This window comes from Castanea sativa, chromosome 7 (genome assembly GCF_040712315.1).
Source record: "Castanea sativa cultivar Marrone di Chiusa Pesio chromosome 7, ASM4071231v1".
NCBI classification, from domain to species: domain Eukaryota; kingdom Viridiplantae; phylum Streptophyta; class Magnoliopsida; order Fagales; family Fagaceae; genus Castanea; species Castanea sativa.
The window spans coordinates 36460159-36532247 of record NC_134019.1 but is presented as its reverse complement, the minus strand read 5'-3'; the positions used below and the strand labels follow the sequence as shown (position 1 = coordinate 36532247).

Here is a 72089-nt window from a genome sequence, read left to right as displayed (position 1 = left end):
CTTTCTGGGTTCCTATGCGGTTGAAAATTAGTAATAGATTTTTTTTTTTTTTTAGAAGATAGTAATAGATAAATTAATGTAACTATTACGAAGGTGCAGTTTTGCTCTAAAGGTTTTTACTTATTACCATGATAATTATAATGTCCCTTTCATGTGTACATTATCAAACCAAAAAAAAAAAAAATCGAATCACTTCTACCCGGACACTGTAAATTTCAGAGAGGCCTTGCAATATTTCTTTAGGTGAAGAAGTTTCCTCTGCCTCAAGAAAAGGTCTGAGGAATATGAATTTATATCATAAAGAAACACTTTAGTTTCTCTAAATTATGTGAATTATATATTAGTTTAAAAAATGAACTTTGACATACATTGTAAACCTAGTTACAAGAAAGTCTAGTAATAGCATTGTAACTTAATTGGCATCTCTCCATACACATATTGTTTGGGGTTCTAAACAAAAATGGTTCGAGTTATGGTTTTAGCAACATGTTATAGCTATCTCAAGAAAAGAAAAATACAAGAAAGTCTTGAAAAAAATTTCCTTAAATGATTCTTATAATTATATAACAATTGGGCTTAATTGGTTAATTAGGTTAAAATTTACTGAAAATTATTGAATACGTCCGGAGTATTATAATTGTGTACTCATCCTCTCACATGAATTATGGGTCCCATTATAAATTTAATTAGTGAGACCCACAGTTATGTGAGATGAGGGAGTACACATTTATGGTAATTCGGGAGTACTCAACAATTATCCAAAATTTAAACATTACAAGAAAGTTTTGAAAATGTTTCCTTAAATGATTCTTGGGTTATCACTATTGAAGTACATTTGAACCTTAAAAATGTTTCTATAATTACATTAACAATTGGGATTAATCTGTTAATTAGCTTAAAATTGACTATATATATATATATATATATATTTAAAAGCAAAGCTTGAGAAAATCCAATTAGATTTTAATTGAATTCTCAATTTTGCGCCACATATTCCATTTAATTTAAAATTTTATTACCAAGTAAATTATTGAGTGTAAAAATTGAAGGGACCAAATCCAATTAGATTTCAATTGGAGTCTAATTTTGTTTCGTGTGTCCATCTAATTTTTTAATTTTTGTGGCAGGTAAATTATTCGGTGCAAAAACTAAAGAGCTTAAATCCAATTAAATTCTAAATCATATATACACACTCACACACACATACACTCAATGAAGAACAATTACATGTTTTAGAAATATATGATTTAAAAAAAGTATAACCTAATACCATGTATAATTTGAATATCTTCTAAAAAAAATGTATAATTTCAACTATATAATTGTGATTGTTTTTAATTATACCTGTAAGGACACAATTCAAATTCCCAAACCACGACTGGGAGGAAAATGGGCTTGAAAGGCCTTTCTTCACAATGAATTTGTAGAGGATGGGTTTGTAATTTAGATTTCAAGGATGGTTTAGACAATTTACAAAAAGAACGGGCTTTGGGCCCAATGGAACAAAACAAAGAATCGTTGGCAAAGAGTAAGACTCAGAAATCGTCCTCGGATTGTTTCCGAGGATGGTTTATAATAATATTTCTCAAGTTTGGATACAAGTGTTGATTCTCATTTACTATTGACTCTATCTCTTCTACTCCAAAAGTCCTCTCCCTTCTTCGTATGCCTTCCCTCCTATTTATACTCCTCCTCTTCTCTTCATCATCTTCCACTTTATGGTTGCAACCCTGATTTTTGGATACTTGTCCCATCCATTCTTCCCTAAAGCCCGCTGGGATTTTGGGACCAAGTTCCAAGCTCTATGCTTAGGTCTCATCCTTCCATCTATTCTGTCAGCGTATCAATTACAGAGTCTTTAATACATGGGCGGTGGTAGCAGCTTTACTTTAGACATTCCACCGCTCTTTCTACTGTCCTCCACGTACACTGTGTATCATCGGCTTAACATTCCGAGAAAAAATCTATTCCTCGGACGGTATGGGACACTTAAATACTCCACGATCATTTTGATGTTTTCGGATTTGGGTTTCTAGCCCAAAAGACCTCGTTGGGCCGTCCTTCATAAATTACTGGGCCCAATACCCCTACAATAGCCCCTCGAGATTCTTTATTTTTCTTTCACCTCGGGAGGAAAATAGGATCTCGAATTAAAAGACCTTTTTACCCGGCAGAATCCTGGAATATTACTAACGGAAATAACTTCTGAATTACCCATCGCGTGTTCCCGATGCTTCGGTATGCGAAACGCCCCCGAATTTATTATTGGCGCTTCTATGTCCCCCACGTTTCATTGATATGACACATATCCAACGGTCGAGAGCGATTCCTGTGTTGAGGCGGGAATTCGCCCGCTTCAAAACACCTTTTGACATATAAATACTAATTTTCTTCAAACTTCTTCACACTACAGAAACCTGATAACGTACCTGCCACACTTTCCATCTCCCCGTACTCTCTCTTTCTATCAAGTACTCTGTCCGAGGTGACGTGCTTTCTTCTTTTTTAAAAGTAAGTTCTTCAATACTCTTTCCCCTCCTTATCAGCTTTTTGTTTCTTTTGTTTCTTTTCCTTCCCGTCTTCTCTTTTTCACTGTGTCTTTCATCCTCGGCGTAGTTAGTTTTCTTCACACCCCCCCCCCCATTTTTTCAAAAAAAAGAATGGGTAGATTTGCGTCCCTGGTAGATTCAAACGAAAAAATAGAGCAGTTTAAGGTTAAGTACAAAATTCCCTCGGATGTATCCATTAGGTACTGTAACGAGGAAGAGTATTATACAAAAAGAAAAACGGGGGAAGTCGTAATCCCGATGATTGCGTTCATCGAAGGGGGAATGAAAATCCCCATGGGAACCGTGACTAGGGATTATCTTAGGGCTTTTAGATTAGCTCCCACCCAGTGCGCCCCAAATGTCTTTAGGATCCTAGGTTCCATAGATGCCTTAAATGAGAAGATGAACTTAGGGCTCACTCACCACGACGTGAACTGGGTTTACAACCTCCATTACCTAAGCAAAAAAGACGAGTATTACCTAAAATCTAGATACCCAGAAGTTAGGCTAATTCAATGTCTGCCTGAATCAAATAAGGGCCTAAAAAACGACTTCCTGATCATATCAGGAAATTGGCACGACGGCCTCCCCTGTCCGACAAGGGAAGGGACTCCAGGTGAAATTTCTTTTACATACTATTATCCTCTGTCTTTTTACTTATTCTTACCCTCTTTTACTTGGATAACTCTACAGATCCACACGCCGCGGATCGTCATCCCAATCTCGTTGACTTCGGACGGTTGGATAGGATCCTGCAAGCTGAGGTTTTTGTGCATACTGACGGCCAACTCCGAGCAGCTCATCTGATCCTCGGCTACACTCCAATATCCAAAGCTTTTCAGGCGCCGAAGTGCGTGATCAAAGCCCACGATCCTCGTCTTCCTCGGATCAGTGTTGCTGTTGAAGGTTTCTTGCTACCGGAGGGGACTACCATTCCTCAAGGCACCTTGGTCACCCAACCAATCCAACCACCACAATTCGTTCCGGTTGGGATTCCCACAGTTCCTTTCTCCACAAAATTAACATTTGGTGAAGCCGCGCCTTCCCACTCCACTGTAAAGGAAGAAGAAGAAGAAATAGTTGAGGTATCAGATTCCGAGGACGAGTTTGAGGTTTTTAATCAACCCTACTCTCCTGAAGATTCAACTTCCATCCTCGGCACCTCTACCCATATCTCAAAGGCTACTACTAAAGAATTTGACAATATGGGCATTCAACGAAAGACTAAGCCCAGTCTAAAGGATGTTCTTGAGGGCACTGATAAGGCCCCTCGAGTCCAAGAACCACCAAAAGAGGTGCGCCCTCGGACTCAAGAAAAGGGTGCTGACAAAGGCCCTGAAGCTAGGCTTCCTCCTCCTCCCCCATCCTCCCAAACCCAACGCACCAACATAGCTGATCTCAAAAGAAAAAGGGATCAGCCGAAAAGAAAGGAAGTGGTGGAGGTAGGGAAGGGCTCTGTTTCCAAGGAGCCCGAGGTGGAAAAGGGTGGAAAGCAGGCCCGCACCATGCAGACTAGGTCGGAAAGAAGAACTGACCAACAGGTGGCCGTGCGCGCCCCTGCGTGGCTCCCTGACATGTCTATGGACGACGAGGTCATTACCGTGGATGCGTCCATTAGAAATTCCGATGAAGGGACAGCTGCATGCGTCGCGGATGCATTGGAGCAGGCGCTGTTACTCCCCGAGGATATGGTTGAGCTGAGAAAGAAAAGGGACCATACCGTCTTCATGACTTTGAAGAAGGAGCTTGCAATGGTAAGTTTCTCTAAAATCTTGGCTTTTGTTTTTATTTCCTATATACATATGTCTAATTTTTATATGTTTTGTTCGTAGGCCGTTCAATCTGCCCATAGGGCAGAGGAGATTGCCATCAACTCCTACAAATCTCTGAGGGCCGAGGAATCCAGGCGTGAAACCGCCCAAAAGATCTCGGACCTTCACAAGAAGAAACTGCAGGAGGTCACAGCAAAGTTGGCCAAGGCAGAGAGTGATAAGGCAGGCTTGGAGGCTGATCTGAAGACAACGACTAATCAAGCCGAGGATTAGCGCCTAAAGCTCCGTGAAGCCGACAACAACCTCTTAGCAGCACGAAGGCTCGTAGAGGATCTCAAGAAAGATCTGAACGAGTCTGAGAAGGCCAAAGAGGAAGCCATCAAGGGCAAAGAGGAAGCCATTGAGGAGAAGAAAAAGGCCGAGAAAGCAAAAGAAGAGGCCGAGATCTCAAGGGACCAAGCCGAACAAGACGGTTATGATATAGGCGTGAAGGAGGTCACCGAAACCTTCAAGGCTCAGGTTCCCGAGGTATGTAGGCATTACTGCCTCCAAGTGTGGAATGAGGCACTTTCCCAAGCTGGGGTTGATGCCTCTTCCACTCTTTGGAAAGCAGAGAGTGTCTACTATCCTCCCGCAATTCGCGCTTCTTCCATTCCTGAAGTTGCCCAAGAAGCTGCCCAGGGATCATCTGAGGATAAGGGGGGTGATTTGGTTGAGGATTCAACTCTTCCTGAAGATGCTCCTAAGCAAGCTGATCCAGTACAAGAAAAGGCGCTTGAAGACGTACAGCCCTCAAGTGACCTTCAGGAACCTTCGAAGGATGAGTTGGGTGATCAAGCTAATCCAATATCCTTGATAGATGATCCCAAAGGCAAAGGAATTGCCGTTGAGTCCTCGGTCCAACTTCCATCTCCTAAAGACCCCAAAGGCCCTCTGAAGATCAAGCTGAAACAATGAATGCCTGCTGCCTTCCTCTTTTTTTTTTTCTTTTTTTTTTATCTCTAAGTGTAATTTCTAAATGTGATTGAAAAAGTACTTTATTTTGAATTTAATATAAGCGCGAATGTTGTTTTACTTGCTTAGATGACTCTTACTTTTTGCTCTTTTTTGATCATATCATTCCATAAACATCATCTCTTTGTCTTTTACCAAAGTTATTAGCAACAACTTGAATTGAAATTGATACTCCAGGAAGGTTTAATTATGCCGGGAACTGCATTAAGTGATGCATTTTAAGTATTTGATTCTTCATTTTGGATCTCTAGTTTGAACTATGTAAAAATAAGGCATATGGTCTTTTGATTTAGACATGCAAATATCTTATGTTTTTTGACAAAAAAGAAAAGAAGTGTTAAATTTTCCCAAGTAAATGACCCGAGGATCCAGGCACAACAAGCTTCAGCTTGGTACTTAGATAAATAAATTCGAAATGTTAATTTTCCCAAAGTAGATGATCCGAGGACCAGACGTAACTTAGGTTCTGTTTAACACTTAGTAAAGAGTATCAATTTAGATGAGGTATGTGGTCCGAGGATCCAGGCATACCAAATCTCAGCTTGATACTTAGACGAATAAATTTAAAATGTTAATTTTCCCAAAGTAGATGATCCGAGGACCAGACGTAACTCAGGTTCTGTTTAACATTTAGTAAAGAATATCAATTTAGACGAGGTATGTGGTCCGAGGATCCAGGCATACCAAGTTTCAGCTTGATACTTAGACGAATAAATCTAAAATGTTAATTTTCCCACAGTAGATGATCCGAGGACCAGACGTAACTTAGGTTCTGTTTAACACTTAGTAAAGAATATCAATTTAGACGAGGTATGTGGTCCGAGGATCCAGGCATACCAAGTTTCAGCTTGATACTTAGACGAATAAATCTAAAATGTTAATTTTCCCACAGTAGATGATCCGAGGACCAAACGTAACTTAGGTTCTGCTTAACACTTAGTAAAGAATATCAATTTAGACGAGGTATGTGGTCCGAGGATCCAGGCATACCAAGTTTCAGCTTGATACTTAGACGAATAAATCTAAAATGTTAATTTTCCCACAGTAGATGATCCGAGGACCAGACGTAACTTAGGTTCTGTTTAACACTTAGTAAAGAATATCAATTTAGACGAGGTATGTGGTCCGAGGATCCAGGCATACCAAGTTTCAGCTTGATACTTAGACGAATAAATTTAAAATGTTAATTTTCCCAAAGTAGATGATCCGAGGACCAGACGTAACTCAGGTTCTGTTTAACACTTAGTAAAGAATATCAATTTAGACGAGGTATGTGGTCCGAGGATCCAGGCATACCAAGTTTCAGCTTGATACTTAGACGAAAAAATTTAAAAATGTTAATTTTCCCAAAGTAGATGATCCGAGGACCAGACGTAACTTAGGTTCTGTTTAACACTTAGTAAAGAATATCAATTTAGACGAGGTATGTGGTCCGAGGATCCAGGCATACCAAGTTTCAACTTGATACTTAGACGAACGAAGATAACGAATATAATGTAGTTTACAACAAAGAACGGCCGAAGTGCCTTTTATTTAATAATAGTACCTTCGTAGATTATTTACATTCCAGGGACGTTGTACAACACGTTCGTCCAAATCTTCCAGATTGTAGGCCCCTATTCCTGCGACCGAAGTAATACGATAGGGTCCTTCCCAGTTGGGCCCCAATTTTCCCCACGCAGGATTCTTCGTCGTACCCAAAACTTTCCTTAACACTAAGTCACCAGGTCCAAGAGGTCGAAGTTTCACATGAGAATCATATCCCTGCTTGAGCTTATGTTGATAATAAGCTAGTTGAACCATGGCGTTTTCTCGTCGCTCCTCAACTAAGTCCAAGTTTCTCATTAATAGATCATCATTGCTATCTGAAATGAAAGAGCTTTTCTTCAGGGTTGGGAACCCAGTTTCTAATGGTATTACTGCCTCGGCTCCATAAGTCATGGCGAAAGGTGTTTCACCTGTGGATCTTCGTGGTGTAGTTCGATACGTCCACAAGACATGTGGCAGTTCTTCCACCCACTTCCCCTTGGCGTCACCCAACCTTTTTTTGAGTCCGCTCACTATTACTTTGTTGACAACCTCGACCTGCCCATTTCCTTGGGGATAAGCCGGAGTGGAATATCTGTTCGTAATGCCCAGATCACAGCAGTATTTCCGAAAGGCTTTGCTATCAAATTGTAAACCGTTATCTGAAATGAGAGTATGAGAGATGCCGAACCTGGTAACGATATTCTTCCATACAAACTTTTTTGCTTCCATGTCTCTGATATTTGATAATGGCTTAGCTTCAACCCATTTGGTGAAATAATCTGTTCCCACGAGAAGCCACCGCCTGTTTCCTGTTGCTTTGGGAAAGGGTCCAACAATGTCCAAGCCCCATTGAGCAAAAGGCCATGGGCTAGATAGAGGATTCAGGACTCCCCCTGGTTGATGTATATTTGGAGCGAACCTTTGACATTGGTCGCACTTCTTTGCATAATCTTGCGCTTCTCTCTGCATATTTGGCCACTAATAGCCCTGAGTGAGGGCTTTGTGAGCCAAAGACCTTCCCCCTGTGTGACTTCCACAAATCCCTTCGTGTAACTCTTCCAAAAGTAGCTCCGTTGCCTCGGGGTGTATACATAACAAATATGGTCCGGAAAAGGAACGTTTGTACAATTTCTGGTCCTCGGACAACCAAAAACGAGTGGCTTTCCTGCGAACTTTATCTGCTTCAGTCTTTTCTCCAGGCAGGATGTCATTTCTGAGAAATGTTACTATTTGATCCATCCAACTAGGCCCAGTCCTAATTTGGAGAATTTGAGTGGAGTTACCGTCCGTCCCAGTAGGTTTCAGCAGATCTTCAACAAGGATAATTCATGGTAGACTTTGGGCCGAGGACGTTGCGAGCGTGGCTAATGAGTCGGCATGGGTATTGCCACATCTGGATACATGCAATAGTAAAAAAGACTCAAATTTAGATTGCATATACCTGACCTGGGTTAGGTACTCTCGCATTCTGGAATCCCTTGCTTCTAGCTTCCCTTCTACTTGGCCTACCACCAACAGTGAATCCGAGAACATTTGCACCGTCTTTCCTCCCATTTTATGAACCATGCTCATCCCTGCGAGGACGGCCTCATACTCTGCTTCGTTGTTGGTGGCCGAGAATCCTAATCTCAAAGATTTCTCAAAAGTAATTCCCTCTGGGGATATCAAAACTAGTCCTATACCCGACCCCCTCTGATTTGCTGCTCCATCAACATGGACTTTCCATAATGGAGGCCCTTCACACGAAATCATGCCTACTGATTTTTTACCCATGCCTTCTTGATAGTCTTCTAACGAAGGCTCAGCAAATTCCGCCACAAGGTCCGCGATGACCTGTCCCTTTATAGAGGTGCGAGGCATATACTTGATATCGAAAGCTCCTAGGACAGTTCCCCATTTGGCAATTCTTCCCATATAATCTGCACTTCGCAGAATTGATTTAAGAGGGAGTTGTGTAAGAACAACAACTGTATGAGACTGGAAGTAATGGGGAAGTCTTCATGTAGCATGTACCACCGCCAAGATAGCTTTCTCCAGTGGTAAATAACTCAGCTCGGCCTCGTGCAGAGATTTACTTACATAATAAACCGGTCTCTGGATGTTATTGTCATCTCGGATAAGAACCAAACTAACTGCATGGTTGGCCACCGCAATATATGCAAACAGAATTTCATCCACTTCTGGTCGAGACATAACCGGTGGTCGCGAGAGATATTCTTTTAGCTGTTGGAAAGCCACTGCGCACTCCTCGGTCCATTCAAAACCTTTCCATTTATTTAATAATTGAAAGAGAGGTCTGCATCTGTCCGCGAACCGGGATATAAATCGATTGAGAGCAGCAGTCATACCTGTTAATCTTTGCACTTCTTTAGGATTCCGAGGTGGGTGTAAGCTGTTTATTGCCTTAACCTGAGCAGGATTCACTTCAATTCCCCGGTGAGTCACCATATATCCTAGAAACTTGCCCGATCCTACACCGAAAGAGCATTTAGAGGCATTGAGCCGCAATTTATATTCTCTCAGCTTCTGAAAAGTGTTGCTCAGATCTTCCAGATGTGCAGAAACTTCTTTACTCTTTACCACCATGTCATCCACGTAAACCTCAATAGTTTTCCCTAGCTGTGCCTCAAACATTCTCGTCATCATCCTTTGGTAGGTAGCCCCTGCGTTTTTCAAACCAAAGGGCATCACCTTATAGTGATAATTCCCTGTCGGAGTGACGAATGCAGTCTTCTCCTGGTCCTCAACGGCTAAAGGTATCTGGTGGTAACCTTGGAAAGCATCAAGAAAACTCATCCGAGGATGTCCAACAGTAGCGTCCACCAATTGATCAATCCGAGGCATCGGGAATGAGTCCTTTGGGCAAGCTTTGTTTAAATCTGTGAAATCTACACAAACTCTCCACTTCCCATTCTTCTTTTTCACCACCACAGTATGGGCTAACCATTCAGGATAAAACACTTCTTTGATAGCCCCTGCCTCTTTGAGTTTGATCACTTCCTCTTTTACGGCCTCGGAATGTTCTTTGGAGGACCTCCGAGGTGGTTGCCTCCTCGGCACTACAGTTGGATTGACCTTTAAATGATGACATATGAAGTTTGGATCAACTCCAGGGGCCTCATACGCGTTCCAAGCAAATACATCCATATTTTTCTTTAAAAGTAAAATCAGCTCTGTCTTCTCTTCCTGCGGCATTTGAACTCCAACCTGGAAGAATTTCTCAGGATCATCGTCTATGAGAATTTTTTCCAATTCTTCACATACCGCTTCATCTACCTCGGCTGTGTGAAGAGACTTTGATTGCTATGTCTCTCCGTTAGCCGAGGCCGAGGAGTCCGGTTTTGGTCGACGCAGAATTGCAGCCGTGACACACTGTCGAGCCACAGACTGACTCCCAAGTAACTCCACCACCTGGTCTCCAGAATGAAATTTGACTTTGACATGCAAGGTTGCGGAAATAGCCCCTAACGCATGCAGCCAAGGTCTTGCCATAATAGCTGTATAGGGAGAATAAGCATCGACCACGATGAAATCTACGTCTACCACCTCCGGACCTGATTGCACCGGCAGTCTAATCTGTCCCTTCGGAACGACAGCTCTCCCTTCGAAGCTTATCAAGGGTGAGTCATATGGCATAAGATCTTCAACTCTTAACTTCAATCCCCTAAATAGGTCAGGGTACATGATATCTGCACCACTACCTTGATCAACCATTACCCTCCTTACATCATAGTTCCCTATTCTGAGGGTTACCACTAAGGCGTCATCATGAGGCTGGATGGTCCCCATCTTGTCCTCTTCAGAGAAACTTAGGACTGGCAGGATACTTGCCTTAATCCTCTTCGGCTGATCCTGTGAATCCTCGGCCAATGTTCGAGCAACTGACATTACCCTGAAAGGAGCTGAGCCAGTCCTACCAGGTGCTGCAAAAATGACATTGATAGTACCTAGAGGAGGTCTGGATGAAGGACCGTCGTGGTTTGCCACTCCTGATTGGTTTCCTCGCCCGTTGGGTTGGTACAGAAACTGCTTCAGCTTTCCCTCTTTAACCAATTGTTCCAGATGATTCCACAAAGTGCGACAGTCCTCGGTGGTATGACCTCTCTCCTGGTGATAATGGCAGTGGAGATTTTGGTTGCGTCTCAAAGGGTCCCCTGCCATTTTATTTGGCCATTTGAAAAAAGGCTCATGCCTTATTTTCTCCAACAGCTGCTGCACCGGCTCCCTGAAGACGGTGTTGACTACTTGTGGGGGTATGTGACCAGCCTGCCTGGAAAAATCCCGCGCAGGCCTGTTGTTGTTGTATCGGTCCGACCTGAAATCCCTCCTTTCTTATGGGATAACCTTCGCCTTGCCCTTTCCCTGCTGCTGATCTTCCTCAACCCTTTTGTACTCGTCGATGCGATCCATCAGTCGACGTACGCTTCTGACAGGTTTCTTCGTTAAGGATTTCCTCAAGTCATGCTCCGTTGGTAGGCCGACCTTGAAGGTCCTTATTGCTACATCGTCAAAGTCTCCGTCAATTTCGTTGAACATTTCCCAATACCGGTCCGAATATGTTTTCAGGGTTTCCCCTTCCCTCATGGCCATGGATAATAAAGAATCCAATGGACGAGGAACTCTACTGCACGTGATGAAGCGAGAACCAAATGCCCTAGTAAGCTCTTTGAAAGAATCAATGGAGCCTGCCCTTAAGTCGTCAAACCATCTCATGGCTACGGGCCCTAGGCTAGAAGGAAAAATCTTGCATAACAAAGTTTCATTCCTGGAATGCACTGTCATTCTCTGGCTGAAATGGCTTACGTGCTCCACAGGATCCGTCCGACCATTGTAAAGAGTGAAGGCCGGTTGTGTGAAGCGCCGAGGTAACCTCCCTTCTTCCAATCTGCGCGCGAAGGGTGACCTGGAGATTTGGTGTAACGCTCTTCCCATTGCGTCATTTCCTAAGCCCCTAGGGGGGTAGTCTCTGCCACGCCTCCCATGCAGATTGTCTTCCTCGGAAGAGACATATTCACCTGGGGGAGTTCTGGATCTTCGCCCGTAATTGTCATCCTCGGATCCCTCCGAAGAGGGGTCAGAGACCGGAGGAGTTCTCCTTCTCCTTTCGTGACGCAATCTCCTCCTTAGGCCGTCAATCTCCTTCTGCATGGCCCTGGCATTTCTTTCGTAAGGAACTCTGATTCCTCCTTGCGAATGACTTGCACTTCTGATGGTGTGTGTAGTATGTACACTTCCTTCTCGGTTCTCTCCATGATCAGGATGTAAGGAGTGATCCTCACGCTGGGAGCCTACGGACTCCGCACTGCGTTGTGGTTCTAATCCTACCATGATGTCCTAAACTTCCCTAAAGACTAAATTCCCACAGACGGCGCCAATTGTAAGGACACAATTCAAATTCCCAAACCACGACTGGGAGGAAAATGGGCTTGAAAGGCCTTTCTTCACAATGAATTTGTAGAGGATGGGTTTGTAATTTAGATTTCAAGGATGGTTTAGACAATTTACAAAAAGAACGGGCTTTGGGCCCAATGGAACAAAACAAAGAATCGTTGGCAAAGAGTAAGACTCAGAAATCGTCCTCGGATTGTTTCCGAGGATGGTTTATAATAATATTTCTCAAGTTTGGATACAAGTGTTGATTCTCATTTACTATTGACTCTATCTCTTCTACTCCAAAAGTCCTCTCCCTTCTTCGTATGCCTTCCCTCCTATTTATACTCCTCCTCTTCTCTTCATCATCTTCCACTTTATGGTTGCAACCCTGATTTTTGGATACTCGTCCCATCCATTCTTCCCTAAAGCCCGCTGGGATTTTGGGACCAAGTTCCAAGCTCTATGCTTAGGTCCCATCCTTCCATCTATTCTGTCAGCGTATCAATTACAGAGTCTTTAATACATGGGCGGTGGTAGCAGCTTTACTTTAGACATTCCACCGCTCTTTCTACTGTCCTCCACGTACACTGTGTATCCTCGGCTTAACATTCCGAGGACAAATCTATTCCTCGGACGGTATGGGACACTTAAATACTCCACGATCATTTTGATGTTTTCGGATTTGGGTTTCTAGCCCAAAAGACCTCGTTGGGCCGTCCTTCATAAATTACTGGGCCCAATACCCCTACAATACCCATACATATGCATGGAGTTACACACTAGTTGAGTGTAATAACCGAAGAGTTTAAATTTAAATAAATTCTAAATTGGAGTCTAATTTTATGCATCGTGTTCATCTAATTTATTAATTTTTGTGAAAAATGAATTATTTGGTGTAAAAACCAAAGAGTCTTTTAGACTCAATGACTTATTTAGACTCTTTGGTTTAAATTCTTTTTTTATTTTATTTTTTTAGTAGAACTTTAATTTAAATTCTAAATTGGAGTGGAAATAAATTATTTTTGTGGGATATAGTAACAAAAATAATCTAAAACGGACATTTAATTCAAAAACAAATTTTTATTCTTTTGGAGCATAATTATGACACTTCTTCAGTGAATAGCAGTGAAGGGTAGTTCTGTGTCTTGTGGTGGAACACAAGTAGTCCAAAAATGCAGTCAATATGCAAACGATTTCTGCATAACATGGGGAAGGGAGCAATGATTAAGCTTTCTTCCTTTGAGAGCCTTGACGTCTTGGTCTGGAATCACAGAATGAGAAAATTTTTGTTGACTTTTTTTTTTTTTTTCTAGTTGGACTAGAAAGAGGACCAATAGAAACTGTCGTAATATTTAGTGTGTGTTTAGATACCGCTTATTTTACTGAAAATTGAAAACAATAAAAAGAAAAAGATGCTACGTTCACAATATATTTACAATATTTTCACAACAAATCATAGATGGTTAGTTGTTATTGGTTCAAATTTGAACTTAACACGAAGATTATTTTTTTGCCCCAACAATAACAACCAGTAACAACCTGCTACTTAGGATTTGTTGTAAAAATATTGTGAAAATGTTGTGAACATATCATTTCTCAGTAAAAATATATATATTTCAGTTACTGTTTATTAATAAAACCACTGTTCTTATGCCTGTTTACACTGTTCATGTCCATGAACAATGCAAGAGGCGCTGCACTTAAAAAAAAAAAAAGCCAAAAATCACAAGTAATTCAAATAGAAAAATGTTAAAAATACTATAAATTTTACTACATAACTTTTATTTATTTAATTATTTTTATACAAGATAAAAATTTTACTCTAACATAATCTAAGTATATATATATATGTGAAACTTTCTTCTAGAAACTTAAATCTCGGTCATTGCCCCTCACACCCCACAAGAACTTATACTTGTGGAGTGATCACTGCACCAAGGGTGCGTGGTGGTCTCCATAGCTTTTATAATTTGATATGATAATGAATATGATGGGTGAATTTCAACAAACAATTGAATCAATGCGTTTTGGAATGAATATTTGTGATTGGTGATATATCTTTGTAATTCTCATGTTATAAATTTTATAATATTTCTAGTATTTTTGTTAGCCTCATGTCATTGATCACATTCATTACAACACTAGTTTGTAGTAAAATTTATTATAACTTTAGCATTTTCTCAAAAAAAAAAACATATTAAAAAGTAAAAAGAATGGATTTTAAAAAAATTATTATATAAAATGCTAGTTAAATATTATTTAAGTGATAACATAAAGGCCCCATTTGAAAATTTTGCCTTAGGCCTTTGAAACGCTTGGGCCGGCCCTCATAGTGAAAGATAATAAGATTGAAGTTGAAAAGGATAGAGATCGGTTTCTAGCTCAAGCTACCTACAATGACCCTAAAATAATAGCCCTTCATCTTCGAATCTTAACCTTCAATTTCATTCAAAGTCACATGACAATAAAATGCTGAGGACAACAATAAACAAAACATAACATAGACAAATAAAAGACGAGTCTTATACTAGGTAATAGGTTGAACAAAATGGACAATGGACTAATAGCCTTTCTGTGGTTAATCCATTATATATATATATATATATATATATTGTTAGATCAAAATTATTTATGCAGTAGTATTCACACAGTTTTAGTAATTGTAGTTTTGAGATTCTTATTATAAGTACGAACTAATTTCCAGAATCGACACATTCGATTACTAGAACAATATTTTTTATTGAATTTGTTATCATGGTATGAAACGTCTGAATATTCATTTTTACTGATTTTTCTTGCACTTGATTTTGTGGTACTTTTTTTAATAATGTTTTTTCATCAACAAGGATGAGACTAGAGTTCTTGTTTATGGCAAGGGTGGCAATCTCTAGTATGGTTATTAACTTATTATATATATGCATGCACATTTTTATTAGTAGTTTTACTTCACTTCCACCCATATTAGTTTACTTTTGCTTAAAAAGTTTCTTATATATAGGGTTATTTACCCTCCTGCCTTTCCCCCTGCTAGGGGGTTCACTTAATTTATTCCCCATCAATCAATCGCCTAGAATGTTCAATGAGATAATTCACGATGTAGTAAGTAGTAACCAAAGATCTGGAGCCAAATGATGGTTAGTGACAATTCCAGAATTCAGCACTCTTTTTTGGCCAGATATCATAATCTTAATACTTGATAATTCCCACCACTTTTAGAAGTTTGACTATAGATTTTTTTTTTTTTTTTTAAGGGAGACTATAGATGTTTAGTTAAGTGCCTTGTATGACTTTTTTTCCTTTTTTTTTAAATGAAAATTTATATTTTTTTGGTTTGAACATTCTGGATTCCACATGTGAATATCTATGTTCATCAGATCCAAGTAGTCTCAAACATAAGATAGTTGTGATCTGTGAAAGGAGGCGAAGGATATTGTGTTTTGATTTTGTGAACATTTACTAATTGTTCAAAATTTAAGATAAATAAATAGTCAAATTACATGTGTTTTCTTTTGAAAGCTTATTTGTGATTGTTCTTTATTTTAGCTGGAACAAAAGAAGAGTTTGCTGCTGCTAAGAAGAAGATTGGTACATTGATGCAAGCTATATGTGTGGACTGGGAATAAGTTCTTAAGGTGTAGTGGGATTTTTTTGGGTGAACAGGTGGGATGGGATTCAAAATTAATTACCTTTAGAGTTACTGATAGACGTGATTAGGAGAGAATGGCATACAACAAGATGTTCCAATAGCTGATTGGCATTCAATTGTTTGATATTATGACTGGCGACCAGGATTTTATGTAATATAGGATGCCTGCAATTGAATGGATAAATGTTTTTTTTTTTAAATTACTAGTGGCAGACCCACGCGCGATGTATGGAAATAAATAATTATTTTGTATTGTAATATAATATATAATTTTTTCTCTAAATTTTTTTGAAAATATAATTTGTTCTCCTTAAAAATTAGGCAATTTCTACTCAGTCTAATTCGGTCTAATTTAATTCACTCGATCAATTTCAGTTCCCCTTCAATCCATTTCAGACTAATTGAGCCTTAAATTGATTCTTTTTGTAGGTTTTCTTTTCAATTTTAGCTCAAAAAATATCTTCTTCTTTTTCCCTTAATTTGTGGGTTGAAAAGTATGAAATTTTATTATATTTAGGTTAAAATCTTTAGTTTTGATTTTTTTTTAAAAAAACTAAAATAGACATTTGAAATGTGAGCCCTAAAAATGCAATATTAAAAATGATAAATATTCAAAAGTCTTATTTGGTCTACATCAGTCTACAACTCCTACCAAAAAAATTAATATGGCTACATATTTTTGAAAATGTAACAGTTAAATTGTATTTTCTTTATGTTCTTAGTATGCGTATGGATACACGTTTCACGCGTATCTAACGTCTGCATTTACTTTTTTTTTTTTTGGAAAAGCATGTTTCAGCCCTTTTTTGTGGGTTTCGTGCACTGTTCACAAGACCTAGAAACTTCTTTTTTCAGCAACTTTTACATTAAAAATGGGTCTCACGACACTATTCACACATTTAAAAATTATTTTACTACAGTGTTTTCAGTTTTCAGCAAAATAAGCGGTATCCAAATGCACCCTTAATACAAATTTCAAATTTTGTGTCAATCAGATTTTATTTATTACTTGATCCATAAACTTATTTATTATGTATAATTTTAGACTACATAAACTTTTGATATTTTGAAAATTTTGGGTTTTTTTTTTTTTTTATGAAAGGGTTTAAGGCTTATAATATATATTGTACCTCAATGTTGTTTTATATAAATTTTTTTTTTTTAATGGGAGGTCCATTGAAATTAGTGGATGTGATCCTAAGGTACAAGGAACAAAGTCGTCAACAAATTGTGCATGTTTTGTGAGACCATGTGTTTTGAGTCATCATCAAATTGCAGTTGTTCGTCCCCAACTATCATGTTCGAGTCACTGTTGGAAACTCTCCACTCCCAGCTACTATATCAGCCAAGTTCCCTTTGGTCTATATTTCCTATACCTTTTTGCAATGACACAACACATGTATGGTTGTTTTTTAAATCTAAACCACACCCTTTCACAAACCGGGTCATCAATGATCTTTCATCTTTCTATGGAATAGATTCATCTTGGTGGGAAGGATATTTTGACATGCTCTCCATGCAAAATTCCAAATCTTTTTTGGGATTTTAGCCTTCCAAATCATTATCTTCCAAAATCGTTCCATAATTGATTCATTGGAGTTTTCACTCACATCAGCATTTTTCTCCGATCTTGCTAAGAAATAGGCACTCTTCACACTAAACCATTCATTAGCAGCCAACAAGGGCTTGGCTCAGCTGGTAAGGTTCAAACACGTCGTCTAACCTACCTAGGTTTGAGTCCCGCTGCCAATAGGAGTCCACTAGTGGGCATCCACACAGATTGGCCCATGGGCTTTAACCTTAGCGCCCTGCCCGGAGGGTGGCGTAACCTAGCTAACCTCTATTTTGTTAAACCAAAAAAAAAAAAAAAATTCATTAGTAGCTGTTGTCTAAACCAGTTTTATCTCTTTGTAATGTTGTGCTTTAGGGATGCTCAAAATGGTAATGTGATTATAAACTAGTTTATCTCCATGAATATTTCCCGAATAAGATTAGCAACAAGTTGATATTTATTAGAGACTATAGTGATGTTTTTTGGCATTCATTTAGTTCCAATTTCTACCACAAGTTGATATAAAGAGATTTGTTTCGATGTCCGTATGAAACAACTAATTGTGCATTTCTTTTTCACAGATCGAATTCTCATTGATACAAAATGTCAATACTTGATTTAGTTCGACTCAAACTAAGACCAAAATGTCAAAACTCAGCTAGTTCAACTCAAGCCAAGACCAACATGTCAAAACTCCGCTTTAATTTAACTCAATTATAACCCTACTATAATAGTCTCTTATCAAAGCATCCATGTACGACAAGAATGGATAAAGCATTCATGAGGTCTCCATCGTTGTTTGTCAAGCAACGATGGAGCCCAAGAAATTCCTCAAAAGCATTAGGGCAAAAGATAAACTTGACAAAACCACCAATTTCTTGGGCAAAAACAAAAGGAATGAGGTTCCGGAGCATGTAGGGAATCACTAGGAAGCTGTTTGGATTTTGGTGTTTCCATCACTCATCACCAAATTTCCATCACTCATCATTCAAAAATGGTAAGACCCACGGAGATGCAGCCTGTTTGGATTTGTTTTCTAGTTTTGTTTCCATCACTCAATTCTCACATTTTTGAGTAATGAGTTAGCAAAACTAAAAACAAGTTTTGGTTGTTTTTGAGTTATGGAAACTAAGTTATAATGACATTTTTGTAAATACACACATTCGAGGGACCCACGGTCAAGGCATTGTCACCTCAGGCACTACTTTTCACAACCCCACCAACGGCTCCTTCACACCACAAATCCAACCCACACAAAAATATCCCACATCCTACCTTAGACCTCCTCATGCACACCCTCAGCCCAGCCATGCCTACTGAGCCCCACCTCAACCAACTCGCACCGTCAAGCTCAGGTGGACTTAAGTTTTATTTCCTTTCTTTCTTTTTATTCGGGTCAAAGCTCTTTTCCATGATGAGTGATCGGCGTCGCTGGGTCATGATGGTGGAGATCGGCGTCGCTGCCGAGAAACGTTGGAAAAGATCCGCTCTGATGGATCATGATAGAGGAGATCAGCGCCACTGGGTGACGATGAAGATCAGCACCACATGCAAGAACTTGGATTTCCTTCGCTGGGTTTGTCGAGAGTTTTGGGAGAATATGTGGGCTGAAGGGGAAAAATAAGTGAAAATGCCATTCCTCCTAATGTGTTACACAAGTAGGCTAACCGTGAGCCTGACATGGTGCTCAAGCAACGGGTCACACAAAATGTAAAATTTTTTGAGTTATTAGAAGTTGGAAACAAATGCCAAACATGCCACCTTAGAAAGTTGGGGTATTTTAAGTAATAAGTTATTGAGTGATGGGTATTGAGTGATGAGTGAGGGGGTACTCTACATCCAAACAAGGCCTAGAAGTTCAAGCGATCAATAAGAGGTAAGAGGATATGAAAAAAAAAAAACAACAACTATAGAGGCAACAATGAGTGATCCAGTCGACAAAGATGCAAAATGGTGGAACGCAGACTTATTGGAGACCATATTTTTGCCACACGAGGAAATTAAATTGATTTTGGGAAACTTTGGAGTGAGAGCCCGAACGGAGACTTGAAAATCGTTACTTTTGCTTGTCGCTGTGTACAGAGTACTCCCAACTAATTTTGGGTACAGACCTAGAGCTATATTTCACCACCATATGGTTGATGCAGAATCAGAGGAATGCAGAAGAAAAGACTAAGGCTGCATTTGTTTCGGTGTAAATTAATTTTCGAGTGTAAAATAATTTCAGGTGAAAATATTTTCAGGAAAGGAAAATATTTTCGAGTGTTTGGTTGCATTTTAAAAATTATATTAGAAAATAATTTCAAGTGTTTGGTAACATTCTGAAAATGTAAATTTTCTACTAATTTCTCACATTTTCTTAGTCATTTTCCCAGCTTCCAAACAAATTTTATAATATAAAATTGCAATACATCAACTGTTAAACAAACAAAAATAAAAAACACCATTCCCACATAAATCATTCGGTCAAGACTGAGAGAGGGAGGAGGAAGAGATCTCACATCACGATCTCACATCGCAAATCCGGTCCGATCTCACGGCGCGAGTTCTATGGTGCCTCGATCTCGCCGGTGCGCAGTCGACGAAGTGATCTCGCGCCTCGATCTCGTTCGCGCGAGCTCGATGGCGCGGTCTCGTGGGCGCGCAGTCGACGACACAATCTCGCACCTCGATCTCGTTTGCGCGAGTTGGACGGCGCGATCTCGCGGGCGCCATCTCGACGATGCGATCTCGCGGGCGCCAGCTCACCGGTGCGATCTCACTGGTGTGACTACCGTTGCTCTCTCTCTCTCTCTCTCTCTCCTTTTCTATTTTCAGTCTGAAAAATTGTATTTGAAGGTAAAATAGAAAGGGAAATTGATTTACAACTGGGGAGGGTTATTTTCCGGTCAACGTGGAAATGATTTTCATTTTGACCAAATTTTCCGTTGAACCAAACACACTCAAATACGGAAAATATTTTCTGAAATTGATTTACCGTCCAACCAAATGCAGCCTAAAGCAACTTGCTCGACTACAGAAAAGGCAACAGCGTATGTTCATGAATTTGTGCAGAACACAGGTCATTGAGTAAAATACAAGAAAAACAGGGAAAAGAGAACCGGATGAACTCCACTGAAAACCAAGATCAAAACACAGTAGAAGTGGTTATTCAAAATTAGGACTCAAATGGTTGCGGTAAAAGATATTGGGAATAGGATGCAGAGGAAACATAATCAATAGCTGCTGTTGGAGCACTGTCCTTTGCTAAGAATATCAGAGTGCAGGAAATCATTATAGAAGGGGACTCCATGAAGATAATGCAATCCTTAATGTAGCATCCAGGTATCTCCATGAAGATACTGCAAGTGAGGAATGCTGAACTTTTTTAGATACTAAAGACGGTCCCAGGTGGGTAGAACCTGAAACAATTTGGCACATTATCTTGCTGGAGTTTGAAAATGCTCGTGCTTGGAAAGAATAAATTCCAAACTTTATAGAAAAACATGTATCTTTGATGTAACTCCAAATCAAGAAATAAAATACTGCATGTTCTTGGTAATAATAAAAGCATTCCTCACTGTAAAGCGCAGCCTTCAACTTTACTAAATAAAAACAAGGTGTGACACATAATTAAAAGGGAACTTGAAATAAATCTAATCTTGCCCTCGATTATCAAAAAAAGAAAATCTTGCCCTCAATGACAAACAAATGCCAGACAGAATTTGTGCTGAAAATATGCGCTTTACCATTATGAAAATAACCCCAATGTATTTAGAGATGCAAGGGAACATAAACAGAAAGAAAAATTTTGCAACAGTGATCAAAATATCCCTTCAGTTTAATCAAAGTCCTAATCGACATATAGGGTTTGTCTTGATGAGACCAAGATCCACCTGCATAAAACAAGAGATGAATGAACTTAATCCATTATGAAAACAATATGACCTCTTAGCCAGAAGACAGAAAGGGCAAATAGCAATTACCTTGTGCCCAAACAGATCCCGGATGTTATTATAGCCGTACATGATCATAGTTGGTCTGGTTTTGAAAGAAAAATGAAGAAGGAAATAAAGAGGTCAATAATGTGTCAAAAATACTTTCCCTATTGCATTTGCATGCAAATGCACATAGAAAACAAATAATCAGCGTATTCTATTTAATTTTTCTTCTCTCTCTTGAACTAAAAACAAATTTTCTTACCTCTCAAGGGAAAGGCCCCATGCAATAACACGAACATCTTCTGGTAATCCCATAGGAAGCAACATTTCAGGTCTAAACATGCCAGAATTTCCAACCTCTACCCATTTCCCAAAGCCTTCATGGTAACTGATAACATAAAGGATAAGATATGAAATTCCTCCTAGGCAAAGATGAAACAGCTTTTTAGAGAAACTTACAAAACATTACCTGAAAATCTCCATGCTAGGTTCCGTATATGGGTTATAAGCAGGCTTAAAACGCAGCTTGGACATGCCTGGAAGCAAGAAATGGAATTAAATATGTCAAATTTTTTCATTATAACAGTGCCTCTAAGATCAAATACTCTCATTGGTCTTAAATTCTCCATGTCAAATACAAGCAGTAGCAATGGTTTATATAACAAAATCACCAAGCTTCATTTTAGAAGAAAAAAATCAGTGCTAACTATGGTTTATATAAGAAAACCACCAAGCTTCATTTTGGAAGAAAAAAAATCAGTGCTAACTTATATCATGAAAAGTGCATGTATAGAATCAACAGCAGTTCAGTCAGTGTATTACCCAGCCGGGAGAAGAAATCATGCAGGACTCCAATCAAGTCACCAAGAGTAAGTCCTCTATCACATATCAAGCCTGAAACCGGATGCAAGAATTAGGTCATTAATTCATAACAGAAAAATATCAATTTTCTTTTGATAAAGAAAAATGAACTTACGCTTTTATTAATAATTTTCATTAGATTTTAAAGTTAACACTGACAGTGCAACTGAGTCCAGACTGAAATCCATTAGATTTCACCTGAATACTGGCTACTCATGGGGCCAACATGTTTTTTTAATTTAGAAGTTACACACGCTCCCTAGTCCCTATGGGTCTTTAACCCATGACCTCACTCTCCACCTAGCACTTAAAAGGGAAGAGGTGCCGGTTGAGCTAGAGCTCATTGGCTACTCATCAGGGCAACATGAAAACCAACTAGTGTTCAGCCTGAAAAGTAACAACTTTGACTAGAAAAATAACCCAACTTGAGACTACTAGCAAATAGCAATGCCTACCATTTTTGCAAAGTCATCACCACAAACTTTCCCAGCCAAACCTGAAAGTAGAAAGTTTGGTTGGACCTAGTCCAGAATCAAGATGTTGGGGCCAATAGTACAAGACTGGCCACTTTCCATTCAGAAGCTTCAAACCCTCAATCCAGTCTATAGTTATATGATGGGAAATCTGAACACAAGCCACTCATCTCCTACTATTACAGTAATAAAATTCCATTTCATTTAGGCTATCAAGAAAGCTGACTTGTGCTCAGTTAAGCTGGGTAGATACTTGACCTAAGCTGAAAATATTAGTATGGCTAGCATCTTTGCAAGGTAACAGACACAAAGAGACCCGGTCTGACCAGAATATGGAAACAAGGGGCTGGCCAGGATCAGACATTGTGTAAATATAACAGTTTTAGGATCAAGAATGGTCACATCTGGCACAAATGCTTCAAAACCTCAATAGAGTCATGTAGTTTTATGAAGGACTGACCCCAAAAAAAATGAACTACAACCCTAGTGAACAGCTAAGAAAACCCCAGCCCAAACCCTAGCACTCCTTCAATTATTTATTTGGTAGGCTACCCATCACATATTTGTCAGCTTATCAATACCTTCTATCTGGTGGAACTCTGCAAGATGAGTTCGATCTACTGCTTCATTTCTGAAAACACGATCTATAGAGAAGTATCTTTTGGGAGTAAATGGTTTCTGCATACATAATCAAGAAAGAAAAATATAACAAAGACAAAACATAAAAGAAAATGATGGCTATTTCAAATGTAGGCAAAATTCTTCCACATAATGACTAATGACTAAGTTTCCAAATTTTAGACAGACTTTAGTGCAATGGAAAAAAAAAACAAATAACAAAATAAACAAAACAACTTGTTTATTGGAACTTATTTGAAAGACACGTACTCCTTTCAGCTTTACAATATCTAAATCTCAACTCTAAAATATTAACAAAAGAAATAAGAGGTAGATTCAGGAGATAAAGAAAGCAAGGCTCTAGGTGTGATACTTTCACGTTCTATAATTAATTACTAATGCCAGTAAGGTATTGTTTCAGAAGTATGACAGCATTGTGTTGTTTTGCCAGAAATAATTTCATGATTGAAAATTTTCTCCTAAAAAGTTTCCAGAAAAATGATTTTTTCCCCCAACTTGCCATTGGATTCCGTCAAATAATAATGGCATTGATACGCTCAGTTATGATTTTTTGCTCCATTTAGCACCTCAGCTTTACACCTCTCTCTCTCTCTCTCTCTCTCTCTATCACACAGATAAGAATAGTTTAGAGCCAAATAAAAAATAAAAAGGAGAGAGCTCAGACAAACAAACTTTTAAAGTATCCTGGGCTAGATTGTAAAGCATCCTGGCTGACACAGCTGTTGTGTGTGTACGCAGAAGGTTTTTGTTTGCTTCCTCTCTGCTCCAATCATATTCATAGCTGCAAGGGCAGAATAATAAAAGCGCCACTTAAATGATTCATTGAATAAATTATGAAGTGAGATCCAAAAAATATTACTGGATAAATATATAAAGAAAATGCCATACCCCCTGGAACCATAACCACCAGATTCGTGTACACACTTCACCCGCTCAACATAATCTTCAGGAAGCTCCTTTGTGGTGGAAGGAACTATACATGAATGACATATGAATATCAGAAGAAAACCAGATGGAATAGTTCAACCAATCAAGTGAAACAAACCTTTCAGGTAGAATGTATCGTGTGAATCACGGGCAGGATGTTGTTGCGGCTGGAACAGGGCATCAAAGTTCCAGAAGCTGTAAGTGAAACAGAAACAAGTAATAAGAATGCACGGAGAAACTGGACCTTCAAAGTATTGTGATTCAATAACTGGTACCCCAAGGAAGAAAATATAAGAGAAATTTGGGAAAACGTATAAATTTAAAAGGAACAAACCAGTATGCAAATATAATAATACTTCCTTTTTGTTCTGCCAGTAAATTTTCTTCCCTAGTTCTTCCCAAACCCACCACCTCACCATCTATTCCATTATTATGGGAGGAAGGTATAGCTCATTGCCAATATGCAAATTTAGTATCCAAAGTTCAATACTCTGTCAAACACTAAGTTCATAGGAGCATTTTAAGTGTGACCCATTGTTTATAATATTACTAAAGATTATATATCAGAGGCCTAGTTTATAAAGGCTTTTCAAAATTATGTTCAAATATTTTTTCTTTTTCCACATTAGTGATGCCTATTGCAGCATCTGATGTTCCGCATTAAACATTTAGTATCATGATGCATTCAAACATGTTTTAACAAAGCATACAAATGCCACCATAGTCCTTAAACACATGAATTCACTTTGAAGATGACTTGATAAAGATAAGTGTAGAAGCTCTTATCATTTCACAAGCATTAATGAACAGTTAATCACAAATTCTTTAAGCTCTTCAAGTTCATATTACAAGAAGTAGCCTCTTTTCAATAAAATTATTCTCGCCTATCAACAAAAAAAACACTTAATCACAGAAATAAAATAAGTTTGCAATAAGAGAAGACAAGAACAGCTACCTGCTCTCAACATATCTGTCCGTAGGCATCTCCTCAAACCTGTGGCCAGTAGAAGACCAACAAAGAAAAAATGTCAACTTGAAAACAGACATAAGATCCCAAAACACATGTTGACTATCACAGAGATTGGGTCTTACCCCATCTGAAGAAAAATCATCCTCAATTGATGCCGAACCTGAAAATTAGGAGCCATTCATAAGCAGTGACCATATGAACAATTACAATACAAATACTTTTACACCAAACCTATATCAAACTTTTTGTGGCATCCACAACTTTTTAGAACTCCTAAGAATATGCAAATACATTCCCAAAGCGAGCACTTCATGCTAATGTAATTAAAAACATACATACACATTAACCTTCTTGACCAAGGGGCCAAAAGTAGCCTGAGCTATGCAGGAGAGCATTCACTTCCATCTGCCCACATTCTTACCATCCATCTAGGGAATTTGGGTTTGATTTCTCCTTGTAGTCATTTCACTTAATCTCTCCATGAACAAAGTCCATGAGCTCACAAAGCATGAGAGGTCCAGTCCATCATAAAAAACGCAAAAGCCTCAAAAGGGCTGAGGTATCTGAGTCTGAAAGATACCAGACACAGATAACTCGAACATGACTGGATATGTGTTTTATACGTCCATATGAACTTTAAAAAAGTAAAATAAATAATAATCATAATAATAATAAATAAGTAAATAAACAAATAAAAACCCAGATACATTTAGGATGTGGCAGGATACTTTGCCAATAGGGCATGAGAAGCCTAGAACACATTTGAGAATAAAATAGGGAATGAATTTCACAAATGACCTTTAGCTCGAATGCTACATCCTCCCTTTGTAAGAACTATAAACATGGTAGATAGTAATTAATTCATACTATGCATCATTTCATGGAGTATGAATTTATTCCTTGCTATCTATTATCATTCTCAATTAGTTTAATATTAAATATGTTTTTGAAGCCTCTTCATGCTCATTATTTATCTCTTCTTCTTTTTTTCCAATTTAATTTACACACCAAGTAGATAAACCCACAACTTCATCCTCCAATCAATGGTGCTTTTTTTTTTTTTTTTTGTTGATAGGTAGAGCTCAATGGTGCTTATATTTATCTTTTAAATCAAACATTAATTAAGACTTACATAATTAACATGTGCCCATTGTATCACATCTTAGTATTTCATGAATTTTCATATTCCATAACATGGTAGATTGTAATTAATTCAAACACCTAACATCATTTTGTTGAGTACAAGTCTTAGAAGCACAGACATGCATGTCCTCATCATGTTGGGAGAAAAAAAATTATTTAAAAAAAGATTCCTTTGATTGTAGATATGTTATTAAAGATTTTGATAGTTGTGAATTGTGATTTATTTTGAAAACTTTTTTTTTTTTTGATAAGTAAAGTAAAAATATTATTAATAATAGAAAAAGAGTCAAGCCGAGTACATTGGGATGTACTATGGGGGCACAAATCAAGAACCAAAAATACAACGATCAAGAAAAATAGGAAAAGAAGAACAAGAAAAATGAGAGAAGACCACCCTCCATTTAAAGAGAGTGCAAGAAAAAAGACTTAATCTCTAGCAAAGAACATTCACAACCCTCAAAGCTTCTAGCGTTCCTTTCACGCCAAATGCACAAGATCAAGCAACGAGGCACTAATCTCCAAACATCTACGTGACAATGTCGCACAAACTTTCTTTGCCAAGCCTCAAACAACTCAAGAACAGTACGAAGCATAAGCCAGTGAATACCAAACAAGCAGAAAACCAAAGACCACAACTCCCAAGCTATGGGACAATGAAGCAGAAGGTGATCCACCAACTCCCCACATCTCTTACACATATAACACCAATCAAGCACTAGCACACATCTTTTACGAAGGTTGTCTATTATTAAGATCTTACTTAAGGAAGCAGACCAAAAGAAGAAAGCTACCCTTGGAGGAACCTTTGAGTGCCATATCATTCTCCATGGGAAGGATACAAGAGTAGGAAGGTAGAAGGAGTTATCATATCCTCTAACCTCAAAACCTCTATTCCTTGCAAGCTTCCAACAAGCCTTATCTGGGCCAAACCCCCGCCCTGTCGAAGAATAGACCAACCCCATAAACCGATCAAATGCTTCTTGTTCCCAATCTTGTGGTGGAGACGAAATCGCACATTCCAGTGAAACCTCCCAGCAGACCAACCCATAACTTTAGCCACCGAGGAATCCTTTGACCTACTAAGACAATAAAGCTCCGGAAATGCCTCTTGGAAAGTACAATCCCCGCACCACATATGCTTCCAAAATTTCACTCTAGTACCATCCCCCACATCACATACCAGGAGTTTAGAGAAGTTCAACCAGCCACTTCTATAAATATAATATGATATGCCTAAAATATATATTAATTAATTAACTGTTGTATCTCCATTGTGTCATGTCCTAATCTTTCAAGAATTTGTTGTCCCATTTTGTGTCAATGTCCATGTCTTGTAGGTATGGGTATGTTCCTTTGCCATTTATTATTGCTTCTGAATTAGGTTTGAAAATATGTTTTTAAACCTCTTGATGCTTGTTATTTATCATTTAAACCAAACATAACTTAAGACATACATAGAAGTATATATTTTCCAACTAATCAATTAACATCATACTGAATGCTAAAAATTTTAGGAATTGTCATATTCCAGTACTCATACCATATCAAGAATTGCCATGTCACCAAGTGATCATTTAACTTTAATAGTCTACCAAAACATCAAACCCACTGCTTTTTAGCAAAGCACAATAAATAAACAACAAATGACTCTGAATTTATCTACATCTAATAATACAAAACTTATGAATGTCGCTATGTTCGTCAGTCTTTATTCCTTTTTTATGATATGCTTGTTCTCTCAAATTCGGTTATATATAGTTCTCAGAAAATTGATAGTGTTGCCTCTCAGGAAATATATACTATTGCCAGTTTGGAATTTATCAGAAATTGAATGGAGGGGATACATACATGCATACATACATACATACATACATATATATATATATATATATATATATATACAGGATCAAATTCTTGCCTTGTTCAGTGGATGAAGATGACCAGCTTCAATAGGCTGACCTTTTGCATTGAAGTTATATTCTTTGAACTCTACATTCTTCCAATCACCGCTAAGTTACACAAAACACCACAAAAAAATGCCACCAAGGTTACAATGCATACAGAAACAAAATGCAAACAACTGCTTATAAAAAACAGAACCAAGATGCAAACATATTAAATTAGATGAGTGGCACCACACAGCAGGGTTCCATTCTGTGGTGTGATCATCTTTAGCACAAACACCTCAGTAAATAGATTATCTTCCAGGGTTAAAAAAAATTACACATGTAATGAGATGGTACCCTCACCCGCCGCAAAAAAAAAAAAAAAAAAAAAAAAAAAAAGGGGGTAAGATAGATTGTGCATATAGGTTCAGGTGTGCAGAACGGTTAAGACAAGAACAAGATTATTATAATAACCATGTAAATATATATACTTAACATCTCCAGTACAGTGATTAGCCTGACCAATAAGACAGCAAAAATAGAAACATCTGTTCTGTACTGAAGAAAGTGAGGCTTTAAAAAGCTCTGAGCCCAAGAGAATAAGCTGGGTTAATTTCATTTTTAAGCTGTGCCAAACGAAGTACAATTTCACATTAAGGTGGCGTTTGGATTCCACTGAAGCTGCGTCTGCATTTTCAGTTTTTTTTTTTTTTTTTTTTTTTCTCCAGTCGCAGTTGTTGACCCAATCTTCTGTGAACAGTGCATTCGTGCACTGTTCACGGACCCACAAATTTCACTTTTCAGCAACTTTTTCATTAAAAATGGGTCCCGCGGTACTATTCACACATTTTAAAATTATTTTGCTACAGTGTTTTCAGTTTTCAGTTTTCAATTTTCAGCAATAAGTTCTATCCAAACGGACCCTAAGAGTTTTTTGCATTTCTGCTAAGTAGGAAATTGTCTGAAAAAGGATATCATGCATGATTTGCTAGCACGCACAAGCAACAAATATGCATCTCTTCATATACCAAAGCTGTTAATGACTGGAGTTTATTCTCCCTCACATTCAACTCAGCAACTAACCCCTAATAGTGTTGAGATAGGCAGCAGAGCTTATTATTACCATCAATATCCGTTATCATCATTACAAAAGTTCTTTCAAAATATATCAAGCATATTTTATACCTCTGTAGCATCTCACGAGTTAAATCAGCAGCAAATTTCTTTCTTTGTGGAGCATAGTCAGGACCCTTTTTCAACGAGTAGCCATTCCATGTCCTAGAACAGAAACAGTTCAAAAACGTTAATAATATGCAAACAATTTCAGCATGATAGTAAAACACAAGCAGCACCAACCTGAAAGGTTTAAGCTTACTACCAGACACATTAAATGGTCAAAACAAGTAGCAAAAAAAGAGAGGGGAGGGGGGAACTGCAAAGGCCTAATAAAGTAATGAAATTCAATAGAAAAAGGAAAAGTGATTATTACTGTGGAACAATAAGCTTTCTTGCTTTGAGAGCCTTGATATCATCTTGGTCAACAACCTGGAATCGCAGAAAGGGAAAATTTTCGGAGTTTTTTTTTTCCAATTGAACAAAGAAGAGAATGAATAGCAACCATCATATTATTAGGGATGGAAATGAAGTAGAGGCCCAGTGGGAGCCAACCTTTGGAAAGGAAAAATTCTCACCAAATGCCACAAACATGAACTGGTAGTGGCACACACACACACACACACAGACACACACACACACACATATATATACACATACATATACATACATACATACATACATATATATATACACACACATATATCCCTACTTCTGGTTTCGATTATGCATCGTATCAAAGAAGAGGCCACCTATCAGAAACCCCAGCTTCAGCCATTCTTATATGTGAAGCCTAATGGCTCATCTCTTTTCTTTTCTTTTCTTTATTTGTTACTATTTAAAATCATGTTTAAATTCCACCACAGTCAAAGTACTGTAGTCAAAGGCAAGCCAGATGCTAGCCTAGGCTCCCCGGCAAGGTGCCTTTAGTGAGGCACTTGCCTTTAGAGCCTAAGTGAGCAAGGCGACTGCCTTAAGCCATGCAACAGATGCTAACAAAAGAGCCTCAGTGTTTTTTTTTTTTTTTTAGTATTAAATTTTTAATATAAGGTTGTTGTAAAACCTATCATTAGATTATTAATTTTAAAAAGCATGTTATAAAACCTATTGTCAGATAAATTAATTTACAAGAGTTTGTTGTAAAACTAATTGTTAGATTAATTGATATCCAGTAGAAGTTTGTTGTAAAACCTATTGTTAGAAGAACTAGTAGAGCCTAAACCATGTTAATCCTATTTTGAAATCATTTGATAGACCTAATTTTTCATGCAACACATTTAAAAACACTTCATTATAATATTTCAATATAGTAGGTACATATGATTTAAGTTGTATATGTAGAATAAATATATTTAGATTTGGCGCCTCGCTTTACTTGGGCTAGCACCTTTTTATCGTCTCACGCCTTGGGCAATACAAGGCCTAGGCGCCTTAAGGTTGTCTTTCGCATTTCACTACCTTGAGTCAAAGTGCTTCACAGCATACCTAAACTGCCACCTTTTTTCAACATTAGACCAACACCCTTCTGATCAGCACCCACCACAATGCAAAAGGGGCTTCACAATATATATTATTCCCTTTTACAGATTGCCAAACTCATCATCTTAATAGAGTTAATTACTTGACTGGCCTTTGCCATCATCATTGGTAATTACATCATCCACATACAAAATAAAGGGGATGATCCATGCTTCAGTTACAAGAAGTATATATATATATATATAATAGAGAGAGAGAGAGAGAGAGAGATTTTAAGCATAGACCAATTAACATAAGAAGCGCATTCAAATTTCTAGAGTATGTCTAAACCATTATAGTCCGTACTTAAATCAAAACTCTATATCCATTTGCACAATTTGGAAAATATCTTAATAGTGAAAAACAAGCACTTTACCTTACCGCTCTACCATACAACTAGCTCTGATGGTTCTACCACACTTATATACCCAAAACACAACAAGAAATCTACTAGGGTTTAACATTTGTGACATAAATACTCATCAATGAAACTGAGATAAAATTCAAAAATAAACTCAAAGCAGAAAGAGAAAGTATATCAATTTCCAAGAAGTGAACCAAATGATATAAATGATCATATATAAAACACAAATATTATGCACCTGTCCTTCTTTTATCTTTAGAAGCAAATCTTTGACCCTATCATCCACATGTTGGACCTACAGCAAGTAAATAACTTAGCAGCAATTCTAATACAGAAAATAAAATATAAAATATAAAGGATTACATCCGAATAACACAATACATAGGTGAGCACCTTAAATAAACAAAATTTGCTGCACCCAAATTGAGAACTCAAAATTTAGACGTTTAGAGCTTATAAAGAAAAACAAAGCCAAAAGCCCACCATAACATAACTCGTCAAGCTATAAATACATTGCATAGAGTATCCTAAATGTTAAATTTGAATATTCTTAGTTTTTGTGGCATGTCTACATTTAATGATTGTAATATAGGTTACATAATTTGTCTCTGCCCCTTCCTCAAATATTTATAAGCTGATTATTACACACAAGTGGAGAAGAAAGTGGATCTATGAAAATTAATGACAGCAAGGAGATTTGGGCATTATAGGGTTATATACTATTGCGTCTGTTTTAAATGTAAACGAGCCAACGAACTATAATCAGTAGCTTTAAAAATAAAAATAATAGTAATAATAGTGGAAAGGGCACAAAAGAGGTCTGCGTGACCTCCAGAATATTACATTCTAATTCAAAAAAGGAAAGACCCTGTAAGCTGTCCACAGCTTTTAAACTAGGACCAGTAGTTCCAGACTTTATAAGGCAACTCCAAAAGGCTCTGAAAAAATATAGCATGTTCCAAATCCAATTAACTAAACTATTTTGAGTGTTATACCCTTCTGGTCACTTGCCCTCCCATATCCACCCATCTATTCTTTGCTGCCTGAGCGCAACCTATTTTGAAAAGCAACGGACCGAGCTTAATCTGCATCCACAAATCAGTTTCATCAGAACATTCACAAAAAATTGGCATATGAATCTTTATAAACTAGACTTATTTTTACAATATCAACTATAACAATAAATATTAAGGAACACATGTCATATTCAGACTCCAATCTCAAGAAATCCTCCTTTTAAACTTCATTACAATGAATGAACCACAATGTAGAGCCTATATACTCTGAACTTTCCAAAGCACTTTTCAATACAAACAAAGAACATTACTCACTTGCAACTCTTCTCTAGGGATACCACCCTCAGGAGGTATTGCCAAGAACAGTTGCGCTTCAGGTGATCCTGTATCAGCATACAGCTTGCCCTCATTGGTAAGCACCCACGACTCCCTCTTAATGTCCTGCACAGTTCCCAAATTAAATTAAGTATATACATGAAATCATCTAGCAGTGTTGTTGAAAGCGCGCCCCAAGCTCAAAGCCCCAAGGTCGAAGCGTTTAGCTTAGACAGAGTGAAGCTTGTTTAATTAAGTGTGCCTCATGCACGCTTTTCTGGTGCTTTTTGAAGATGTACAAAGCACACCCAGGTGTGCCCTTTTTATTTGGTAAAAAAATATATGAATCATTAAACTTAACTGCTCAATCTTGAAGAAAATGATATGGTAATGGGGAACATGGAGCATTGATTTATTGTACAAACATTATTCTTAAATGTTACGCGCACACACACACAAAAGTTTACAGACATGAACAAGATAATTTACTAATCTTGTGCTTTTTGGTTTTTGCCTTTTGGATATATTTTGATTGAACCACATATTTCAAAATTCCAATCCTTAAAATGTTCAAGAACAATATAAGATCGGAACTGTTTAAAATACCCTCAGAAAACACTTTCCTCAACGTCCTCTTTGTCTTAGGTTTGAAGTTTTAAGACAATCAACTTATCAAAAAAAAATACAAAAAGGGCATTTGAGCATGTGAAGGTTAGAGTGGATTGTTCGGGTTGAAATCATAACAGCTCCCGACTACTCAATATGTGACAGGGTAGAAGTTCATTATGCAAAATAACTAACTTCCACATCCATACAATTACTAAAAAAAACAAAATGCTATGTCTACAACATTTTCAAAACACTTTTGCAACAAATTCTAAGTGCTAGGCTATTACTAACGGCTACTAGTGGGTAAAAAAGTAATTTCAATAGTGGGTGCAAATTAGAAAATATTGTCTTTGTGGAGTGGTATTAATGGTGACTCTAAATTACACTTGGTCAGTTGGGCTCAGGTTTGTAAGCCGCTGCAGGTTGGAGGGTTGGGTATTAGAAGAATGAGGAGTTTTAATGCTGCCTTGTTAGGGAAATGGTTATGGAGGTATGGCTTGGAGACCGATGCTCTTTGGAGGAGGGTTATAGAAGTGAAATATGGGAATGATTAGGGTGGTTGGTGCACAAAAAAGGTGACCAGTGCTTATGGCGTTAGTTTGTGGAGACATATTAGGAGTGGTTGAATGAGTTTTTCTAAACTAATTCTGTATGATGTGGGGGATGGTACTCGAGTGAAGTTTTGGAAGCATGCATGGTGCGGAGATCGTACTCTCCAAGAGGCTTTTCCGGAGCTCTATTGTATTTGTAGAACAAAGGATTCTTCAGTAGCGGAGGTTATGTGTTGGTCTGGTGGGAGGATTCATTGGGATGCTAAATTTCGTCGTCCTCCACAAGATTGGGAACAAGAATCCTTTGATCAGTTCATGGATATGGTCTACTCTTCGACGGTAAGGGGATTGGGTCCGGATCAGTTGTGTTGGAAGCCAGCAAGGAGTAGAGGTTTTGAGGTTAGAGGATTCTATCTTTCTTTCTACCCTCATAGCATCTTATCCTTCCCTTGGAAGTTGATTGGAAATCGAAGGTTCCTCCAAGGGTAGCTTTCTTTTCGTGGTCTGCTTCTTTAGGTAAGATTTTAACAACAAATAATCTTCGTAAACAACGCGTGATTGTTCTTAATTGGTGCTATATGTGTAAGAATTGTGGGGAGTCAGTGGATCATCTTCTTCTTCATTGCCCCATTGCTTGTGAGTTGTGGTCGTTGGTGTTTTGCTTGTTTGGAATTCATTGGGTTATGCCTCAGAAGGTTATTGAGTTGTTTGAGTCGTGGCAAGGTAAGTTTGGAAGACATAGAAATATAGAGTTGTGGAGAATTGTGCCTCATTGCGTGTTATGGTGTATTTGGCGCGAAAGGAATGCGAGATGCTTTGAGGGCTGTGAACACTCTATTTTAGAGATTAAGTCTTCTTTCTTACACACTCTCCTAGATTGGAGTGTGGTTTTTTGTCTTTTTTCTTGTTCTTCCATTCCTGTTTTACTTGATCGTTGTAATCTTGGTTTTTGATTTATGCTCCCATAGTACATTCTCAATGTACTCAGGTTGGCTATTCTTCATTTTTTAATAAAAATTTGTCGTTACTTATCAAAAAAAAAAGAAAATATTGTCAAGGTAGCAATAAACTAATAGTATGGATTTTTTTTTTAAATAATGAGAATTGGACACCAAAGAGTCCAATTCCAATTATATATAGAGATTCTTGTTTTTTCTTTATTGAACCATATACTTCATTTTAATCATAACTATCACAGTTACAATAAACTCTATATATCTAGATTATTATCATACAGTCCAATGTTAATTTTTTTTTTTAAATTGAAACTAAGTTAAACTAAAATACATTACTACTTTGATGCACTGTGATATGGAAAAATCTATAGCTCACAAATTTAGGCAATTCATTCACATTTATCGAATCAAAAGCATGCATGAAATTGCAAAGAGAGAAGAGGCAATTAGGTTTAGAATATAGATACAGTACCTGAGCTTCAACGTATCTGAAACCGTGAAGACTCTTGATGACGTTAACGACTTCGTCGTGGTTGAGTCCATGTTTTGATGCGAACTCGCCCGAGTCTCCGATCTCTTCGTTCTTCGCTAGGTAACCCAGAATCGCTTCCTCCGCCATTTTTATTTTCTTTCTAAATTCACTGATGAGTTTTCCGATGGGCCGTGTTGTCAGACTCTTTAACACGCCCTATATATAATATATATCTGCGAAATTTCGTTCTTCGTTAGCGTTATGGAAAAGATTGACGATTGCTGATTGTGATTGGTTTATGTGACTGAACTCTTCTACATCAAAAGGTAGGGCAAATCATAAATGGGCCTAGCTCGATTTGGGCTTTTCTTTTTTCCTTTTTCTTTTTTCTTTTTTTCTTTTATACAAAATTTATAGAACCAAACTTTGCACCAAACTACCAATTGTGTTTTTTTTTTTCTCATAAAAAAATTGTGTATATTTTTAATGATAAAATTCAATTTAGTATGTATTATATTGTTCAAATTTTCAAGGTAATGATATGAACTATTATCTCCCACAACCTAAAACTATTGGTGTTTTAAGTAGGATTGAAGTCAAGCTATAACTCAACTCAAATTATAAATCATTGTGAGTTTCACCTCAAATAGATTTTTAATTGATAGATAGAGTTTCTCACACAAATGATTAAAAAAATGTATAAATTACAAAAATATAAGTATCTAGACCTATTGTATTGCAATGTAAATGTAAAAATTTACATAGTTATAGTTATGTTAATGTTGTCATAAGTGAGGAAATAATAAGCACAATCAAGAACACCAAATTAATCTAGGAATTATAAGTCAATAAGAATTATTAGGGAAAAGATTATAGATTAGGAATAAAATTGTCACAATTAAAAAAAAATTAAAGTAGCATATTTTGTTAAAAACACTTTTTTTATACAGTTAAAAGTACTTATTATTACTTTATCTAAAGAAGTTAATAAAAACAAATCAATTGTTTTTCCTTTCTCTTTTTCTATTTTCTTTTTTCGTAAAAATTGAACTGTGATATTTTTATAAGAGAATAACTTGTCATTGTTAAAACTTACCATGAAAGAAAATATTGCACCATGCATCTTACGAATGTAGTGGATTTGGGAATAAGGTTCTAAACAAATTCCAGTTTTGCTCATAGTTTACACAAACTCTAGTGTACAGAGCCGTAAAGGAAACAGATAAGAGGTGAGTCATGAGTGAAATTTTACCCATTTTTTAGCATGATAACCTATACCATGTCTTAGGAGCATCGCTTACACTAAATACATTTTTAGTGTATCACACTATCAAGTTTCATCTCAGTGCGTAAAAGAAGCAAAGGATGAACAAATCTATATAATCCTGCACCAAAGCTTCTTTTTTATGAATAAATTTTCATTTCAACAAGTTAAGGGTCTCATCTGCCTCTACAAAGCTCAAATGGGAGATGGAAACTAGTTACGAAGGAACCGTTCGATATCTTCAATACATTATTGACCAATCAAGAATATATGAATCAATTCCGGCTCAGAGTATCATATTTAGGAATCAGATTTGGGATGTCAATCTTCTCAAAAAATAAAGATTTGGGATGTCTACCTCCTTAACTTTAACGCAAGCCAAAAAGGCAACTTTAGCTTCAGCTAAAAGAGGTTCTTTTAAGCTATCCAAAGCACATTAGGAGCAGTGTCAAAATTCTAGTTCGATTATATATGGCTGTCCATCACACCTGTAGCTTCACTAAATACTTTCCACATTTCCTCTTTTTCTTTTTCATGCTCGTCATCAAGAAAGATTTCATTCATGTCATTTTACAAGACGAAACTGTTTCCCTTGCATGTTTAATAATTCTTTTTATCACATCAAAAGGTATTCCCAAAAAACAAAAACGAAATACAAAACCAAGAGTACACATGAAATTCAAGACCCATAGACAGATCTATTTATTTTTCTCATTGTCAAAAAGTAAAGAGATGCAAGCATCCAGCTACAGAGAAACAATTGGTGGAGCATTCAGCGATATAGGCTTTCAGATCTGAGGTTCTCCGCAATCTCAGATTCCCATCGGTCCCCATTCTCAAGAAGCTTCTCTTTGTCATATAGAAGTTCCTATGACAATGGAAGAATATACGTATATATCAGCTCAATTCATTACTAGATCAACTGCCTATGATCCTGCAAAAATTATGCATACTAACCTCATGAGTCTCTGTTGAATACTCAAAGTTGGGACCTTCAACAATAGCATCAACAGGGCAAGCCTCTTGGCAGAATCCACAATAAATGCACTTTGTCATGTCAATATCATACCTGGAAAAGCATACGTATGAGAGAGAGAGAGAGAGAGAGAGAGAGAGAGAGAGAGAGAGAGAGAAAGAGATGATAAAGGAGAGGGTGCAAGATCCTTCACCTAGTAGTCCTCCGGCTACCGTCTTCTCGCTCCTCCGCCTCAATTGTGATTGCTTGTGCAGGACATACCTAAATAACAACAATTCCTTAGTGAGATTAAAATGATAAATTCAGATGCCAAAGCCACATTTAATTAGATATTATACCAGCCTGATCATCCTTCATATTTCACAGCTGGATTAGGTAGTGTTCTTGAGATAAATGTAGACATAAACTCAGACACAGAATGCTGACAGTTGACAAATTTTAAATATTCGTCAATGCCACCCATTCGCCATAAGCCTAGAAATTTCTAATAAGATTTCTATTACTCATCAAAAAATAGTTTGACGGCTCAACAAAAGAATGTATCATGCACATGCAAACAAATTGTTACAGTTAATTCATTTTAATGATATTTGTTTAAGGTAAGAGATAATGGCATCTCTTAGATTTAAGGGTACATCAAATTAACTTTATCAAAATTCTGAGCCTCAGTTTAATTTCACATCATATTAAATCTGGCTTGGTCTGACTTGGTCAACTTATCAGGCAAATACAGATTATCAGGGATACCTCACCAAATTGTCATAATATATATATATATATATATATGTTAGATGTATTCAGCACTTATTACAAATCAGTATCATAGAATAAAGATATATTGATTATTAATCGATCATCACATCTAGATCTCCAACTTATCAATTTTTAATCTAATGAAACACACCTATACTGAGACATTGTTTGCTTCCAAATTTAATATGAATGCCATATTTAAATAAAAAACTTTGGATGCAGCACAGATAACGAACTCACAGAAAATCCATGCAAGTTTGAGTATCAAACAGGAAAAGTAATTTGCAACCATAGGGCCAGGCCTCTAGTGATACAGAGCAATCTAGAGAAAATAAAAGAACAAGAAAATTAAAAGATAAACCCTAAGAATCAGCACCTAGGGGTTGCCTGGAATCAGCACCAAGCAAGAAACTTAGGCATCAGCACCTAAGGTGTTAGGAATCAGCACCCAACGTATTGTTGAAATTTCATTAATCAATAGTCTAATATAATATAAACCACCTGAAGCCTTTATATAGAGCTTGCAGGAATAAAAGTTCATAAACCATAAACTCTAAACTGATAATCTAAAAGGCTAATCCTTATCTAATCGTCTATTCCTTATTTGAACTCAAAATAAAATGGAATCCTAAACTAATTCAACTACATAAGAAATCCAATCCAATAAGGCATGCCGTCCTCATCATCTAGTGTCTAAGCAACTTATCAAAATATAAATAAATAAATCATCTAGTGTCTAAGCACTACCTAAGACAACTACACTAGCGCTGCCCATTGCCAGCACATGAGTCTAAATCCAGACTCAAATGGGAAGATTTAATACTCTACTTCTGCAAGTTTTAGTTCAAAAAGCATCAATTTAACCAAGAATAGTTATTAAAATATTAAAACTCTTACTGCTTCACAGAGTTTGCATGCAATGCAACGTTCCTCTCCAGTTGGGTATCGACGGAGGGCATGTTCACCACGGAAACGAGGGCTCAAGGGGCCCTTCTCAAATGGATAATTAATCTGCATTACAAAAAGAAAGAAATTTATATCATAGCTTACACAGTCCAAGATGGACATTGGGTGTAGGAATACACTTACAGTAAATTTTGGCTCAAAGAAGTATTTGAGTGTCAGCATCAGACCCCGAACCAATTCAGTGAGAAACAATGTGTTTATGCTTCGCTCAAAAACTGCGATCATTCAGAAGCATCAAATTATTCATGGAAAAATTGTAGAATATTGGTTAAAACAATAGATAACACAAATGTTCCCAAAAAGTATACTACATACCAGTATTCCAGTCCTTTGATATCTCTTTTGTAAGTTTCTCATATTCTTCATCATCTGTAGTTAAAGAGTGTTAGGAGGTAAAAAAACTATAACCATAAATAATTTTTTTACAAGTTACTTGAATTTTTATTAAAAAAGAACATAGTTTATGCTGTATGGCAGTGGATATAATTTCCTTGAACAAGGCAGCAGGCAAATTATAAATGATAAGGTTGTTAAAGGTAATTTGTGAAGAAGCGTTATGATGGGTTGTTAGATCCAACAGAATAAATACATATACATATTCGTTATGTATGGATGATGATATTCATTGATATATATAGCCAATTCAAATTCACCAATGAAACCCCTTCTCTCCCACTTCAAGCCTTGGAACATATATATATATATATACACAGAGAGAGAGAGAGAGAGAAACACTTTCACATCCTCTTAACCTGAAATGGCTGGGGAGGGAGAGAAAAAGTTCTTTTGTATCTAACCCATAGGAAGTACAAGATCACCCCCATTGGCGCATTTCAAGATTACCCCGATGACACATTTGGCATCTAGGGGTTAAGGACTAATGCTTGGCATTTCATTTTTGTCATCACACACACACACACAATGACAACAACAACTAAGCCTAATCCCAAATTTTGGGGTTGGCTATGGACCCTCGTCAAACTAATTAGAACCAGCCACATATATATTCTTTTCTAGTCATTTTATTCTATCTGAAGTTATATTATTTGTCACTTCCTTAATTTCCTAAAAAACATGCCCTTTTTTACTACTTAAAATTTTATTTTTTTGTCACCTGATACCTTTTTCCGTTTCCTCAACTTGAATTGACTCATTCTTTCTCACTATTGCATTAGTCTCTCTCTACTAAACATGACCAAATCATCTTAAATGACTTTCCCATGTCTTTTCATCAATAAGGGCCACCTTTTATCTTTACAGGAAAATCCTCATTACAAATATATTACAGTTTATCCATCTTAACATTCTCATTTCAACTACTCATTTATGAATATGTTATTTCTTAAAAGCTCAACATTCATAACCATGGAGCATAGATTGTCTTATAGCAATCTTATCAATTTTTCCTTGTAATTTAATACGTATTCTACGATCACAAAATACTCTTGATACGCTTTTACACATCATTCATCATGCTCTTATCCTATGATTCACATGCTCTTCAATTTCTCCATCTTTATGATATATATATATATATAAAAGTAAAGATTTATTGATATAGAAAAGGGTATCTACACAGGTACACTCAATGTGTACTCCAGGTGCAGCACAAAAACAGAAAGAAGCCAAAAAAAAAAAAAAACAACAACAACAACAACAACACAGATTAAGTTACAAAGCTAATGAATTTCAAGGAAATCCAAGAATTCCAAGAAACCTTGAAACAAAATGTGATAGATTGTGAGGTCCAATCATATAAAGCCTTCAACAATGAATATATTTCAATTCGCTTAACTTAATTCATGCCCCACTCAAAGCATTGAGCATTACAGTCTCTCCAAAGAAACCACATGAGACACAAAAGGGATGCCTGCAATATCAGACCAACCCCGTGCTTTCCCATCCACCTCTTCCAACATGTGAGCATACTGTGCCGACTTTAGAATTACCCAAGAGACACCAAAAATACAAAACAACATTTACCACATCTCCCAAGCCACATCACAATGTAAGAATAAATGATTCATATTTTCCCCATTCTTTTTACACGTGTAACACCACTCTAAAGTCTAAACAATTATGCCCCTCCATCTTTAGATTATCAATTGTCAAAATCCTCCCTAATGCTGCACACCATAAAAAGAAAACCACCAGTTCAGTTCAAATCCAACCGCATCCACCCACAGACCCATCAAATCGCATCACAATCCAAGCCCATGTCGACTGCAACATCACCACCACCCCCAGCATCAATTGCAAACCAACATCAACTGTCAAGAGACAACAGTGTTGACTAATGTGAGGCGATGCTCAAAGTCTCTTAGCCTTTGAGGTTCGAACTAGAGAAAGAGGAAAGAGAGAGATTTGAGAGTTAATGTTCCTTGATACAAACCTAAAGTGATAGAAAACTCACTTGGATGCTTCCACTTGTTCACACGCTACTTAAATTTGTGTCATAAATATCCTTAATCAACTTAATATAATTTAGAGGAACTTATTTCTTTCCAAAACCCACCACGTAGCATCTCTAGGGACCCAATCATATGCTTTCTCTAGGTCAAGAAAAATCATATATACACCTCAATCCCCTATCAGTAAAGTTCTTTTAGTATCAATGACCAAAAGAAATCTCTTATCCATTATTTGAACCAGTTATGACTTATGACATAAAGGCTAACAACTTCACTAGAATATATTAACTACGACTCTTTAATATTAAGATTACACACATGACATATCATGTAATTTACACACTTAGCTTTGAACTCATCATTGATACAATTCTCCTAGATAAAAATTTAAAAAGATATCTGAATTTATACATGAATCATAAATATGATTGGAGAGAACAAAGCAAACCATTTTTAGTGCTGAATGGGTGAGCATTGAACCGCAGTCCATAGTGGTTCGAACCCTGCAATGCTTGTGCAGAAACAGCCTAAAAAATAGAGGATATGAGGAAAACAAATTAGACTATGAAACATGGAACCACTAATCAGATTGAAAAAGAATAAATAAATCCCAACTAAGTCCTCAGGATAATAATATCAATTTCCCGGTGAAAAAATAATATATAAATATGCATGTGTGTGTGTGTGTGTGTGTGTGTGATGAAAGAATTGACAGTAACAGCGGAGACAGCAAGAACACTCCGCTCACACAAAGCATGATACTTAAGCAAAAAACAGAAACCAACAAAAAATTAAAAAACTCCCATCTGAAAAACCAAATATCAAATAAATAACCACGACTTCAATTAAATCAAAGGGAGCCTAGCAGTTACCTAAAAGCTTCAATCAAGAGTTCAAAACATAGTTCCATAGAATTTGGGAGTAACAGTGGCAACTATCAGTATATATACTGCCCTACATAGTTCCTTGCTTCTTTTTTTATATATAGGTATAAAAATTCATTGAAACAAAAAGGAAAATGGTTTTACCTTATGGAAGAATAAATCCAAAAATACAAATTCAAAATGTTAACTCCTAAAATCTAACTTATGACATCTGTGAATCCATGAAAACTCAATGAAGAATCTGAGGTCACAACCTGCACCCACTCAATAAGAGTCCTCCAAAATAGATGATTCAAATTTTCTATTGTTATCTCATTTTCCTCAAGTATATGCCCATTCCTCTCTCTTTCTCTCTGTGAAAATCACCACTTCAAACATTGAGGAAAAATTTTCCAACTTTCAAGTGCTTCACACCTTTCCACAACCTACATAGCTCCTCACTAACCATAAAAATTTACCTTAAGCCTCTACAAATGTTCCTTTCTATAATTTTCTCATCATTGTCTCATTTTACACAGTTTCTAGCATAACACAACACATAACTATCATGCCCCATGCACCAGAAGATGGAAAACCCAAGGGCAACACCCAAATACACAATACGCTTTAAGTGCCAACTTGTGATTGGTGCAAGCGAATTCACTTCTTCATCAATGTAATCCAATCACAAGTTGACACCTGAGCACGTTGAGAAATTGGGTGTGTCTAAAGGCCGATTGCATAAAAATCGGCACTGCAATATCTTTACACAAATGTCCCCCAATATCAATCTCCATGTTATCAAAAGAATCAGGTCACTCACATTACTTAAATCCAACTAATTAAAGACCTAATAATATAGACCTAATTTTGATCCACAGAGAGATATACAATCAAAAAATAAAATAATAAAAGTAATCACTCAAATTTATGCAAGTATCTAAAAAAAAAAAAAAACTATAATGGCAATTTGTGCTTTCGTTATAAAAATCACGAAAAATTGAATAGGCTAATGATTCGGAAAGAGAAGCTAGAATTAAATTTTTATAAAAAAATGAGAAGAGAAGTGGTATTTTCTATATTGATTTTGTGGCATTTTCTCAGCAACCAAACAGAGCACAAAAGGAAAATGGTTAGGGCAAGTAGCTTACGAGCTGACGAGCACGAAGAGCGTGAAGCGATTTGCGAGCTAAGATCGCGGCGGCCATTTGCGAGCTCAATCAAAGGTCGCGTGCGAGTGCGAGTGCGAGTGAGAGTGCGATTGGTGTTGGAGAAAGTGAGGAATGTGGTAACTGAGAAACCACCTGTGCCTGATAAATGGGAGGAGAGAGAAGATTCGAATCGTTGAGATCGTTTTGTAGCTGATGCCAAACTCGGTCCTTAAACGCTGCGTTTTAACAAAGACGGTGCGTTTCGTTATCCAACATTTTTCTTTTTTTTGGCCACCCAGCATGATTTTCGAATAAACTTAACCTTTTTCATAAATTACCATTAATTAACTAATTATTTTCCTATATGACTAAAAGTTTTTTACCTTTCACAAATTAATGAGTTTTAACTATGAATACACTAATATATATATATATATATATATATAAATAGTAACTTACAACTACAATCAGGCCAATGTGGCTCTGATACCAAAAAGGGGTAAGTTACAGACTAAGGCCGGCTGAGGCCATAAGTAAATGCGGAAAATACAGATAAAGGCCGGCTAAGGCCATGGGGTTACAAATGTTAACACCGGCTAGGGTATTACAAAAATAAAGAGCCATCTAATTACAATGCTAAAGGCTGGGTGAGGTGATAGTGTTTTGGAGTTCTTCCTAAAACTAGACCTCTGAGGTATTTTGGAGTTGCTGATGCTCCTAAAATTTAACCTGCTTCAGAATGGAGTCTTGGCTGCCTTAAATAGGCTAGAGGGAGCCTTGGATGCCATCTGAAAATTGTTGGAATCACGGAAGATGAAATGCTTTTACTGAGGTGAAAACTCTTTCCACCGAAAGCAACAATGATTCTAAATGATTATGTCTGTGAACAGTAACTTTTACTGTTCATGAATAGTGACTTGTCCCCTTGCTTTTCCGGAGTACTGTTCATCTGTCGTTGTTGGATGAATAGTAATCTGTCAGGGAATCTGCTGAGTGCTGGTATTGTTCATGATGCGGGTACTGTTTATATCAGTGGCTGGTGCTGATCTTGAATAGTAACTGGATTGGAACCTTATCCTGAGTTGCTGGTTAGGATAATTTAATTAGTATCAGGAGCATCTGACGGATATCCATCGTAAGGATCTCATGGGAAATCGTCATCACAATTATGCTCGTGATATCTGGCATAGTGATTGCAGAGTCCACAATACAGGAGAGGTTCATGTACAAGCTTTCTTCCCGTAAGAAACTCCCTAGGATTATCAGGACTAAGTTTCTTGAGATGTCTAATAGCAAAGTCATATGGTCTTCTTCCAAAAACATAGATCCTATCTGTAGAACCTATAAAATGGTAATCTTTCCATAGATCTTGGCTGACATCAAGAATTTGGTTGTTGAAGTAGTTCCTCCTGCGTTCTGCCAGGGCATTAGGGTATTTGTATGAAATATATGTATCTCCTTCATACCATGGGCCCTGATATGTAAAACCATTGATGAGGACAAGATGCTTTGAGGGATGAACTTCCATCCAATTATCTCTGTCCCATTTTGGTAGAGTACTCCAACATCTGATAGAAACAAAAGGGTTGTTGATCTGCTTAACAGCATTTTGGATGATCTGGGGTAGTTGGCTGATCTGGTCATGACTTGTTAGCTTGATAAGTCTGATGAAACCGGATTCAAACATTTGTGAGAGCCAAGCAGGATCTCTTTCATCATCGTCTGTTCCGTCTTCATAGTTGACCAAAAGTCCTAGAAAGGAATGTCTGTTTTCATATACTCTAGAGCTGCTTCCAAAGTATTCTTCCCATTTGGCTTGCATGAGAATATTATCAATATCATCTGAATCGTCTGGATTAGGGATAGTGGTTGTGACCAGAATTTTGAAATGCTTAAACCAAAGATTCAGAGACTCATTCATAGCCTTGCTTCTCAGAATACGAGATTGTAAGTCTGAAGGCAAGTTGGCAGTGACACTTCTTAGAGTAGCTCGAGTCTTAAGAGTGAGCTTAGCATAATCAGTGCTCATGATAGTCATTCTATCCATTGAATGGATATCCTCTTTGCCAGAGAGTTGACTGGTTAAGACCTCATTCATAGCCTCAAGGTTAACTAGGTGAATCTTTAGTGCTCTGAGGGTTTTTTGGACAAGGTCTTGGTTTTTTCTGGTGTAGGCAAATTGAAGGTTATCAAGGAGACATTTATGGAGTAGGGTAAGTCTGTATATGCTCCATCATTGAATTGTAAAATCCTAGATAAAACTTCCTGTAAAACAATAGATATATCACCACTGGAATATGTCACCGTTGGAGGGACAAATTCTTGAAGGGATGTCGATCTTCTATGGCTGGTAGAGGATGCGCCTTCATGCATTACAAAAGACTGTCTCGCTGGTAGTCTTTTGTCTTGAGGATAGCCCCTTGCAGGTACTTTCCCATTGTCCTTCTTCTCTGCTGAAGAAGACATCGTCCACTTACTAGTGGTATTAAATATTGCTCTCTCTTTATCCTGCCAAGGAAGGTTTGAATCATTTGAGATTTTCAAATATTTGTTAAAAAACCTTTTGTTTTTAAAACTGATGGATGCAAAGATGCAAATATTTTCATGATGAATGCATAATGATAACTGGGACCGATTGGGGTCAACAAAATCAAGGTGCTGGGCTTGATTATAAGATGAAAGGGGTTGGATGGTGACAGTACTGAGAGTTTTTGATATAGAAGCTTTCTGGAAGAAGCTAACTTCCCAAGGTTCGGGGCTTCTCATGAACTCAAACTTAACAAACTGACCAAAGGGATGGGCTGTGATTCCTTCATTGTCTGTGATGAAAGGGTATAATAAACACAAGAAGGGATTTCCTAAAATGACCCTATCTGTCATGTTTTTAACAAGGACAAATTTTGTCATGAAGGATATGCCGCCCTAGCAAACCTTAGCTTGTGGGAGACTGAATTCAATTTGCATTCTTCCACCACTTGCGGATGTCAATCGCTCCGTAGACTTTTTGAAGTATTTGGAGGGAATGATTCCTTCTTGAATGCAATTAAGATCAGCACCTGAATCAATTAAGGCTATGACTTCGAATTCAAAATCTTTGCTAATGACAATCCTGACTTTGGAATGTCATTTGTGGAAGTTAATCCTACTGATGGTATCTAAGAACAATTATTTGCTGGGTTCTTGGATAAGGTCTGCTATAGGGTTAACTGTTTGATAAACTTCATCATCTAAAAGGTTCTGGACTGAGGGACCTTCCTCATTGCTTTGATGAGAAGTGTTCTCCAATAGTTGGACTCTTCTATTAAGAAGATCATAATCAACCCTTAGAATGGTTAATTCTTGCTTTAGGGTTCTAACTTCTGACTTAGTTTCCTTATTTTCTCTTTGAAGGTCGTTGATTGTAACTTCCTTCTTGGACTGGGTAATACTATTGTAGATTTGCTCTAAATCTACCTTGGGTTGCTAGATCCTTAGTTCAAGTTTGCTGGTTTCCTTTACTAAGGTCTGATGGAAAAGGGTAAGCTTCTGAGCTTTGATGATAGGATCTTCTATTGCCTCTATGAGGTCTAGAAGAAGTTCTTCTTGCCTGTTGAGAACATTGATGGTTTTGTTCCTACAACAACCATATTTGCATGGTGTGGGTTCATCCGGGCCACTAAAGGTACTGGTTCTAGAGGATTCAAAAGATGACCTATATATCTATCTGAGTTCACCGTCACTAACACTGCTGAATGACTCACTATCTGAGTGGTCAAGTTCTAGTAACTTGAAGATCTCATTTTTGCTCAGTTGGTCATTAATGAGGGTATTTAATAGGGATTTGGCCTTAGCTCTACACTCTCTCTTAAAATGACCTTTCTTTCCACAATTGTAGCATTTGCCTGATGCTTATGGAATGGGTTCCTTGGATTTTCCTTTCTTATAGAAATCATCAGTCTTGTACTTCTATTTTCTATAATACTTGGTTGCTTTCTTCCTATAGGATTTGTCAAAGGATTCCTTTCCTTTGTGCTTAGATTTCTTCTTGGAAGGTTTGACTGAGGGTAAGTCATACTGTGTACAAAAATGTTTTATTTCGTACTTGGCTTTGTTCTTGTTGACTTGGCTTTGGATTTTGAGATCTCTACACATCTTCATTCCTTCGCTTCGAATGGTGCTAGAGATGTCTCCATAGGTTAGGTTATCATAATCTATGACACCTAAGGGGCTGGACAGTGTTTCTTTGACTTTTTGGCCAAAGAGCGTTGGTAACCCATTGATGAACTTCTCCTTCCAAAATGGAGAGTTACAATCAGTCCTATGCATGACACGGGTAGTAAAGATATCCTCATACCACCGGTAGTCTCCTAGGGTTTTACATCTAAGGTTACTTAGCTGCTCATAAATCCTAGATGTGATATTACTGGGTTTTCCTATGAAGTGTTTCATGATCATATAGATCAGGGTATTGACTCCATTAGGAATTGCTTGGTCAACATTGTTGAAGATGGGGGTTCCTTCCTCATCTTTCTGAACTGCATGCTTGATGTCTTCTTTAGACATATCTGTTAAGCAGTTGTTCCACCATTGCAGGAGTTTACCTGTGAAACCTAAAACCATCATTTCTATGACTTCCTTGTGAGGACGGCCTTCATCTAGGTAGTTGTTGGCTACCATAATCATATGCTGGATTTTGTTTAGGATTTCTTGTTCTGATAAACCATCTATGTTCCATTCATAGAGTCTACCAAATGATACTGAGAATTGGTTACTAACATTATGTTCCTCATATTGGAGGTTAGGGGGTGTTGATATAGGGTACCAATTCTTGGTTGAGTTGGTTGGATTTATGTTGGGATGGTAAAGCCGTTTTACCTGTAATTCTTGAAACTGGTTTTCTAGTTGTTCTATTTCCTTGTCAGAATCTTGACTAGAACTGCTAAAGGCTGATTAGACATCTAAGACGTGGAGCTGACTAGTCGCAACTGGTGAAGGGGTGGCTGGTTCCTTCTTCACTAGTTCTTCTAGCTTTTAGGCAACTATTTCTAAGGCTGTTTTGTCCTTAGGATAACTAAGGCTGGTGTGTCTAGATGTGAGTAACTTGACTAGAGGCTTCTCTAAGGCTTGGATAGGTTTAGTAGGGTTTCCTGGCTGGAGGATAACCTTGTTTTCGATCCTATCTTCTATCTTGTCAAGCTGTTTTCCTATAACGCTTAAACACTGGTTGGTATAGTTGTTCTGCTCAATCACTTTGTGATGTAGGACACAATTTACTGTTTAATTATTGTAATTTATTATTTTTGGTATTTTTATGTGAAAATATTATTTTAGGTTTAGGTGATTTAATTCCTTATTTTTAGGTGCATTTAATGCTTTTTAGGTCAAATTTGGTTCCTGATATGGTAAGATATCAATTAGGAGTTATTTTATAATATATTTTCTTGTCTGTCAAGTTTTATGGAGCCCTTAAATAGGCCATGAAGTCTGTAAACGTTTTTCATGATATTATGGAATAAAAATAAGAAAAGGTGAGTCTTTGCTCTTCTTTTGGTTCTTCAAGAACTGTGAACTTATCAGGGATTATTCCTTGTGGCGTTCAAACTTTATACTTTTGGTTCATGATTCTTAATAATCATTGGGTCAAGGTCAACTTAAACCTTTGATTCGCGTTTCGATTATAAACGTTGGGTCAGGTTTTCTATCAAAAATTTGAATTTTAGCTTTTTTGGGCAAGTATTCCAATATTTTTGTTGGGTTTCAAGGCGTGTCGATTGAGGTTTGCATCATTTGGTATCAGAGCACAGGTTCTAAAATCAGTTTTCTATCCTTTTATCTTTTGTTTCCTGTTATCATCCAAAAAAAAAAAGGTGAAAAAAAAAGAAAAAAAAACTTGAAAAAAAAAAAAAGATGGTAATTATTGAGAACATTGTGGAAGATTCAATTGAGGTTAAATATGAGGATGAGTCCACAACTCATAATCCTCTAGTCTCAGTTGATTTGTTAAAGATGACTATTCAATTTGTTGATTTTCTTGGAGTAGAAAATTTTAATTTTATTATCAACCCTTTGTTGATTGATGTTGCAAATAAATTGAAAGTAGATGAGAAGAAATTTTCTGCTACACTTTATGAAGGATTCAAATTTCACAACTGGATCAAGTCATTAAAGCATTCGAAGTATTTGTTTATTTGGAGCGGAAGATTTCAGATTTCAAAGATGAACTCGATGACGAGTTTGTTTCAAGTGGAGGGGTCTGATGTAGGACACAATTTACTGTTTAATTATTTTAATTTATTATTTTTGGTATTTTTATGTAAAAATGTTATTTTAGGTTTAGGTGATTTAATTCCTTGTTTTTAGGTGCATTTAATGCTTTTTAGGTCAAATTTGATTCCTAATATGGTAAGGTATCAATTAGGAGTTATTTTAGAATATATTTTCTTGTCTGTCAAGTTTTATGGAGCCCTTAAATAGGCCCTGAAATCTGTAAACGTTTTTCATGATATTATGGAATAAAAATAAAAAAAGGTGAGTCTTTGCTCTTCTTTTGGTTTTTCAAGAACTGTGAACTTATCAGGGATTCTTCCTTGTGGCGTTCAAATTTTATACCTTTGGTTCGTGATTCTTTATAATCATTGGGTCAAGGTCAACTTATACATTTGGTTCGCGTTTCGATTATAAACGTTGGGTCTGGCTTTCTATCAAAAATCTGAATTTTAGCTTTCTTGGGCAAGTATTCCAATATTTTTGTTGAGTCTCAAAGCGTGTCGATTGAAGTTCGCATCACTTTGTTGACTGGTTTATCCTCTTCTTTGGAGATTTTAAAGGGAGAGACAACTATTTCTCTTTTGCGGTGGTTAAGGATTATGGCTTGTAGGGGTGGATGGTTAGACTTGACAACTTCCTTAGTTGCATTGGGCCCTTCTATGGTCCAAGTTATGGTGAGAACACAAAACTGCTTGTGCTGACCAAAGTACCTTTCAAAGTATATGAAAAATGGGACATTACGGGATATTTCCCTCATGAATGTCGTCCATGCTTCAAATACTTTTTCCTTTTGCTCTCTGGTGTAATTGGCTTTGTAGGCTTCTCTTTTAGTTCTGTTTTCTTTAGAACTAAATTCCTTACCTAATTCTTCTAGGTCAGGAACAAATTCTCTGTTTGAAACCAGAAGCTGGCTATCTGTGGACTCTTGCTGAAATGGAGGTTGTTCCATATCAGTTCCAGATGGAGATGGGGGGATTGCTCGCGATCGTTTTCCTCATTGACAATCGAATCCTGTTTGGCTGTGTAGCAAGGTGTGGTTAGTTGGGAATTGGTTCTAACTCCTTGGAGCTGAACACCTAGATCTCTTCTAGAGCTTGGGAATGGTGATCCTAAAGGTCTAAATGAGCTACACTGGGATGCTGATCTATCTCTAAGGTAGATAGATGACTGTCTATGGGGCTGATGTAGATCTGTTGGAGATCTAAACCAGGATATATCCAGAGGTGGTCTACACTCATAGTCTAGAGGAGTGTTGAGCTTAGATTTGTCAAAACTTAATCTAACCATGTAGTCGGCTAGTTGCTGGCAAAATTCTAGATCTAGATTCTAGGCTGGGTTTTGAATCTGTAGAGTATGGTTCTTATTCTCTAAAGTCCAATTGGCTGGGAATGTGACCTATGTCCACTTCAGGGTTCTTGGGACCTGAATCCTAGCACTAGGGTCAGTGGTTTGGATGAGGGTTGTCTCACCTCTTTCCCTTCTGTCAAGTACTCTGACATTCATGTTCGTTCTCATGCACTTGTAGTATACTCTGTATATCAAGGTGATCTGACTAGTTCCCTGTGTCCTGAGGGTTCCATGGGTCTTGATATTGAGTGTGAGGGCTTTGATAACATTGCTATCATGAATGTGGATAGAAAAATATGGGAAACAGTCGAAATGGACTGGTCCGATGTGACAAGCATCTCTAAGGGCCATGAGGATTGAGTTGTTCAAACCTCTTCTGATGAGTGGTTTAACTCCTACTTGGACTAAACCTATGTGTAGGAAGTTATGACATTTGTCCCTATGTGCTTGAATGGCTGATGGGGATAACAAGTAGCACATTTCGTACTCTTTGTTTATACCACAAACTTGTTCTATGGTCTTAACATGGTAATCTGTCTTGAAGGCTCTCTTCCAAGACCATGAAGACTTATAGATCTGGTTGGTGGCTACTTTAGGGATATTCCAATCTCCTATGTCTAGATCTAGATCAGATAACTCATAAGACTCCGAATTAAGTATTCCTATATCTGCTGGTATCTCTGGGATATATATATATATGTGTGTGTGTGTGTGTGTGTGTGTGTGTGTGTGTGTGTGTGTATGTGTGTATTTACATATAGATAGACTATTATATTATCAATAGACTATTATATTATCAATAAACTACAAATAATAATTTGATGCCATATGAACCTATATATTATATGATCAATAGACTAATTTTAATCTTTATTTTATATGAGTATATTTTTAGACAAGTATACATATAAATATATTATATTATATTTGTTTAAACAAATCTCTATGTCATGAGATTGTTCATGAACACATTATTATATTTAAATTTGGGCTGTTTGCGAAATAAATGAACATAAGCAAATCTTTTTTCTTGAATCGAGTTTGAATTATTTATAAATAACTTGTCTCATTTACAACCTTATAATAAACTCGATAAAATTAAACATGAACCTCAAACTCAAATAAAAAATACATACATACATACATACATATATATATATATATATGTATGTATGTATATTTCCTACATGTGAATAAATTGGCCATTTGCCTAATGACTAATATGTTAAAACTTAAATTTTTGCTAATCTTATCACGTATCATTTGCCAAAACTTATGTGTGCGCGCACGTGTGAGAGAAACTATTGAGGACTATTTTATCGTTTTGGTTCTAATTTGTTGAAGATTTTTAGAATCCAGAATAAAAAGAGGATGAGGAGAAAAAGAGAATGCAAGAATGATATGATTTAGCCTACAACCACGAGTGAAAAGTCCTTATTGATTATATCTGTACTACACTAAATTGTTGTATTGCCCCATTCCCCCCTCCACCTCCACACCCCCCCCCCCCCCACCCCACCCCACCCCACCAACTACCTATTTTAAAAGAAAAAAGGAAAAACAAACATTTGTATTACAATGAATGTGATGTAGGATATTTATAATTGCTAAACCCTACACTAATTGTATACTAAACCGCAATCACAAGACTTATTGTACGAGTATAATTAAGATTACTTTGATTGCTCCCCAAATAGGATTGTGCTTGAGTTGTAACATGGATTTGGGCTTGCTATTTTTAAACTAAAACAAAGAAACATTACCATTTTTTTTTTAAATTGCAGAAATATAAAGCCAAGAATGTAAAGGTGTATCTACTTCTTTATTCGAGGTTCAAGTGATAGTCCATAGAGTTGGCTTAACAAATTTTGGAGCCTAAGACGAAAAATTTAAATCAGACCTTTTTTACATTTAGATATTGATTAAATAATATTTATTTAACTTTTGATGTAATTTTTCATTTAAATCTATTTTCAGGTTTTTTGAAATGCAATATTATTAATTAAGTTTTTGTATTCAATTTTCCCTAGCACAATTTATAATAGAAAATATTTATGAATGAATAAAACACAGATTGTAATAGAAAATTATAATTTAACTAAAATAAATCATAAAGTATAGGTCAATATGAACTATTTTTTGTTTTTTTAGGAAAAATTTGCAACTTTACTAAATGACATGATCATGTTAGATTCTAAATCTACATAAGTGAAAATTCATTTATCACATAAGTAAATAATTTAATAATAATAATTAATTAATTATTGTAAATTCATAATTTCATTATAGTAATATCTACACAAATATTTGGATTTGATTAAAGTATATATTACTTTTTAAAAAGCTGGATAACTTATGAAAGCATGTATGTTATAAAAATCAAATAACAAAGGAGTGAAGGAAAAATTCTATCATATTTAAAAAAAATTTGAGAAAAAGTCAGTATAAATGGGAATTGGGAAAAGTAAAAAAATTAAATCTATTTCTATTTCTATTTCTATTAACTATATCAAAAGTGTCAGTGCCTATTTTGTTTAGTCAAGTTTTTGTCTTTTTTTCTAAGCCAAAACAGTGTGTTTTGTTTTGAAAAAGCAAAAAGCCACAATTTAAGAAAACAAAACTTGATATAGAGTAGAGACATTTGTACAATATTTTTGGCCTTTGGTGAGCATAAACTCACTGTTTCATGGGAGCTGGCCTTTTTTTTTTTTATAAAAAAAAAACATATCACCATTCATACCAGTTTTCTTGCTCATTTCAGTTTTTCCTTTTTTAAATATTTATATGTGGTGATAGCGATAGAGTGTTTTGGTTTAAGAGTTATTCAATTCCCACTGATACAATTGCCTTCTTCTCCTTCCTTTTTTTTTTTTTTTTTTTTGCGGTAATATCATCTGTTGAACTTGTTTATATATTAATAATTATGGGGGGAGTGAACTTGATTCCAGGCCAAGGCCCAAAGGGCCTAGAATATCATAATTGAAGTGATGGGCCAGAGCCATCAATAAAGATAGAAGCAAGAGCAGCAGAAGAGTAAAGGGAATCTTCCTATAGTGGACAAAAGAAGGACTACAAGCAACTGATTCCTACTTTAATCCAAGATGCCACCCCCACCAAGGGCACCTTGGGAAATCTCCTGAAAGGATAAGGATCACAGAGGTCGTCACCTCCGCATTAATGAGAGATTATCTACCTAATTTCTACCGTACTAAATACGTATAGGACAATCTGAATAGTGCAAACACCCCCCTAAAAGTCCTATTTCATGATGAAAGGGGGTAGAACCAATGGGGGATGTGACAAGTATCCCAAAAATCCGGCTAGGAGCAAACCAGCTGAAGAGATAAGGGAAAGAAAAATGCCTATAAAAGGGGAGAAGACTGCATCAGAGAAGGGGCTAGAAGATTTCAAAAGAGAAAACCATATAGAAGAAGAAGAGAGAGAGTGAAAATTGAAAATGCTAAGTGGAGACACATTGTACTTTTGTTTTCTTCCTTACCCCCTACATCTCAAGAAAGCAGTTTATGTATGTTAGATTAGTTCATCCTCACTCCTCTCTTAATCAGTTGTTTAAGCCTCCCATTGTGGAGTTTCTACCTTATTTTTATGATAAATAAATTGTGCAAGTCAATTACTTAGAGCATCTCGGATTTTTACTGTTTGTGTTTGAGTTTTGGCCCCCACAATAATAAAATATTAACACAACAAATTGCCATAATATTTTCAAAATGATTGAGGTGTTAATTCTTTGTATGTCAAAATAAAATAGTAAAATATCATATTGGAACCAACTACAACTAAAAACAAAGTATTGTGAAGAAAAAAAAAAGTGCTACATCCATAACATTTTTCACAATATTTTCATAACAAATCTTAGGTGGTAAATTGTTATTCTAATTTAAACTTACCAATAAAATTACTTTTTTGCCTGCCAATAACAACCCATAACAACCTATAACGTATGATTTGTAATGAAAATATTGTGGATATAGCATTTCTTTTGTAAAAATGTTAAAACATCTTGTTATCGTCACAATATTTTCACAACTGTTGGAGTGTTAATTCTTTACAAGTCAAAGTAAAATATAACAAAGTTATAAAGGTATTATGAAAATGTATCATTCTTTATGTTTTTAGAATTTTTTTTATTAGTCAATATTTATTAAGCCAAAATTCACTGTTTCAAATATAGTTTTCTTGGGTTTAATTTTTGTATTTTGTATTTTTTTTTTCTTTATGCACCATTTAACCATTTTAAGTAAAAACACATAGTTTTACATTCACACATGCGCGCGCGCACACACACACACACTCACACAAAAACAAAAAACAAAAACAAGAACTTAGGATTAAAACACTTTTCATCATTTTATGTTTGGGGTAGTTCACAATTCATCCTTAAACTTTAAAATCAAGTAATTTCCTCTTTAATATTTTGGAAAATAGCAAATATGTCATATTGCCGTTCTCTCAATTAAACCCAAATGAAAACTTATAATTCTTAAAATATTTTATTGTGTAATGTCTAAAATACTCCCACTAAATTTTAACGTCCCAACAATTTTCTTTAGTATTTTGAGTTTTAAATGGTAGTAATGCTTAGAAAGTTGGAATGGTAATATAAGGTGTTTTATTTGCTAGTTGGAGAACATTGGTTTTCTAGGTTTAAATCTTTGAAATTTATAATTTATCTAATGAAAAATTCGATAATACATGTCTTTTGTTATTTTTTTTCTTTTCTTTCCTAAAATGGGTGTTCATTAAACACTAATTAAGTTAAAGCTTGCACCAAAACTCATGTAGAATGATAAAGAATAAAGTATGAATGAGAAAATTTTTCATTGTCTATGGTTGAGGTATTTGATGAAGAGTTTTAATTGTAGCACATGACATCTTTTATTACGAAAATTTAAATAACCGATGGTAACCCTTTTTCTTTTTGGTGGCTCCACTCACTTATTAGTGATTTTAATCTAGCCTCTAGGTTGCCCCCTCTGAGATCCAATCATAAAACCACAACTCATTTGATCTCATACTCAATTAGCTACGTCCAATTATTCGACGTGGTGGTTGATTCTGATACCAATTATTAAGACTCAACTAAGATAATCTTGGATTGATACAGAGGAAAGGATATTTCTGGTTGGTTTCAAGGACAACCAAGCCTCCTTGAGAAAGATAGAGAGAACAAAAATGGAAATAGAGACTAATGTAGTGTTTAGTATTCATTCATCAATGATTTCCCTTTCCTCTCATTACAATTAGACTTATACTCTCATGCTCACCACTGTTACTAACTCTGATCATTCCTTGCCAACTGGCCTAGGTAACTAACTAACTACCATAACTGCTAGGAGCGGAGCCAGAAATATTTGTTTAGGGGCCCAAGTTGCGATACTAATATGTATATCAAGACTACCCCACATACATATACACACACACACGCTTTTTTATCATATACACACGCTTTTTTATATGATAAGTTATATATATACACACACTAAAAAAAAAAGTTTAGTAATTTCAATCAAAACTATATTTGATGGTGATATTTCATATAATAAAATTCATTTTTACCATTTTTATAATGAAATTCTTAAAAAGTTTCATTTTCAATACAAATTATCAAATTTTATACTAAAGTAAGTACAAAATCTTTCGATTGAACTAATGAAATTTTCAAAAACATGAATGGCCCAAAACTTGGAGAAACAAGTTATGTTCCAAACATATTTGAAACTATCTTGTTCTAATTCATTATATGGCAACAAAAGAGACATTTTATGTGTAGTTTTAGTGACATGATTTTTTTAATGAGTCAATGACTTGTTAATCACTACATAACAGGTTAAACAATATAGATCCAAACATGTTTGTTTCTAAACTTTACCAAATATTTAATTGATATAAAAGCACATTTTATAATAAAAAATAAAATTGCAAAAAATAAAGTTATGTGTCTATAACTATTAGACTAGCTATTTTTTTTTAAGAGCATCATTGGACTAATTCAAATATTTGGGGGGCCAATTTTTATATTTATAGACTAAATTTTGAAAACATTAAAATAATTATATATATTAAGAAAATTTTCAAAATTTTGGGAGGGCCATGGCCGCTCCACTCATATACATGGCTCCACCCCAATAATTCCCATGCTATGTGTGTAATACAATTCAGCACATGCCTAATACAATTTAGCACATGTCTAATACAATGTCATGTGTGTAATACAATTCAACAAATGCCTAATACAATGTCAATCAATGTCAACATGTTTAACAAAACTCAAATGCTTATCGTTGAAAGATGATATTTATTATTATTCTTAGAAGTTTTTGATAAGTAGATATCACCTTTAGCAAATAGGTATCAAAATTCTTATACAAATGAGATTAACTTTGAATGACATACATTTTTTTATCTATATAGTTTCATACTTTTTCAAATAAAAATTCTATCTTAATTTTCTTACTCAAGACGTAGTATGTGCCTTGCACATACCACCCACACTAGTTATATTATAAAGTTATACAACGAAGTGACAAACTAACAAGGAAATTTGCAATGAGTTCTGGTTAGTTCAACTGAAAAAGTCTCTGATGGTTAAATAAAAAATTTGAAGTGTAATTCCTGTTTACACCAGTACCCATCACGCACTCTTGAGGTGTAGAGTTCTATCTCATATATATATATATATATAAGGATGGGCTAATTATTTGATGTGAAATGTTCTATTTAAAATGAGGTGACGTGCAATTAAAAGGTTCTAGGAGTAGTTGCAGTGTGTAAAATGGTGGTAAATAGATGAAGATAAAAAGGTGGATAACACGTTACCCATTTATAAATAAAATGTAAGAATTAAAATTTATTATCACTTTTTATTATATATTTAAAATAACAAGATACATCTAGTTAAAAAAAATATTAGAAATAAATCAAACCTATTTGTAAACTCAATAAAAGTTATAGTAATTGTAGCATTGTTTAAAAAAGAACAGGTGTAAACGTGTTTTTTCGTTAAAATGATACGTTAAATGCATTCTATTGGCTGATAAAGGCGCCTTTGTTTTTTATGGTGAAACAACCTTAATTTAAATGTTTGAAGACATGTAAGTTAATATTATATTAATAAAGAGGGGCCTTAGGCCATTGCCTAAGTTGCCTATAGAATTGAGCTGAGCCGGCCTGACAGTCCATTAGTAAGATTATTATTATTTATGATACTCTATGCATGTGATTCGAATCCTATATCTCTTTTTCACTATATATATATATATATATATATATATATATATATATATATATATATATAGTTTTTAGGACATACATTAAGAAAATATTTAAGAAATTTCGTTAGAAAAAATAAAAAATAATTTTTTTTTTTTTTACAACTTTTTCAAATCTCTATAATAAAAAAATGAATAATTAAGGGTCCGTTTGGTACCACAACTTAAATTACAGTTTTCAATTTTTAAATAACATTATATATATTTTCATATATTTTTTTGTTCACACGGATTTTCAAAAAATACAAACAACATTACTAAAGAGCCCATTATATGTCTAAGGATTAACTGGACGTGCCGACCCGTGTATATATATATATTATAAAACATTTTATTTGGCTTAGTCAAAATATCTTGAGGATAAGGACAATGTGTACTTTACCCTATTGTTCAAAAGTTTTGATTTTTGGTTGGGTGAAGACAAGGAAGATGGAAAATAGAACGATGAAAATAGAATGAAAAATGACATTTTTTACCGTTTGGTTCAGAAGAGAAAATAAAAGAGACAGAAAATGGGGAGAAAAGTAATTCCTCCAAACCCACATTTTTTTATCCTCTCAATTTGGGAAGAAAATGGAAGAGGAAAAGATGTTGAATTATGTAATTTATACAAATACTCTCACTTTATTATACTCACCTACCATTCTCATTTTATAATAAGGACATAATAATCAATTTATATAAACTACATTTTTCATTCTCCTATTTTTCTCTTCAACCAAACAAAATTTTTTTCTATTCTCTCACTTTTTCACCCTCCAACTAAATACACATGAAAAAAAACCAAATCTTTTCTACCATTTCATTTTTCAATCATTCCACTAAAATTTTCAACCATCCACTTTTTTCATTTCTCCAAACAAAGCGGACCCATATCTGATAAACAAGTTTCAAGTTTTCCATATAATTCAAGATCCAGCAACATGCCTACCACACTAGATGTCAGGCGATTAGGTAAGATGGAGACCGCAATATACATTAATGATTTGGCAGGAGTTGGGATGTTCTCACAATTTGCTAACATGAGGCTTGGTAATTAGTGTGGAAAAATTATTAGATATTTTCGGTTACTATAAATATATATTTTTTCTTCTCAAATAAATTATAAATTTTATCATAAATTTAATTAGTAAGGCCTATAATTATATATATAAAAAAACACATTTATAACATTCTGCATTTATAACATTTTGAAAATGTCCTATAATTACCCATCAGTGCATTATTATGATAATGTCTAAAGATTAACTGGACTTGCCGATCCATAAAACATTTTATTCGGGTTAGTCAAAATATCTTGAGGATAACGACAATGTGTACTTTACCCTATTGTTCAAAAGTTTTGATTTGAATGTCCGATAAAAAAGTTTCAAGTTTTCCATATAATTCAAGTTCTAGTAACATGCCTACCACACTAGATGAAAGATTTATGTTACTATGTTTATTGATACTCTCCTATCTCCTTGTGATATTATAAAACAAGTCAAGTATTTGATTTAAATGGTAGATTACTAGTAACCTTATTATTTGTAGAAATTTTTTTAGCTCTAAACATGTTTAGAAATATCTTGTTTTAACTCACTATGTGACAATTGAAAAGGTTATCATATGTAATTTAATTTTAATTACATAATTTTTTTAATAAATCATATAACTTGTTTAAATAATACACACGAAAAAATTACTTTCGACATATTTGAAGTCAAATATTATTATTGTTTCTACCTTCTCCCCTTTATCTACTTATCTTTAAAAAAATAAATATAACAGAAATCAACCATTAAAAAAAAAAAGAGAAAGATGGAATCTCAAATATATCTTCCCAATTCTCACATGACAACTTGACAAGCACGTGATTGAGCTTAATATATATATATTTTTAATGAAAATATAGTTATCTTATATAAAGTGATAAATCAATTAAAACTAGGAGAGATAGTAGCTACCAAAAAAAAAAAACTAAGTCGGTAGACCCTTTTATATCTCTCTTTAGGTGGTTCTAAAAAAAAAAAACTCTCAAGGCGTTGTTTACAAGAAACGTATATGTACGGTACCTCACCAATTAGTGTCAAGAGAGAGAGGCTATTCATTGTCTTGTAGATTCATAAATCATTATTGTATAACATGGAAGTTGCCCATCGTTTTCAATACATCGGCCTTGTGAACCTGCGCTTTCATTTGGATAAGATCCGAAGAATATCAGATACAGAGTGACCCCACTTTATTAATATAGTATAATAATACTTGCAAATCCAACACAACAACAACAACAAAAATAAAATAAAAGCAAATCGAGGACAACCCGTTATTGTTTCTGAAATTTAAGGACATGGGTTTTTCTCAGTTTTGATTTGATCGATTGTGAATTATTGAAGAAAAAAAAATAACATAGACAACCCAATTTTGTTTGTCGAATACAGGGATGAATTGTTCTTTGTTTTCGATTTGACAACTTGTATTTTGCGCGGCCACGATTCTTCTACAAAAGAGATCAAGAGCCCTGTCTTGTTCCATTGGTCGGTCAATTCTATTTCTCAATTCTAACACTACTAGAGGCTGAAATTCGATTTGCTTATTATAAGAGGCTGCAAAGAGAGTACGTAATACATACATACACCGTGAGTTTTTTCTCGTTATTAAATATTACAGTTTTGATTATGATTCCATGGTAATTTTTCTGAAAAAAAAGAAAAGAAAAAGAGACAAGTTTTGTTTTGTATGTATGTTAGTATACATGACGTGAGTTATTAGTCGTTCACACTTGTTTTATTGAAATTTGCGGTGTTTTGTTTTGTTACTGTATTTAATCAGATAGGTGTATTCTTTTCATCTTCACAGAACATTTCAGCAAGACCATATTAAAGGAGGTATACAAATTTTTTGCCTGCTATTTTAGCTACATATTGCTCTGGTGGCGATGCTACGTTTCTCAGAAGGTAAAGTGTTTTTTTTTTTTTTCAAAATTTGTAATTTATGTAGTTATTATTTAAATTGTTGGGTTATCTTTCTTGTTTTTTGGAAATTTGGTTTGATGTATAATATATTTTGTATTTCTAATCTGCTCAACTTGGGTGTGAATCAGTTTGGAAGGAGACCTTTTTCTTCAGCTTTTGGTTTCTGCAATGAACATTTGTTGGGTTTCACACTTATTTTATTTGGACTTTTCTCTAGTTCTTTTTTCATCAGCTTATCTCTTCTTTATCTTTTGTTTCTGCTTCTGGGTTGATGATTGCTCTGTTGGCCTGTCCTCTACATAATTATTTGTCTTTATGTTTCTGTGTGCAATTCCTACAGAGCAAAATGTTTTCATATATTGGTTCTCTTCTTCCGTTGAAGCCCTCTATATTGATCAGTTCCATATCTAATCGAGTTTAAACTTTAGACTTTATGCTCCTCTCTTCTTTCTTTGTTTCCTTTCTGTTAAGTGTTGTGTCCTGGATTTCTACCATTATAAATATAAAGTGTTTGTCATTTATTTTGTTCATGTAGATTCTTCTGTACAGTTTGGGTCTTTGGAGAAGTTGGGATTCATCTCTTTTGTTATAAATTGACACCCCCAATCCTTTCTTTCCTGCACACTGATCAGCTGTGTTTGTGGTTTCAACTGTTTTTTGGTTTTGCATTGTCCAAGTTATGCTGTGTAAATTTCTTTGATCTGACTTCATTCACATGGCTGCAGGTTTTCTTTCCTTTTCTGAGTTTCATTTGTTTGATTATCCAAATCATCAATTCAATTAAAGTGGAAATTTTATACTGAGGATTAAGCTCTTAAGCCATGGAGAATTCTTATGATTCATCTAATGGAAATGGGCCAACTGACAATGGGCACATGGTTATGGGGAACTCTTCATATCAACCCTGCGTCAAGGGGTCATTACCTTGGCTTGATTTGAGGGTTTTTTATGTTAGAGTTAGCAAATGTGAGATTGATGATTCCACACCTGAGTACCTCACACTAAACCATATTCCACTCAATCGCGATACGCTTCTTGAAGTTAATGGTGTTAGAGCTAGCATATATTCCGACGGTATGTCAACCCTTCTTAGAAGGGATCGATTAGATAAGAAGTCTGAAGAAGCTACATTTGTTAGCACTGATAGTATCAGGATGACAGGAAGTGTGAAGTTTGAGGTCTTTGATAAGGATATTCTTGTGTTATCGGGGGCTTTAGAATTGTGTAATAGTAATGGTTCTGTTGGAGAATCAAATACTCAAGGCCAGGGATGGAGCATTGATTGTGAATCTGATATAACTCCGGGCACAGGCTTCTTTAAGGGTAAGCAATTGATGGGGCCAGACTTGGCTTCACCTACAATTGAGGTCTACATTGCTGGGTCCTTTTTGAGCACTCCAATTATCTTAACAAAGACTTTGCAGCTTGGTCATCGAAAAAAGCATATGAGGAAGGGCATGTTGGATTCGATACCTGAGTATGAGATGACTGAAAGCCAGAAAGATGTTCCTTCCCGGCTTGATTTGCAGGTAATGTTTTGCTAATTTAATTCTCTAAGTTTTAGATGAGTTTTTGCTTTTCTGACTTTTAGATGTTCTGCTCATATTTTGTGCAAGAATTGCATTATCATTGCCTATGTTCCCTTTGTTTGCTGCTAAATGTTCACTCCCTTGTTTGTTGCATAGAATGTTTTATGTCTGGACTCTGGACAGGCATATACAATCTTATCCTAGATGGTCAGAAGGATAAGTGCTGGCACATGGTTTGAAGCTAAGAACTAAGACAATACTACCCTTTTTGTTTTTGTGTGTCATTATTTTGAGTGACTTTTACAAATACACACTTAGTCAGAAGGATGGGTCCAGGCAGAGACGTATAATTGAAAAAAAATTGTCGTCTTTCTTCGGTCTTTCATGGTTGTCTAATGTAATGAATAAAAAAAATACAAAATAACCATGGAAACTGTATGAACACATTTACATCCATTTTGCTTTTGTACATAGGTGTGCTCTATATGACCCTGGCCTTGAAATGGGTAGAATTTCACCTACTTTGTTAAGGAGTCAAATGCAACCCCCCCCTCAAAAAAAAAAAAAAGTAGAGGTTCTATAGTGTCATCACAACCTTCTTTGGTGAAATTATCTTTTGGTTCATACTGTATCATATTCACATAATTACAGCACATACACGGGGATGTGGAAGGATCCCGTCAGTGGTCTTCCTCTATAATTACTGCACATAATTAAAGCCAGCATCTTTTCATTTGTGACTTTCATTAGTGTATCAGCTGATCTACAAATGGATTTCCTTCTTTAGATATATGTCGTATCTTAAACTTCTTTTGGTTACTTCACGATACTCTCAAGTAGGCAAAAGCTGCTTTAATCTGAACAACATATGTTAACCACTTTTTGGAAATCCTTTGGGTGCATTTAACATGAATTTCTTTACTGTCCCTATAGGAACTTCACCCTGATAATCAGTATGCAATTTCTGTACTTATCTTGATCAGTTGAAGTCAACTGCAGCGCATTAGGGTCTGTTGGGTGCAATAGCCCAAATGTGACAATAATTGATATTGTTATTGCAGCTAGGATTGATTAATTTTCTTTCATCTGATTTGTGTAATTTAGTATAATGGTAATACTTGTCTCATGAATTATACGCTTGGCACTTTTATCAGGGTATTAACAAAGATGTCTTCGCCAAGAAGATTTTTATGTTTACATATGCCTTACATTGCCACTAAAGTTTACTGCCCATAACCTAGCACCCTGCTCATTTTGTTTTATTCTACAGATGTCAGAATTCCCAAATTACAAACCAGAAAATGAAGACTACAGTAACCCCTACACTGGGACAGCATATTTTGAAGATGAAGATGGAGAACTTTCATGGTTCAATGCCGGTGTAAGAGTAGGTGTCGGGATTGGCCTTAGCATTTGTCTTGGAATTGGAATTGGAGTGGGCTTGCTGGTTCGAACATACCAAGGCACCACCAGCAACTTTAGAAGGCGACTACTTTAATCCACACTTTCATTGTTTGCCCTTCTAGCAAAATGTCATCCTTTCAACTTCCTCATGATATAAAGGCAGCTAACTTAGTGGTACTTCCGACATGTCACAGTTGTCAATATGGAGGCTAATGGATTTTGCAATTAAGTGTAGGAATGCTTGAGTTCAATCTTTTCTTTGCCTCTGCTGAGGCTTAAGCCTTGCATCCATTACAAGAGGTTCATTTGTTTCAAATGTACAACTATAAATGCAGGAAATCTATCAGCAGCACTTTCACTTGATTATGTAGGGAATGAACTCATTAGTGTGTGCGACCCTCACATAGCAAGTGTTGTCTGCTGTGGTCTTCTATATCTGAGAAGTTCTTTTGTTTTGTAAGGAGTTGATAGCAGTGAAGTTTTGGTAATGGAAAGATATGTAGATCCCTTTCAACGGGTCATGACTCGATTTGTCAAATTTGTCTTTGTACTTGATTATGTAGGGAATGAACTCATTAGTGTGTGCGACCCTCACATAGCAAGTGTTGTCTGCTGTGGTCTTCTATATCTGTGAAATTCTTTTGTTTTGTAAGGAGTTGATAGCAGTGAAGTTTTGGTAATGGAAAGAAATGTAGATCCCTTTCAACGGGTCATGACTCGATTTGTCAAATTTGTCTTTGTACTTGTTATGTTGGCTTTGCATGCTGACTATATTGTCATTACTCTAATTTTAGGCTGTAGTTAGTCACACATTACCATAGTTCTAACTCCTACCCTCCATGTTTAATTGATAACCCTATTGTTGTCTAGGGAATTGATATGCGTATTTTTTACAAGCCGGAGAATATACTTGAATCGAAAAAGGTATCTTGTGTATTGGGTATACGCATTTTTCTTACTCATAACATATGAGTTTCACATTGTGAGTCCACGTAATTGTAAAAGAGATTATGCAAAAAATGCCAAATGCATGACATAATTAATATTGCCTGGATGGGATAGTGGGTTCAAATTAGCAGTCATGGCTTTGGTGAGTGACATTTTTATCAAGCCGTGTAAGGGGAACATGCAAAACGAAACTTGGATTACCTAACTCTCAACTTGAAACACACTCTGGACATGAAATACACTTAAAAAAGAGTGGGACTCTATTTCAAGAATTATATAAAAATTGTTATATTCCTCGTTTCAGTTTCACTAATTCATAAATTTCCACAACAGAACTGGGAGCAGAAATTATAGATAAATACAATACTGAAATCTGGTGGCATGGTTCTGTTTTTAAATTCATAAACTTATATACAAAATTAAGTTTCAATAACACGTGCACCACTGAATCTGAGGACATCTTTTCAATTCTTGGCAATAGGAATATGGCTAAAATGAACAGACATCTTTTCAATTCTAACTAGTAGAATGACCGTCTTTATTATATTTTTTGGGGAGAGAATCCGTTCATTTAGGTGCAGAAGCTATATGTCAGGCTTTCAAATTTTCAAGTGGGAAGTGGAATAAAATGCATCAGATTGCACTCAAAAGCAGCAGCAGCCTCAGTTGGCAATGGAACTTATTTTCAGACAGGTACATTATCACTAAAGATGGACAGAGATATCTGGAAGGATTTCAAATGCATTCAGACTTGCTTCTGTTGCGGTCCTTGCGGAGGTGAGAATGATCCAGTTTATATACACAGTACACACAAAGTTCTATCTAGACACTGGTTACTATACACAATATTTGACAGGAAAGACTAAACCTCAGTAATGACAGCATTACAATGGTGCAACAATAATCTATAACCACAACATAAACACCAGTACTTTCTAACAGAGGTCGTCTGTTTGTGGAGGTCGGGCAGCACGGCGGAACCAGGTGTTGAATGCTGTTAACAAGTGAGGGCAATCATCAACATTTCGGGTTGAAAAGCTGAGGCATTGCTGCAACAGCTCCTGTGAATCGGACATGGGCAGCGTAGAGATTATTCTTAGGAGTGTCTCTTCCAGTTCCAGGTACAGTGATTTGTTACTGGGTGACATAGGTGAGACATTGTCCTTGCAAACAATAAGAACAGGAAGCCACTCTTTTACAAGCTTCTTTCTAACCTGAAACATATGAGAACAAGAAAACATATGATTTTTAGTTTCAATTGATTCGTCATTCCATCAAAGTGCTCACTTGTGGTTATAGCATTCAGTGTTATTTCAGTGGTGAAATAGGTGTATATGCTGAGTAGCATTAGAGATGTTCAGAATACATTAAGAACAATTTAAAAACCTATGTCTGAGAGGGATTACATGTCTACTACCCACCAAGGTTACAAAAAAGTCCTGTTATGATAATTCTGACAAAAACTTGCAACAATCAAGTTGAAGGCCAAGAGGGATATGGGCTTATTAATAGAGACAACCTTAAAGACATGGAAAACAAAAGTAAAACTTTGACATGTACTAAACCTAAGGAAACTAGGAATTTAGCACATTTTGGTGCTTAAATTGCTTCATTCCAAATCTTAACTATTTAGAAACATGACACCAGATATGGGATTTAAAAACCAAATCTATAGTAAATAACAGAACTACTTCCCCAATTCATCAACTCTTCATGCAAACTGCCTTTCGATCAATGGTGACAAAGGAAACATTAAAGACGTAATAGAAATATCATGAGAAAATAAGACACTGAACACTCCTCAACTCGGATGAGACATAAACAGTAGGAAGCACTACAATGACAATTTGACCAAGAACGAACACATCTAGTCTGGTACATACCACCACCTATCCTCTGACAAATATACTTGGTCAATGTTCCATTCCTGTTTCCAATTGCTCATGTTACCCCCAAATCTAAGAAATCCAGACCCAGCACCAACTACCTAGACCCCATAAACTATTTTAGAGAATAAAGCTGTTTTATGTCATCATTTTAAACAAATCAATGTTATTTTAACCTAAATCTTTGGCTTCACCAAATCATGTGGGACAACCCAGATGGATTAAATCACGAGTGTAAAAAATCCACCTAAGTGCGTTCATATACATTGATCATGCATTGCCACCATTGCCACAATTTGCAGAGACTACATCAAGGCTTTTAAAAAACAAAATCCAAAATCACATATAGCTCGAACAATCAACATATAAATCATGCCCGCCACGACCAAATTACGAACACCCATCAAATTATAATAATGCAGCTCAATCAACCAATAACATAGCGTGTGCAATGTAGGGATAACAAATCACATAATACTCAAATTTAAGTACATTTCATAAGAATTGTAACAATAAGTTAATAACCCAGCAAGCAATACCTGTTTAGACGCCAAAATGGTGCCGGCGGCGACTGCATTGGCGAGCTTAGACGTGCACCTAAGCACGACAGCAGGCAAACCGGGGACAATATTCCGCCAAGCATCATCCCGAAACGCCCGCTGCAAATCAGCAGTGAACGAAGCCTGCTCGCTCCACGCCTTGACGGCGAAATCCGCCACCCTCAACTCAATCATCCTCTCGATCAACCAAAGCAAATGCTTCCCATTAGTCATAGCCTTATGAAGATTCAGCCTCTGTATCGCCTCGGTCTCATTATGATCGCCTCTAAAATCGGGGCTCGAGTAGTCCTCTAGCGACTCCTTAACAACGCCAATACACTTCTCGAACTCGGCCTCGAGCACCCGCTTGGCGGACTCTCGAGACGAGTAGTCTCGAAGCAGCTTGGCCACGAAGGCCTTGACGAAGGCCATGTTCGGGTACGTGTTGATCGCGGACGAGACCAGCGAGTGCAGCATTTCTTCCGACGCGTCGGATTCGGTGGCGGAAGGCGAGAGCCGAGAGAGGAGCTCTTGGCTCTCGTCTTGTTTCAAGAAAGGGACGATGCTCAAGACTCGCTGCTCCTCGGCCTCGGTCCACGGCACGGACTCGAGATAGGTGACGCACGATTTGACGAGATCTTCGAAGAGGAGTTCGAGGGCGATTGGGAGGAGATCGAGGGCCGTGGATACGGAATCGATTGAATTGGAGAGATCGGGAGTGTAGAGGAGTTGGAGGACGGTTCTGTAAGATTGGAGGGAGGTAGGGGTTGGTGGGATGCCTAGATTGAGTTTTAAGGGCTTTTGGGTTTGGTTTTGGGATTGGGATTGGGTTTGGGTTTGCCAGCGGTCGGATAAGAGGGCGGAGAAGTATTTGGAGCGGTGGAGGACGTGGGAGTGGAGGTAGATCTGAGTCTGGATGCCGTTTTCGAATATGCTGTTGTTTTCGTTGGTGGAGGTGGGGGTGAAGGGGGGAATGGCGGTGGGGGAGGAGTCGAAGGGGGAGAGTTCGAAGAACAGGCGGATGGCAACGTCGCCGGAGTTGCGGTCGTTGAATAAGGGTTTTGTGGTGGTTGTGGTGGTGGTGGCTGTGGTGGTGGGGGTTGTGGCGGAGGAGATTGTAGAGGAGGAGGAGGAGGGGGTGGAGGTGGAGGTGGGGAGTACGCGCTGCCGTTTTTTGGAAGAACCGATTGTCATTTTTTGCCTTTCTGGTTTGGTGATTTGGGATTTTTTTTTTCTTTTTTAGGGAGAGAGGGAGGGAGGGAAGAGGATAAGAATTTCGTAACGGGTTTTTATTTATATCGAGATTGTGGTAATGGAGGGGTGCACGTGGAGTGGACAAGTGGGTTGCCGTGACTCGCTTAAAGGAAGCTCCAGAATCCCAGATATATATTAAAAAAAAAGTTCTTAAGGATAATTACAACATGTTTCATACCCTTTGTCCTCGTCTAAAAGACTTAGAGCAACTACATCAGTCCGTTTAAAAATTTCATCTATTTTACATTAAAAATTTACTTTTTTTTATTTTACACTTCAACATTTTCAAAACACCCACGTCAATTTATCTATTTTACACCTCTATTCTAATTAAATAATATTATTTTATTATTATTATTTATTAATACCCACTCTCACCGGTTCTTTTGCCATTTTACATTTTCAGTTCTCAAGTCCCACTCGTTTCTCTCCTTCCCTCACTCTTTCCATTACAGCCGCCTCACCCAGCCCGCCTCGCCGCCGATCCAGCTCACTGCCTCAGCCGTCCACCGATTTAGCCTCCCTCTTTCCTTTGCCCCTCCCTCTCTCCTCCACCACAGACCCTTTGCCTCTCACCCCCAACCGACAAGCCTTTTCCTCCCACCCCCAACCGACGAGCCTTTGCCTCCTACCCCCAACCGACGAGCACCGATCTCCCTAGCTCCGATCCAAAAGCGCCGATCAGCTCCGATTAGGCAAGACCCACGATCGTTTCACAAGCACCGATCGTTCCAATCTGTGTTTGTGTATCTCTGCGTTTTTTTTTTTTTAATAAGTGTATCCCTATGTTGATTTGTCTGTGTGGATGTGTTTGTGTGTGGGTGTGTTTGTGTGCATCTGAGGAAAAAGAAGAAAGTGAGAAGAGACGTTTCTGAGTTTGTTGAGCTCGGAGAAGAGAGAGAAAAAAATGAGCGAACCGAAAATTGATAAAAAAAATAAATGAACGAGCTACAATAGCCATGTATATTTACATGGTTACTGTAGCTCATGGATGAATTTTCACAATTTTACACAGCTTTACACCCACTGATGTGGGTAATTTTTTGGCCAAAATGTGTAAAATAGAGGAATTTTTGTATTATAGATGAGGATCCACCAACTGATGTGGATGCTCTTAGAAGTTATTTGTTTCATTTTACAATATATTTCAATTGAAAATGTTTTTGAGATTTTTGTGTGTGTTCTGTAGTATACTATAAAATATTTTCTAAGTGTATGTTTCTATAAAAATAATGAAACATAAATCAACAATGTTAACTAGTCCACAATATCAAAATCACCTGAATCAAAATTAGAATCACAAAATCAACGACATGAATCATGTCACAATACTTACCCACACAAAATCAAATCCCTTATCCCACACATCTACGCCTACTAGGTCATGGACTCATGAGTTGTTGGGCCGATAGGATGATCACTAAAGGGATTGGGTGGGTCGATGGGTTGGCCATCAAAGGCAAGGGGGTTGCAATGGGTCGGTTGGTTCGCAATGACAAATGAGATGGGGATCTATTATGAATTGCAAGCTGTAAATTGTTTAAAGTTCCTTCAAGAGTGTAAAACAATTTACACACGGCAAATAGTTGATTTTACAATCAATCGGTATCATTTGATTCATTTTCAGTTTGACCAACATTTTTAGATAAGTCAAATACCAAAAATGGGAAAAATATTTTTAGCCCAAACAAACACGCTGAAAGTTTTTAACTATAATCCTAATGAATTTTTACCCTTTCAGATTAAATACAATAATAATATTGAAGTTTGGGAGGAGATGGTAGGGCTATAGACACAAAGCAACACAAGAAATATTATTATTATTGGACTATTACAGTATTACTTAAACTTTCAGGTCATCCACATTGCTTGTTGAAGTACAAAAACAAGATTTTTGGAGGACAAATTATACAGCTTGTTACATAGATCACCGGACTAAAAATGTACCTCAATAATCATTTTAATGATCATGTAGTGGGCTTTTTTTGTTGTTGTTGTTGTTGTTGTTGTTTGTTTGTTTGTTTGTTTGTTTTCAAACCGACTTAGAGTTAAACTTTGTCCATAAATTCTTCTTACTTTTAAGAATAACCACAAGTCAAGATACAAGCTTGACATGCAAGAAGATTGCCCACATCTTCCTCAAAAAAAAAAAAAAAAAAAAGAAAGAAGACTGCCCACATCTTCCTCAAAAAAAAAAAAAAAAGTCTTTCTTTTGGTTGCACGTAACTTAAAGAGACTAAGGAGGGGCGCAAAGAATGTCATAACGTTTACTATAGGTGAGTTGTGAGTGATAAAAGTGTAGATCTACTATTTCACTTACATAAAATTATGGTAAAAATTGGGAAATTTTTTGTATTTTTAGCATTTTATAGAGACTAAGTTTAGCATGAAACAGGACAGGGACCAACAACAATTGCTTTTTTTTTTTGGTTTGTGAATAAGGACCAACCACAGTTGCATTTTTAAGAGGTTAAAAATGCCCATGCATATTTTCTTGTGTACAAATCTTGTAGGGCCGGACAAATTAAAGTGCGTTAACGTGATAAGTGAATAATGATGGCTCATCAAATCAAAGTTCAAACCGTGCTTATTACTCTTTCACATCACGAAATGGATAAGGTTAAGTGATTACTTGGGTAAGTGCTGCTACAGTGCTGGTGCTTACTATAGGTCAATCTTCACTTGATTAGAGGGCTCCATTCCAATGCAGTGACAGATGCGCTCCATCTTCCAAGGATAAGTACAGCTCTAAAGTTGTATAAGTGCTGCTCTACGCGCCTGTTTGGTTAGAAGAGTGAAAAAGTGAAAGAATAAAAAATTGTGAAAAGATAAAAAAGTAGGAGGATGAAAAATATTTAATTTTTCTTCTTGTGTGTCCGGTTCGAAGGGTGGAAATGTGAGAGGGTAGAAAAGTGAGAGGGTAGAAAATATAATTTATATAAATTGACTGTTATACTGTTGTTACATAATATGTAAGAAATAGATTTATTTGTGCTCATTACATAATATAAAATATTCATGTAATGTTAAAAAAAAAAACATTCAGTAAATTTGAAAAAAAAAAAGAACGTTCAATAATGTTGAAAAAAAAAAAAAGCGTTCAGTGACATTGAAGAAGAAAAGAAAAAAGAAAAAAAGAA

The 72089-nt window shown here is 36.4% G+C and overlaps 4 protein-coding genes across 5 annotated transcripts; 1 reads left to right on the top strand and 3 right to left on the bottom strand.

The window, feature by feature from the left end:
- Positions 1–21039: 21039 nt before the first annotated feature.
- On the bottom strand, positions 21040–35482 carry LOC142642902 (phenylalanine--tRNA ligase alpha subunit, cytoplasmic). The gene is made up of 18 exons (XM_075817343.1): positions 35170–35482; positions 32582–32707; positions 32246–32335; positions 31489–31545; positions 29745–29800; positions 29441–29533; positions 28288–28378; positions 25349–25386; positions 25212–25250; positions 24375–24451; positions 24218–24302; positions 24002–24110; positions 23272–23368; positions 22179–22250; positions 21826–21892; positions 21619–21744; positions 21402–21456; positions 21040–21311 (listed from the first exon to the last, which is right to left on the bottom strand). Exons 1-18 carry the CDS (start codon positions 35314–35316, stop codon positions 21261–21263), a joined length of 1476 nt encoding a protein of 491 aa, XP_075673458.1. The 5' UTR covers positions 35317–35482; the 3' UTR covers positions 21040–21260.
- A 1446-nt stretch (positions 35483–36928) lies between these two features.
- On the bottom strand, positions 36929–43768 carry LOC142643391 (NADH dehydrogenase [ubiquinone] iron-sulfur protein 8-A, mitochondrial). The gene is made up of 8 exons (XM_075818004.1): positions 43554–43768; positions 41988–42066; positions 39444–39497; positions 39252–39343; positions 39060–39173; positions 37603–37670; positions 37391–37502; positions 36929–37301 (listed from the first exon to the last, which is right to left on the bottom strand). Exons 1-8 carry the CDS (start codon positions 43608–43610, stop codon positions 37206–37208), a joined length of 672 nt encoding a protein of 223 aa, XP_075674119.1. The 5' UTR covers positions 43611–43768; the 3' UTR covers positions 36929–37205.
- A 16749-nt stretch (positions 43769–60517) lies between these two features.
- Positions 60518–65054, top strand: LOC142643305 (uncharacterized protein At1g01500-like). 2 transcript variants are annotated; one of them, XM_075817869.1, is made up of 4 exons: positions 60518–61053; positions 61274–61371; positions 62115–62918; positions 64189–65054. In XM_075817869.1, exons 3-4 carry the CDS (start codon positions 62211–62213, stop codon positions 64414–64416), a joined length of 936 nt encoding a protein of 311 aa, XP_075673984.1. In that variant the 5' UTR covers positions 60518–61053; positions 61274–61371; positions 62115–62210; the 3' UTR covers positions 64417–65054. The 2 variants fall into 2 exon arrangements, with proteins under 2 accessions (XP_075673984.1, XP_075673985.1); XM_075817870.1 differs by having other exon boundaries at positions 61247–61371.
- Positions 65055–65991: 937 nt separating this feature from the next.
- LOC142643642 (BTB/POZ domain-containing protein At1g63850-like) lies at positions 65992–69051 on the bottom strand. The gene is made up of 2 exons (XM_075818343.1): positions 67696–69051; positions 65992–66484 (listed from the first exon to the last, which is right to left on the bottom strand). The coding sequence occupies exons 1-2, from the start codon at positions 68887–68889 to the stop codon at positions 66206–66208; spliced, it is 1473 nt and encodes a 490-aa protein (XP_075674458.1). The 5' UTR covers positions 68890–69051; the 3' UTR covers positions 65992–66205.
- Positions 69052–72089: the final 3038 nt, after the last annotated feature.

Excerpts from the sequence above, each read along its gene's own strand:
- LOC142643305 (XM_075817869.1), top strand. The coding sequence starts at position 62,211 with ATGGAGAATTCTTATGATTCATCTAATGGAAATGGGCCAACTGACAAT. Across the intron at positions 62,919-64,188 it reads CTTCCCGGCTTGATTTGCAG|ATGTCAGAATTCCCAAATTA; the intron begins GTAATGTTTTGC and ends TTTATTCTACAG.
- LOC142642902 (XM_075817343.1), bottom strand. The coding sequence starts at position 35,316 with ATGGCGGAGGAAGCGATTCTGGGTTACCTAGCGAAGAACGAAGAGATC. Across the intron at positions 32,336-32,581 it reads TCCCTAGAGAAGAGTTGCAA|ATTAAGCTCGGTCCGTTGCT; the intron begins GTGAGTAATGTT and ends TTGTGGATGCAG. Across the intron at positions 25,251-25,348 it reads ATGATTTTTCTTCAGATGGG|GTTTGAGGAGATGCCTACGG; the intron begins GTAAGACCCAAT and ends TACTGGCCACAG.
- LOC142643391 (XM_075818004.1), bottom strand. The coding sequence starts at position 43,610 with ATGGCCGCCGCGATCTTAGCTCGCAAATCGCTTCACGCTCTTCGTGCT. Across the intron at positions 42,067-43,553 it reads CTCTTCGTGCTCGTCAGCTC|GCTGTTTCTGCACAAGCATT; the intron begins GTAAGCTACTTG and ends TCTATTTTTTAG. Across the intron at positions 39,344-39,443 it reads ATCAAAGGACTGGAATACTG|TTTTTGAGCGAAGCATAAAC; the intron begins GTATGTAGTATA and ends GAATGATCGCAG.
- LOC142643642 (XM_075818343.1), bottom strand. The coding sequence starts at position 68,889 with ATGACAATCGGTTCTTCCAAAAAACGGCAGCGCGTACTCCCCACCTCC. Across the intron at positions 66,485-67,695 it reads CCATTTTGGCGTCTAAACAG|GTTAGAAAGAAGCTTGTAAA; the intron begins GTATTGCTTGCT and ends CATATGTTTCAG.